Source organism: Schistocerca americana, chromosome X (assembly GCF_021461395.2).
Source record: "Schistocerca americana isolate TAMUIC-IGC-003095 chromosome X, iqSchAmer2.1, whole genome shotgun sequence".
In the NCBI taxonomy this organism is placed as follows: Eukaryota; Metazoa; Arthropoda; class Insecta; order Orthoptera; family Acrididae; genus Schistocerca; species Schistocerca americana.
Window position 1 is genome coordinate 216,567,483 of NC_060130.1, and position 72,089 is coordinate 216,639,571.

Here is a 72,089-nt window from a genome sequence, read left to right on the forward strand (position 1 = left end):
GGCCATTTTAATTTAAGTTTTCTGTGATTTCCTCTTCTCTCTTCAAAGAAATGCAATAATAATTTGATTCCAGTGCCATGTCCTTCACATCTCCTGATGAGCTAATGTTCTGTTACTAATGTTCTGGGTTGACAAAATGTTAAACTTTTATATTTCTTCCTTTTTATCTGATAAAATAAAGAAACCACATACAGAAATATGTGCATGTGTTATTGTTTCTGCTTGAACTGTGTTATAATGAAATATGTTGTTTTAATGGTGACAGCATCTTTCAAGAACCTAGAGGACAGATGTCATGTGAGAAAATTTATGTATTCTTCTTGTTATTTTGTGTAATCCTTAATTTGCATGGTAGGATGTGGAATCAAACCTGTATACTCCCATATATAAATTAGACAGTTCTTGTAAATAATTACTGGGTTTAATTTTTTTGTGTTTTTTTTTAATCCAGAAATTGAGTAATCATTGTTTAGTATAACATTGTTTGTAATTATATAATTTGTATTTATAAATAATTTGTGAGTAATGATTACATACCTCCTGCAGGATGTGCCTTGTTTATCGCCTGGGGGGAGCTACAATGGATGTTACAGTTGTATTGTGCTGTGCAGGAATGTACACAGTGAAAGGCCATGTGTATAAAGCAAACTTCGGAGGGGACAAGTTCACAGAGATACTGGCCAACTTTTTCGCCGAAATATTTCACGAGTGAGTTCAATTGGTCTGTTATTACAAGATGTCTCTCTTCTTGACACTGTGTTATTGTAATATTGTTGATAATTACCCTATGTATGATTTGTGATCCAAAAGTAATCGAAATTTTTATTTTCCTAAAAGAATCTTTGTTTATTCATAATCATCAGCCTTTTCCGCTTCAAAGTAATCCCCCTCAGATATGATACACTTACGCCAGCACTTTTTCCAATCTTGGAAGTGCTTCTGAAATTCACTTTTCGTTATGATGTTCAGCTCCTTCAGTGATTCTGTTTTTATCTCATCAGTGGTGGCAAAACAACATTCTCTCATTGTTCTCATCGACCTCAGGTATAGGAAGAAGTTGCATTTGGCCATGTTTGGTGAGTATGGTGGCTGAGGCGACAGAACGTTTTTGGCTTTTGCCAAAAAATCATGATCAAGCATTGAGATGTGAACGGGAGCATTATCGTGGTGCAATTTCCACGAGTAGTTTTGCCACAGTTCTGGCAGGTTTTTTTTTTTTTTTGACTGCTTCACGCAAACAGCACTTAACTTACAGGTAGTGTTCCTTATTGGCTGTACAACCATAAGACAAGAACTCTTGATGCACTATCCAATTGTCATTGAAGAAAACAGTGAGAAGAACCTTGGCATGTGATCGAATTTGTTGAATTTTTTTCAGTCCTGGCTCTTCAGGCAGTTTCCATTGGGACGATTGGGCCTTGGTGTTGGTGTCATACCCGTATACCCATGTTTTGTCACCTGTTTTAATCTTATTTAGAAGTTCTGGATTGTTGTCAACTTTGTTCAGCAATTCCTGAGTGAAGTCTAGGTGGCGACGTTTTTGGTCAAAATTCCACGATTTTGGAGCAAACTTTGCTGCTGGTTCACGTTTAATTCCCAAAACACCCAAAAAAAAAAAAAAAAATAAAAATAGCTTGGCGTGAGCCAAAGGATATGCTGACATTATCAGCAACATCTCTGATGGTAATTTGGTGGTTTTCCAGAGCCATTTTCTTTACTACTTCCACTTTATAAGTAATGATGTGCTAGGGCATCCAGAACGGTTACTGTCTTTGTCTTCTCAACCCTCTTTGGAATGTTCATACCCCTCATAAATTCTTGTCTTACTCATAGTAGAGTTGCCAAAAGCCACAGTCAGTATTTCAAATTTTCAATTTTTCAATATTTTAGCAATGGCCTTCATTGGAAAAATAGAAACACACACCATTCATTCACGCAAGCAAGCACACCTCACGCACACATGACCACCAACTCCAGCATCTTAGGTCTGACCCCAGCTGCCAGAGTTGGCGGTCAGTAGTTCATGAGGTGTGCTTGCTTGTGTGAATGAATGGAGTGTGTGTCTCTTTTTGCAATGAAGGCTGTTGCTGAAAGCGTATTTGTAAGCATCTTTTAATTGTGCCTGTCTGCAACTAACAGTAAGTAGCAGTCTATCTTTTCCTATGTTGGATATTCCTGCCTGGAGTTTCCATTGTTTAAAATTTAGTGTAAATTCTTTGATCCACCTTTTTCGAAAGTAAAACATTTTCCAGGGACTCTGAAAACACGTATAACCTTTTTGACTGTGAACAATAAAATAAATATTTAAAACAGCTGAAAATCCCAAACATGTATCAGGAACATGTGTATCAACAAGAGAAAAAAAGGAAAGAAATTGAAGATCAGATGTATGAAGCCCACGAAATAAAAAAAATTCCCATTACTTTTTTTATCACACTTTGTATAATGTGTAGTGATGATTGTTGTCCCGCTCCTAGTAGTTGGTCGTTTTGACAATATGTGCAAAATGCACCTGTCTCCTTTGAAAATATAACATTTTACTGTTAATTCTTTTCCAAACACTACAGAAGACTGCCAGTGGTGTATGAAATACAGTAATATTGTTGTTGTTGTTGTGGTCTTCAGTCCTGAGACTGGTTTGATGCAGCTCTCCATGCTACTCTATCCTGTGCAAGCTTCTTAATCTCCCAGTACCTACTGCAGCCTACATCCTTCTGAATCTGTTAAGTGTATTCATCTCTTGGTCTCCCTCTACGATTTTTACCCTCCACACTGCCCTCCAATACTAAATTGGTGATCCCTCGATGTCTCAGAACATGTCCTACCAATTGATCCCTTCTTTTAGTCAAGTTGTGCCACAAGCTCCTCTTCTCCCCAATTCTATTCAATACCTCCTCTTTAGATATGTGATCTACCCATCTAATCTTCAGCATTCTTCTGTAGCACCACATTTCGAAAGCTTCTATTCTCTTCTTGTCTGAACTATTTATCGTCCACGTTTCACTTCCATACATGGCTACACTCCACAAAGTAATATTAAGAACAGTAACTTACGTTTGTTGTGTAAACTGTGTTACTAAACATCTAACCCACTGTTTGGCATATGGTTCATGATTCCAGTTACAGATTGCCTATCTGATGGCTTCCAAGGGCAACAAAAATTTGAATTTCAGTATTTCATTTAATTATTGGCCAAATTTAAAACATTAAAATTGTCATAATTTACTCGTTAAGAGGTATAAATCTTATGTTAAAAGTCGGGCACAGTAATAAGTCTTATAGTTAGAAATGATGTACGTATCTTGAGGCAGCGTAACTCAGGGCGTGCAAGTTGTCCAGGCTATATTCACCCAGAATTTGAGAATGAGAGCACTTAGCAACTTCCAACTAACTTTACACGTAATTTCAAATCTTTTCTAAACTTTTCTCACTTACATGTTTAATGTCAAATATATTTAACACATTAACTCGTTTGTAGAGCAATCATACAGTCTGAAACTGTTTCATACATGAGTGTTAGATTCTTTAAAGAATCTTCACTGAGGTTTACTGTTAATTACTAGGATGTGATCAGAAAATTGGCTATAGCAGTTGCCAATGCTAGTATTGCAAACCCATGCAAGGTTGCATTTATATGGTGAAATGTATTATAATGTAATGGAGAAAAACTGTGTAGCTTTAATACAGGGTGTACATAAAGTCCGGGAATACTTTCAATTATTTATTGCGTAAGAACCAAACATTGTACAGATATCATACATGTCGTCTTGAAGAGAAACCCTGTAGGTTTTTTTCCATGTATACCATGTAGTTTGGTAATTTGCCGATAGTCAGGGCTAGTCGCAAATGTGGCAGGTTTTCTGTGTGTTGGAGTTTGACAAAAACGAGTGTGCTACAGCTGTTCAATGGATGCTTAGAACCAAGTATGGTAAGAAGCCACCAACAAGGAAGGCCATTTAGCACTGGTACAACAAATTCATTAGAATGGGTTGCTTGTGCCCAGAAAAGAGAAGCATGTATGAGAGACTGGGAAGGCAATTTAATCAACCAAGATAGCATAACTCTTGTTACAGATCCTTACCATTTTGAAATGATGGGAAATATTATTTCAGAAAATAACTGGATACGTAACCAAATATTTGCTAAGTAAATGTTGATAAATATAAATTTAAAGATAGAAGGAACCAGGGCATAAACAGTGGAATTGTATCTTGATAGCAAAACGGACAGTGTGTGACATAAACTTGAGCCCTGTGCATGATTACCCGTAAACACTATTTCTAAGTTTTTCTTTGGTTTCCTTCACTGCTTGCTCATTGTACCAGTTGAATAACACCAAGGATAGGCTAGAGCCCTGTCTCTTTCCCTTCTCAATCACTTCTTCCCTTTCATGCCCTTCAACCCTTATAATTGCTATTAATCTTTCCTGGTGTTGGCTTCTACCAGTTTTTCCCTTTTGTAAATAATTTCAGTATTTCGCAACCGTGAATTACTATACTGATATTTTGGTAATAGTCACACCTGTCAGCAACTGCTTCCTTTGGAATTGGAATTAGTTATTCTTCTTGAAGTCTGAAGGTATTTTGCCTGTTGTCTCATATATTTTGCACACCAGGGTGCGTAGTTTTGTCATGACTGGTTCTCAAAAGGACATCAGCAGATGTTACTGATAAAAATGTACCTCAGGGGCCTTGTTTTGGCATAGATCTTTTGGTCCTAGGTCAAATTACTCTTGCAGTATCATAGCTCCCATCTCATCTTCATCTACTTCCTTTTCCCCTTTCTATAATATTGCCTTCAACTTAATTTCCCTTGTATAGCTCATCTATATATTTCTTCCACATTTCTGCTTTCCCCCATTTGCTTGGTACTGGTTCTCCATCTAAGCTCATGATATTCATACAGCTGCTTCTCTTTTTTTCCAAATCCCTCTTAATTTACCCGTAGGCAGTATCATTCCCTTGCAAACATTTGCTCATGTCCTGGTGGAATGTCCGCCTTATAAAAATATCGTAATCTAGTCAGTTACTTTATATTTTAAGATTAAAAAAGAAATATTTATAGATTTTTAATGAATTCTTCTACCAGATTCTGTATTTTCAGTTAAACTTACCCCAAAAATTTAAATCTTAGGATTAGATGTCACTTTCCCAGTGAATGTCATACTAAATATTTTCAGGTTTAGGTCCATACTTGCACATCAGTAACTATTTAAGTAGTATGTTGTAAATAAAAATCTTGATGAAATTTCCATTTCTTAAATTATTTTTATGCCGGGCTTAAAGTAGCACTCATTGATAGCCCACATTACTGAAAGTGTGTTGATATTACTAAGAGTTTGGTAAAAGATATTTTCAGGTTCTGGACCCTACTTACATATTAGTATGTATTTAAAAAGTATGTTGTTGATGCAAGTAAAGAACAAATAATGAATATTTCAGTTTAAAAATTTTTTTTTAGGGCAACTGTCGGGAAAAATGTGTTGGTATTGCTAGAGTTAAACAAATGTCTTCAAGATGATCATGAGTGAAGATTACATAATATTCTGGCCCCACATTTTTGAGCAACGAAGACTTACAAAAGAAAGATGAGTTACCCTAGGACATTATTCCATATGACATTATTGCATTAAAGTATGCAAAATATGTCACCTTACTGATTTGTCTCCCCAAGGTTTACAATGATTCTAAGTGCAAATGCAGCTGAACTAAGCTGTTTTAAGAGTTGCAAAATTAAATCCCTGGAATATATTGCTAGACTTACTAAGTACAACATTCTGCAGTCTTTTGTGTAGCTATGGCATTGATTGGTTGGTTATACCATCAATCCCACCAAACTTCAATTTATCTAAGAGAATGCTGCGATTCACGTAATCAGATGCCTTAGATAAGTTGCAGAAAATACCAGACGGCGCTATTTTATTATTTAGTGCTCGTAAAATTTGGCAAGGGAATATGTAAATGGCATTCTCAGTAGAGCAACTCTTCTGAAACCCAAACTGTGGTTCGTTGACAATATCAGTGCTGCTAAGGTGAGATAATATTCTAGAATACATCACTTTCTCAAACATTTTGGAAAATGGTGTCAGCAGTGAAGCTGGTCGGTAGTTATTGAACTGACATCTCTTTTTATCACCTTTCTTAAAGAGAGGCTTGACAACAGAATATTTCAGTCTCTTTGGAAAAATGAGTTATGTTACTGATACATCACATATTTCAGATAAGACCATGCTTTTTATATTGGAACAAAACTTTATAATATTGTATTGGAAACACTATCTAAACCAGATGAGCTTTTATTTTTCAAGAGTATGGATAATTTTCTGAATTTCAGAAGGAGAAGTTGGTAATACATTCATATAATTGAATTTTATGAGAGTTTCAACACACTGCTGTGATTTTCCCCTTTAACTGTTTGTCCCTATACTTTCTACCAATTATTAAATGTACTTACTACCTGTGGCTCATCATTACATCACTGCCATTCAGTTCAGTAGTGGTGATATCCTGTGCCTCGTTGTCCTGTCTCTCGTTTCACTGCATTCCATAAAGCCCCAAGTCTGTTGTCAGACTTACTGATTTCTGACGTGATGTGAAGGTTTCTTGAATTTTTAATAATTTTTCTTAGTAATTTTGAGTAGTTTTGTTGTGTGCAACTACAGCTGGATCAATACTTGTTCTTGCTAATGGGTACATTTTCCTTTTCCTTGAAGATGATATTTTAATCGCTGTAGTGATCCATGGTTTTCATATGGCCATTTAATATTCTTTCTAATTAGCATATATGGAAAGGTATTTTCAAATAATTAAATGAATTTATCATGGAATAGATAAAATTTAATTTAGCATTTGGTTCAGCATAAATTTCATCTCGGGTTATCTCTTGAAAGCTGTTCTTAAAAACATCTGTTGTGGAGGCATTAATTATTCTGATTTCCACTTAAGTGTATCCATACTGTAAGGCACTAGGTAATTTATCCTAACAAACAGTGCATCATGTTCAGAGAGAGCATTTGTTACTGGGTAAACAGTATTTTTCTGGCTTTGAGCTTTAAAACTAATTAGGGTCCTACAGTCTTTATCCATCTGTGTTGGAAAGTTAATTACTGGAATCAAATTGTGTGATCCAAATAAAGTTCCCTATTTTTCCTATCAGGATCCTTTAGAAAATGTGCATTGAAGTCACCACAGACCATTAACTGCTTGCTGCTGCCTGACAGATAGCACAGTAAGGAATCCAGATTCCTTATAAATAGTTTAAAATTTCCTTGTGGGTATCTATATAATTCACAGATACACTTCTCTGTATGCTGATCACTACAAAAACTACTTGCCTTAATGTTTTTGAACTTGTGTTCTGTCTTAATATATGTAACAAATCTTCCTTTTCATATATTATTTCTGCATGAGTAAGCTTCTGGAGTTAATGTTTTATACATAATAATAACAAGGAGCATATTAAGAGTATTAGAAAATAGTCTTGCTGCATATAATGTTAATTTATAGCAGTGCACTTTAGTAGTATCTTAACACACCTTGTGATCACATGGTTTCTTTGTCAATGAAAGTCTCTCTATTGTATAACAGATTTGTTTTCATGACCACTCACACCATTAATCCTCACATAAATCCATATTTTATGATTTTAGTCTCATTTTCCATTTCTTAATAGCTGTACTTTATTTACATGTATCATCTTGAACATGCAAATCTGAATGTCCTCCAGTTTCCCCCGTTCGTGTTCTGTGAAAGCCTACACTCATCTACTTTGTCTTATTTGTTGCTGACAGCCACCTTTACCTGTGCACTCTAATATGCATAACAAGAAGTTACAAGCAGAGGATTTGAACGTAATTTTTAAAATATTAAATGTAAATCACACCATTTCACATAGTTTTACACTAACAATTTTTATCTCTCTTATTCCGTTGTCATTCTATCATTTACAAAATTCAAACGAATAAAGAAATGTGTTGATGAACTGCTATGATAAAAATGTGTCTTTGCTTAGAGTATGAACGTTACAACAGCTACTAGTGATAGTTAGCACTCTAATCGACCTACCGTATGTGGCCGATCACTACACACACTCCCCCCTGTGGGCCCAGGGATTACAATAGGCCCGAGGTATTCCTGTCTGTCCTAAGAGGTGACAAAAATGAGTCTCATACGTTTCGGCCTCTATGGGGTGGTCTCCTGTAGGGTTTGACCTCCATTTTTCAAAGTTTTCCCAGAGAGTGAGCCAATTGGGGAAGGGCGCCTTACACGGTTTATCCTGTCCATTGTCTATAGAGATCTTTAGCCCACTTCCTCGCCGTTGCATTGCAGTCCAGCTCATCCTCCATCTCTTGGGCAAGGAACCTTCCTGGATGTGTTTTCCACCATGCACTGTGCAGTGTCGCTTTCTGCACCAACGATGACCATGGACTTCCTTGCACCTCATATCCAGCATGGCAGCCAGTCCGTTGTGGTGGGGCCACCATGTACCCTGTTGGTTGTAGCCCCCTGACAAAACGGGGATGGCTCTGCTGATGCCTGCGCTGTTAACTCCCAACATATGCCAAGGATATGCCTGTCACCCTGGGGCATCAGGACTCCCGGCAATGGCCATCGTGCCAGGTGGCCTTTGCTGTGGCTGGGTGGCGCCCGTGGGGAGGACCCCTGGTCAGAGTGGGTGGCATCGGGGCAGATGATGCGCAATGAAGCGTACCACATCATCACTTGGCAGTGATCAGCCACCAGCAGTCTCTAAGAGTTCCACGTCTCAGTACAATGCAAGAAATTCTGTCCCTAAATCATTCCCCTCCCAGGCCACACCATGGGGAATGCCAGGCTAAGGATGGCAGCGAACCTTATTCACCCCGGTACCTCGTACATATGAGAGCTGATGGGGACTCCTTTGTTTCGATGAAGTCACAGTTTTTTGTAGAGCATTTACAGGACAAGTTTAGGGAGGTGAAGCGCTTGTACAAAATGCGTTCTGGGTCAGTCTTGATAAAAATAGCATCCTCTGCCCAGTCATGGGCTTTACTCACTTGTAAAAAGTTGGGGGATGTTTCTGTTACCATCACACCACATAAGAGCTTAAATATGGTGCAGGGTACTATATTCCACAGAGGCCTTCTTTTACTGTCTGAAGATGAGCTGTGCGCCAATTTAGAACAGCGAGGTGTACATTTCATCCGGTATGTCCTCCGGGGTCTGAGGGATAATCAGGTTGCCACCGGTGCCTTCATCTTGGCCTTCGAGGGTGATACATTGCCTGAGAAGGTCAAGGTGGTGGTCTACCGCTGTGATGTAAAGCCCTATATCCCTGTCCCGATGCGGTGCTTTAAGTGCTGGAAGTTTGGCCATATGTCTTCCCGCTCTACTTCCAACGTCACATGTTGAGATTATGGATGTCCATCACATCCCAATACTCCATGTGCCCAGCCTCCCATCTGTGTCAATTGGGGTGAGCATCATTCACCTTGCTCGCCAGACTGCAGGATTTTACAGAAAGAGAGGAAAATTATGGCATACAAGACCGTGGACTGAACTGACCTGGACTGAGGCTAAGAGAAAATATGAGCGCCTATATCCTGTGGCTATGACCACCTCACATGCTGCCGCTATGAGAACAGTTGTAGCTCCATCAGTTCCACAAATTCCGCTCGACCCTTGGAGCCAGAAGGGTACACCTGCCCCCTTGATGGTGGGGGTGGGGGGGGGGCGGCAATTCCCTCCTGTTGCTCCCGCATCGCCTACCTCAGGAGCACTGCCCCACCAACCATCGGGGGCACCAGCCCCACTTCTCAGCTGGAGAAGTGTAAGTCTTCTTCGGCTCCTCTCGCCAGGAAGGGATCCCTTGGGTCACTCCCTTCCCAGCTTTCTGCTAGTGGGAAAGATGATGCCGCCAGTGGCCGAAGTGCCCAAAAGTAGCTGGTTGTAGGGTTTCACAATCATCCTGAGTCCCGGAGACTGAATTAGTGAAACCCTCTCAGCCAGAGACACCCAAGGAGCAGAGAGAAAAGTCCAAAAAGAAGACCTCTATGACCAAGGAAATTGTGGTCGCACCCACACCACCGCTACCTACAAGGTCTGCATCTGAGGATGAGGTGGAGATGCTCGCATCTGCTGAGGACCTACACTACTGGCCATAAAAATTGCTACACCACGAAGATGACGTGCTACAGACCCGAAATTCAACTGACAGGAAGAAGAAGGTGCTGTGATATGCAAATGATAAGCTTTTCAGAGCATTCACACAAGGTTGGCGCCAGTGGTGACACCTACATCATGCTGACATGAGGAAAGTTTCCAGCCAATTTCTCATACACAAACAGCAGTAGACCGGCGTTGCCTGGTGAAACGTTGTTGTGATGCCTCGTGTAAGGAGGAGAAATGCGTACCATCACTTTTCCGACTTTGATAAAGGTCGGATTGTAGCCTATCGCGCTTGCAGTTTATCGTATTACTACATTGCTGCTCGCGTTGGTCGAGATCCAATGACTGTTAGCAGAATATGGAATCGGTGGGTTCAGGAGTGTAATACGGAACGCCGTTCTGGATCCCAGTGGCCTCGTATCACTAGCAATCGAGAAGACAGGCATCTTATCTGCATGGCAGTAACGGATCATGCAGCCATGTCTCGATCCCTGAGTCAACGGATGGGGACGTTTGCAAGACAACAACCATCTGCATGAACAGTTCGATGACGTTTGCAGCAGCATGGACTATCAGCTCGGAGACCATGACTGCGGTTACCCTTGACGCTGCATCACAGACTGGAGCGCCTGCGAATGTGTACTCAACGACAAACCTTGGTGCACGAATCGCAAAACATCATTTTATCCGATGAATTCAGGTTCTGTTTACAGCATCATGATGGTCGCATCCGTGTTTGGCGACATCACGCTGAAAGCACATTGGAAGCGTGTATTCGTCATCGCCATACTGGCGTATCATCCGGGGTGATGGTATGGGCTGCCATTGGTTACACGTCTCGGTCGCACCTTGTTCGCATTGACGGCACTTTGAACAGTGGACGTTACATATCAGATGTGTTACGACCCGTGGCTCTACCCTTCATTCGATCCCTGCAAAACCCCACATTTCAGCAGGATAATGCACAACCGCATGTTGCAGGTTCTGTACAGGCCTTTCTGGATACAGAAAATGTTTGACTGCTGCCCTGGCCAGCACATTCTCCAGATCTCTCATCAATTGAAAACGTCTGGTCAATGGTGGCCAAGCAACTGGCTCGTCACAATACACCAGTCACTACTCTTGATGAACTGTGGTATTGTGTTGAAGCTGCATTGGCAGCTGTACCTGTACATACCATCCAAGCTCTGTTTGACTTAATGCCCAGGCATATCAAGGCCGTTACAACGGCCAGAGGTGATTGTTCTGGGTACTGATTTCCCAGTCTCATGATGTCATCCTTCAGTGGAATCACGGTGACTTTTTCCACCACCTGGCTGAGCTACAGCAACTGTTAAGCTTGACACCTGCTATCTGCATTGCACTCCAGGAAACCTGGTTCCCGGCAGTGCGGACCCCATCCCTCCATGGCTATAAGGGATATTACAGGAACCGTAGCAACTATAATAGTGTGTCAGCTGGAGTTTGCATTTATGTCCTGAACTCAGTCTGTAGTGCAACAGTGCCCCTTCAAACCCCTCTTTAAGCAGTGGCCGTCAGCATAAGGGCGACACAGGAAATAACTGTCTGCAATGTATATCTTCCTCCAGATGGTGCAATACCCCTGAATGTATTAGCTGCACTGATTAATCAACTCCCTAAACCTTTCCTACTTTTTGGATATTTTAACACCCATAACCCCTTGTGGGGTGGCACCGTGCTTAGTGGCCAAGGCAGTGATGTCGAAGCTTTACTGTCTGAGTTCGACCTCTTCCTCGTAAATACTGGGGCCACCACACATTTTATTGTGGCTCATGGTAGATACTCAGCCATTGATTTATCCATTTGCAGCCCAGGACGTCTCCCATCTATCCACTGGAGAGCACATGACGACCTGTGCAGTTGTGACCACTTCCCCATCTTCCTGTCACTGCCCTGGCATCAGGCCAACGGTCACTTATCCGGATGGGTTTTTAAACAAGGTGGACTGGGAAACTTTCACCTCTGTGGGCACCATTGACTCTCCCCCTCAGGGTAACATGGGTGTGATGGTTGAGCAGGTGACTACAACAGTCGTTAATGGAGAGGAAAATGCAATCCCTCGCTCTTTTAGATGCCCCCTTGGTGGTTGACAGAAGTCACTGAGGCAATTAAGGAGCATCAGCGAGCTCTACAGCAGCATAAGTGGCACCCTTCCCTGGATCACCTCATAGCCTTTAAGCGGCTCCTTGTCGGCGTTCGCCAGATTATCAAATTACGGATGGAGGAGTGTTGGGAGAGATAAGTCTCATCCATTGGATGCTGTACGTCACTTTCCCAAGTCTGGACGAAGATCAGACGTCTTTTTTGTACCAGATCCCAACAGGTGTCCCTGGCATTAACATCAATGGTGTGTTGTCAACCGGCGCTAACGCGATTGCTGAGCACTATGCTTGAGGCTCTGCTTCGGCAATCGAACCCCCCCCCTTTTGCACCCTTAAACGGTGGATGGAAAGGAAAGCCCTCTCGTTCGCTACACCCCACAGTGAATCCTATAATGCCCCATTTACATAGTGGGAGCTCCTCAGTGCCCTTGCACATTGCCCTGACACAGCTCCTGAGCCAGATCAGATCCATGGTCAGATGATTGAACATCTCTCATCTGACTACAAGTGACATCTGCTTGTCATCTTCAATCGGATCTGGTGCGTCTCGTCTTTCCATCCCAGTGGTGGGAGAGCACCATCATTCCGATGCTTAAACTCGGTAAAAACCCGCTTGAAGTGGATAGCTATCGGACCATCAGCCTCACCAATGTTCTTTGTAAGCTCCTGGAGTGTATGGTGTGTCTGTGGCTGTGTTGGCTCCTGGAGTCACGTGGTCTACTGACTCCATGCCAGGGCGGCTTCCGCCAGGGTTGCTCTAACACTGATAATCTTGTGTCCCAAGAGTCTGCCATCCGAACAGCCTTTTCCAGATGCCAACACCTAGGTGCCGTCTTGTTTGATTTACAAAAAGCATATGACACCACCTGGCAACATCATATCCTTGCCACATTATACAAGTGTGGTCTCAGAGGCCCACTCCTGTTTTTTTTTATCCAAAATTTCCTGTCACTTCATACTTTCCGTGTCCAGGTTGATGCCTCCCATAGTTCGCCCCATTTCCAGGAGAGAGGGGTCCCGCAGGGCTCCGTATTGAGTGTATCTCTATTTTTAGTTGCCATTAATGGTGTAGCAGCAGCTGTAGGGCCATCCGTCCCACTGTCTCTGTATGCAGACGACTTCTGAATTTCACACTGTTCCACCAGTATTGGTGTTGCTGAGTGGTGCCTACAGGGCGCCATCCACAAGGTGCAGTCATGGGCTCTAGCCCATGGTTTCCAGTTTTTGGCCGCAAAGTCGTGTATAATGCACTTCTGTTGGTGTCGTATTGTTCATGTGGAACCAGAACTTTACCTTAATGTCGATCCACTCACTGTAGTGGAGACATATCGATTCTTAGAACTGTGTTTTGACACCCGATTGACTTGGCTTTCTCACCTCAGTCACCTTAAGCAGAAATGCTGGCAGCACCTCAATGCCCTTCGCTGCCTGAGCAACACCAATTGGGGTGCAGATCGCTGTACGCTGCTGCAGCTCTACAGAGCCCTTGTTCAATCCCGCCTTGAGTATGGGAGTCTGGTTTATGGTTCGGCTGCACCCTCAGCATTGCGTTTGCTCGACCCAGTGCACCACTGTGGCGTTTGCCTAGTGACAGACGCTTGTAGGACGAGTCTGGTGAATAGTGTCCTGGTGGAGGCCGGAGTCCCTCCATTGCAGGTTAGGCGTGCACAGTTGCTCTCCAGTTACATTGCATACGTTTGTAGTTCTCTTGCGCATCTGAATTTCGGTCTCCTTTTCCTGCCCGTGGCGGTTCATCTCCTGCATCGGCGGCCCAGGTCAGGGCTTACACTTGCAGTTCGTGTTCAAACCCTTCTGTCTGAACTTCAGTTGTTGCCTTCACCACCTACACTTGATGTTCATTCACGAACACCTCAGTCGTGTACATCTAGGCTGCAGCTTCGATTCTCATCACGTACCGGGGCCACGAAGTGGTTTACACCGATGGCTCGATGGCTAATGGTCATGTTGGCTTTGCCTATGGTCACGGAGGACATATAGAGCAGCATTCCTTGCGTGATGGCTGCAGTGTTTTCACTGCAGAGCTGGCAGCCATATCTCGTGCTCTTGAGCACATCCACTCGTGCCCAAGTGAGTCATTTATCCTGTGTACTGATTCCTTGAGCAGCCTACAAGCTACTGACCAGTGCTATCCTCATCATCCTTTGGTAGCGACCATCCAGGAGTCCGTCTATGCCCTGGAATGGTCCAGTCATTCAGTGGTGTTTGTCTGGACCCCAGGTAAAGTAGGAATCCCAGGCAATGAATTTGCCAACAGGTTGGCTAAACGGGCTATGCAGAAACCGCTTATGGAGATCGGCTTCTCTGAAACTGACCTGAGCTCAGTATTACGCCGCAAGGTTTTGTGGCTTTGGGAGACAGAATGGCATAACCTCAGTACGCACAGCAAGCTGCGTGCCCTTGAGGAAACTACGAATGTGTGGAAGACTTCTGTGCGTGCCCTTAAGGAAACTACGAATTTGTGGAAGACCTCTGTGCGTGCCTCTCACAGGGACTCTGTGTTTCTCCGTCGGCTCCGCATTGGCCATACGTGGCTGTCTCATGGTTACCTCCTCCTTCGTGATGACCCACCTCAGTGTCACTGTGGCTCACGAATGACAGTCGTCCATCTCTTGCCGGACTGCTCACTTTCCGCCGCTCTGCAGCGGACTTTTAACCTTCCCAGCACCCTACCTTCAGTGTTGGGCAATAATGCCTCAACAGCAGCTTTAGTTTTACATTTTATTCTTGAGGGTGTGTTTTATCATTTTCTCCAAGTTTTAGTACATGTCCTTCATCCCTGTGTGTCCTCCACCCTCGTGCTTTCAGGGTGGGGGTTTTAATGTGTTGCAGAGTGGCTGGCTTTTCCTTTTTATCCTCATTGTCAGCCAGCCATGGTAACGTGCTTTTTTGATTTAAGATCTTCTACCTGTTTTTTGCGTCTTTGTGGTTTTCTTGTCCCCTTTTGTCCACTTAAGTGTGTTGACCTTCAGTCGTTGTCATTTTTCCTTTCATTCTGTTTGGTCTTGTCTCATTGTCTTACTCTCAGCATTGTGGCATTGTTTCCTTTGGAACAGTGGACCGATGACCTCATAGTTTGGTCCCTTCCTCACTCTTTTAAACCAACCAACTAGGCCACTCTTTGTGCAGTCTGTTGATTACTGGCTTGCCCAGCATTATTTGTGCCAGGTTTACTTAATTGGTACACTACATGGCTATGACAATTGAAACATGATGTCCTCCCTCTCTCTTAAAAAAAAAAGAAGAAGAAGAAAAGACCTCATAGATGTGTGCTGATGGGATGGATGACCATTGAGGCGAAATGGTCGTTAGTGGTAACCTTAGGTGAACCTGCCACACCATAGTTTTATAACACCTACATAGGCAGTCAGTGCTCTCTATCTGGGTGGACTGTACAGAACCCAAGCTGTTTGTGGGAATGCATGTGGATCCCAACTAAGACGAAAGAAATATCTCCACGTTATGGGTGGGTCATTAGCAGTCACCAAAACCCTCTGGAACTGCACCAGGAAATTGAACTTTGATCATTGTTGAAAGGCACAATCTTGTCAGAATGTCTTTGTTGTGGAGTAGAAAAACACGACACCCTCAGCTACCATAAGGCCTTGTAAGTTGTAGGGACGTCATGGACATTGACACTGCTGAACTGAAAAAGTAGTGGGGAATCGGAAGCATAACAGAAGAGAGGAATTTGATGATGTAAGTGAATGGTGAACTGTAGAGAACTGTTGCCTTCACCGTAACATTCAGTTGGCTATCCTAGAACTCATCAAGGTTTTATTTATTATACTAAAAGTAAAACTTTAGGTACCCAATCTAATGTGGTGCTACAAATGCCAATGGTGTGGTAGCACCACAGGAAAGACACCTTCAAAGCCAGGACATTATGTTCAGTGCCAGACTTCTGTCTAAATTGCTCAGATAGTCAGCTGCTAGGAGCAGGCATTGCGTGGTATTTTTAGAAGAAACGAAAATTAAAAAAATTATGTTGGTCATTAAAATTTCCTGTACTGAGAAAGAAATAACATAATACCTTGCAACCTCCTCTGTTCTGCATCTACATACATACTCTGCAGGCCACCTAATGGTGCCTGACAGAGGGTAACTTGTACGAATGTTAGTCATTTTCTTTCCTGTTCCACTTGCGAACAGAGTGAGGGGAAAATGACTGTTCATATGCTACCATACGAGTCCTAATTTCTTTTACATTGTCTGTGCAGTCCATATGTGATGCTATGTTGGTGGCAGTAGAATTGTTCTGCAGTTGGCTGCAGATGCTGATTCTCTAAGTTCTCTCAGTAGTGTTTCGGGAAAAGAATGCCAGCTTTCCTCCGGGGATTACCATGTGGGTTCACGAAGTATCTCTGCAATACTTTCTTGTTGATTGAACCTACTAGTAACAAATCTACTGACACGCTTTTGAATTGCTTTGATGTCTTCCTTTAATCCATCCTGATGTGGATCCCAAACACTCTAGCAGTACTCAATAATGGGTCTCACAAGTGTTCTATACACTATCGCCTGCCCCCCCCCCCCCCCCACCTCCCTTTTCCAGGGAAGAGAATGTTTTTATCACTTATATGAATGATATTCCATAACAGAATATTTGTTTGTAACCTATATAAAATCAGGTCACAGATATCAGGATATTTAGACTCAAAACTAAAGAAAATCCACTTCCGAACAACACTGTCTTCCATGCTCATGTGCAGTCAGGTGTCTGCTTATATGAACATGGTTTCCTATATAACGGACTTGTAAGAACTTTATAGTCAGTTGGCTAGTTTTTGAAGCGATCGTCTCTGAAGCTGGGTGTTTTGCATTGAAATGCAATTTTGGCGTTATTTTTGAATAGACTCGTCATTGATTTTGAAGGATATTATTGCGTTTTACTTAACGTGTACACATTTTATGGAAGCTTTAATGCTGCTTGGAAGTCCATGTTCAAAAGAAATGGACTTGGCTGTCTTTTAATCTAGGTACCTTAAATATCCTGTTAAATCATTGGGTCTTATCAATTGGTATGAGCCTCTTATGGTGGCTGTGAATCAGCACACAATTAAGTTTTTCCATTTCTTTTTTTTTTTTTCCCCTTTTTGTCATCTCTGCCTTTTGTGGTGCTACAATAAATGCAAAACACCATGTATTAAGAGATACAGTCTAAATGTGTGTATTTTTAAACAGTGGAGACATTGGGCCATAGTGTGTAGATGGAGGGGGGGGCGGGGAGGAGAGAGAGAGAGAGAGAGAGAGAGAGAGAGAGAGAGAGAGAGAGAGAGAGAGAGAGAGAGAGAGAGAGAGAGAGACAGATTGTCTACATCTGACAAAGGACTTAGTATTTTAGCTTACAATGTCAAACAGTCTTCTTTCAGTGTGCCTGTTTGCCACCAAGCACCTCCCATAAGTGGTGAGTGGTAATCTATCTTTTTGATATGTAATTATCAGTTCCTTTAATTCTACTATAGAGTTTCTTATTGGAACACATCAAAAACTGAGCAGTTGTGGTGAAAAACTACTATAACAACCTTAACTGTTCGCTTTCCAATTTTTTAATAAAAGAAGGAAGACTGACTAGTGATACCATTATTCAATATGTGTGGGCCATTTAAACATAATACTTTCTTCTTATTGCAGAAAATGGAAGCTGGATCCAAATGATAGTCGATGTGCTATGGCTAAATTGTACAACGCTGCAGAGCAGAGCAAACACATTTTGTCCACAATGAGTACAGCTGATTGTTTTATTGAGTCTTTGTGTGAAGGAACAGACTTTAGCTACAATGTTACAAGAGCACGATTTGAAGAGTTGATTAGTGCAGCTGTGAAAATGTGCACTGCCCCCATAGATGCAGCACTGAGCCAAGCAGGTATCGATTGCAGAGACATAAACAAGGTGAGTCATCTGGTAGAGTTACTACCATTTTACAACATTACCCTTTCTCCATCCCTTCCCCAATCCCTCATACCCTTCCATGCCCTCAACCCTCCCTTTTACCATTCCCTTTTGCACTGTGTAACAATTCTGAGTCAGGTGTTTCTTCTTGTGATAATGCTCATGTTCTATTTCTTATTTTTTTTTTAATTTTATTATACTGTATTGCTCTTCTGTGTCAGTGATTCAAGGCTATGACCATAGCATCATACTTTCAGGTGAATTTTCAAGCTCTATGTCTACATACGTACTCGGCAAGCCATCTTACGGTGCATGACAGAAGGTACCTTGTACCAACACTAATCATTTCCTTTCCTGTCCACTTGCAAATAGAGCAAGGGAAAAAGCAACTGTCTACGTGCCTCCATATGAACTGTAATATCTCTTATCTTATTGTCATGGTCCTTAAGCAAAATGCACTACATTGATGGCAGTAGAATCATTCTTCAGTCAGCAGCAAATGCTGATTCATTGACTTTTCTCAATAGTATTTCACAAAAAGAATATGGTCTTCCCTCCAAGGATTTCCATTTCAGTTCACGAAGCACCTCAGTAATAATCATTTGTTGATCGAACCTACTGGTAACAAACCAAGCAGCCTGCCTGTGAATTGCTTCAATGCTTCCTTTTATGCGACCTGGTGGGGATCCCAAACACTCGAGCAGTACTCAAGAATGGGTTGTACTAGTATTCTATACTTGGTCTCCTTTATGGATGAACCACACATTCCACACGATATTAGGCAAGTGTACTAGTTTCTTTGGCTCTTCATTGTATGTCACAGATGCAAGGTGGTGGTGGTGGTGGTGATGATGATTTTACATTATTCTCCAGTTCTTTTCACTTACCTATGTTTCCTGTTAGGAAACACTGTGTGTGTGTGTGTGTGTGTGTGTGTGTGTGTGTAAATTCTCAAAATATGTGAATGCATAATGTTTGCCTAAAAGAACAGACACCACGGTGCAGAATCTGCAGCTATGAAAAATTATATATAAATTGAAGGGGGATAACTGCTGTCAGCTGCTGCAGGACGTTAAGTGGAATCAGTGGCGATGAGCGAAAATGTGTACTGGACCGAGACTCAAATCTGGGCTCTCCTGCATACTAGACAGGTGCAGTAACCACTGAACCATCCGGGACACAGTGTGAAATTTAAACTTATGTGATTTCTCCAAATAAATGTAGGCAAATGCCAGAACGGTTCCCTTGAAAAGAATGTGGGCAATTTCGTTCCCGATACCTGCATACACTGAGCTCGTACTCTCACTTCCTTGTCATTGGTGGGCTATAAGACCCTAATCTTCACTTATTCTTTTATTTACCATGAGTATTGCTGTCTAGTGTATACCAGCAGCAAGTGCAAGGCAAATAAATGAGAATATTAGTTCATATGTCTTAGCTGCTTCAGTTCAATTGTCAAGATTTTCAGCTCCGATTAGTCTGTCGCAAGCTGTGCTGCTGTATGTAAGAAAGCAAAATGAGTGAACTCTGGAAGCACTCAGTATTTTTAGATATGTTGGTCACAGAATATGGGAAGTAGGCAGAACTTAAGAGCTCTTTTTTTTTTTTTTATAGTGCGTTTTGCCTGGTCTCAAGTTGATTATGGTTGTGTGATGTGTCAGTATGCTCAGTCATTCTAGATGAAAACCTGTGAAGCAGTCAATCATGCGGAAATAGTGTTAGCCACCAAACCTTTTATGATCAGCTCCACTGTATGCTCTGAGACTAGCAAACCACCTCTTGTAATTGCATAGCAGCTCATCATGGTGTGAGAAGATTATAAAGTTTCCTCAGTGCGGAAGACACAGGCACACCATATCGTCGGTCACCCATTGACAGAAAAACACACTGAATAACAATTTGTGAGCACGTATCGAGCCTTTGGAATACATAGAAGTCAGGGGAAGCTCATGGAGGCCAGATGGATTGAACTTTAAAAAGGTAAGTAGGTTATTAGTAGATGTTACTACATGCGACATAAGAGGGTGAACCTTCCATCTACTAGCCACAATTACAAGAATTGTGCAATTGAACATCTCACAGACAAAGTTGTAACTGCCGCATGTGCCTTTAGAGTTGTTACCAATGCAGAATGTAAAATTTGTTAATCAAACTCTAGAACCTGACCTAATCCATTCCCTGGAATGATTTATTGCTGTGCAGGAAGGGGTCATTTCAGCCAAGCACTTAATGCAACACGTAGAGCATTTCAGAGAAGGATGACGACATATGACAATGATTGTGAGTGCTGCAGTACCAAGTGCCACAGTGGCTCTGACTCTGGTGCGTGTAGCTTTTATTCTTTTGAGGTGGAGAGCCAGTCATGAGCATAAACCACCAATACTCCAGGTTTTAGTAGACTAGATCCATAGAGCATAAGAGAGAGTGAGAGTATAACTTTGTAGTGTGAATGCAGAGTAGGTGTAAATTTAGGATTAAGAGAAAAGGAAGCATTGGGACAAGCCATGAAGGTTTTAATTGCCAGAAGTGAAAACAAGTGCAAAAAGAAGACTTCTAAGCAAATAGCAACAAGCAGCTTAGTAAGAAAGATTTGATGCAGTATCTAACACGTCAGCAACTTGCTAGTTGTTTTGGGTATAAAATTTATTTGTAATTTGTACAAACAAGTAGTGTGATATGAAAATGGTGTGTCTTGTTCGTGTGTGTGTGTGTGTGTGTGTGTGTGTGTGTGTGTGTGTGTGTGTGTGTGTGTGTGTGTGTGAGGGGGGGCGGGCGCTTGTAAAGTAGTAGAACACAATATAGTTAGCCTTACTCAAATTCAAAAAAGCCTTCGTATGTAGTAAAGGCAACTATTTAATATCGGAAGAATTTTTTAATTAATATTGTATTTAACTTTTCTTGCAATATAAGACACACAGATAAATAACATTTACACTACCAGAAAAAAACTTTAATAATGAATGTAAAGTACATTCTTTTTGAAGCATGCAGAAATTTTTTAGATCTTCACTAATTTGTCAGGTCCTTTCTCTCCTAAATTGTTTCTTAATTTTGACCAAACAAGCCAGTAGGTGGAGAAGATCCTCTCAATGGATGCAGTGCTAGCAGGGCAAGAAAAGGGGCCTAATAAAGTAATTGTAAGAATGGGTTACATTTTGAATAAGTTAATAATAGGAATTTTAATTGAACTATCGTCAATGTGAAAAATAGACAAAACAATAAAACCCACAAAAACTAAATTTGACCCACTGGGTTGGATTTTTTTTTTTTTTTTAAATACCCATGTTTATCTCAACTCTCATGTATGGCCATATTAGAGTAAATCTGAGCAGTGCATTGCCACAGCTATGAAAGCAGGCGAGCACGGGATTTTGTCACTGTAATAATTCAACAAGGCCAGTGCAGTGTTTTGATGTAGGTCAGCTTGTTGAAACAGTGAACTCAGCAGGACTGCATATACTAATGCAGCAAAGGGCAAGGCAGTTGTCCAAACTGACAGTGGCAGTGGATTTTTTGGATACGTGACTGATAGTGCTGCATATGCATGAATGAATGGTGCACTGCTATTGACAATAAGTACAAGTAATTTTTGTAATGGATTTATTCTTAGTCTTGCAGCCGAATTGGGGCGACAGGGTTTTGCCAAATGAGGATACCACGTGGACCTGCCAATAAAAAGTCACTGGTTTGAGGCCACAGATGAACAACAGCTCTATACACTAAGTCCCTCCCCACAATTAGTCCCAATTTGCAGTGGACTACACCAGGTCATCTCCAGTAGCATGGCTGACCACTGCTCAGAGTGCAGCAGGTATCCACACTAGGCATCTTCACATGGTAGGCATCCCCTACTGTGACTCAGCTGGGTGTCAGCCGGGGCCACACAGCATCGTCAAGAACATGCTGCAAACGCTCGGGGCAAAAGCCGCATCAGTATTGTGTGGAATGTGAGCAGCCAGCACAGTGGAATTCAGTGGCCAGCTGGCCACTGATAGTCTATCGAGCAGCTGAGATGCCTCAATGTAAGAACTTGTTAGATTTGCAGCTGCCTTTCCGTGGAACCTCTCGGGCTCCCACCTCGCCTCCGTCGCCTGTTTGCACCGTGCTGGCTCGTAGCCACTCCACCCTGCACCAGGGAACACTGTAGTTAGCACACTGGATTCATATTCAGAAGGACCAGAATTCAAATCGACATCGAGCCATCCACATTTAGGGTTGTCATAGTCCCTCCCTCTCCCCCTCTGAAATAGATATAGCATTTGCTGGGATTGTTCGTTACAGAAAAGCTTGTCCTATTTCCTTCCTCATTTTGATCATATCTGTGCTTGTGTTCTGTCTCTCTAATTACAATGAACGGTACATTGCAATCTATTATCTTCCTTTTCCTTTCTTTGTGGTTTTTGAGGAGGACATTGAGTGCTATTGCATCAGTTGTCACTTCGATTCCATACTAAACTGCAAGCACAAGGTTTCATTTCATATCAGTTTGATTCAAAGGAAGAATTACACAGTAATTAAATTTCCAGAGATTTCCATGAATTTTGCCTTTAAGCAGGCAAAATATCTGCTTGCCATCTTCTTCCAGGGCAATGATGTGGAGCACATTTGGTAATGCACAATTCATCGGTTGTCATTTATAGAGTCTACTTTTCACAAATTTTTAATCCTGAAAGTGGTTCTTCATGTCAGAAGGTGACACTGGCATTGACAGACAGTCTGTCACTCCCTTGCCATTCCAAAAGCAGTTGACCTGATCTTAAACATATTTTATGTTGGCATCTTCTATACTGTTGCTGTTTTCCACAATCTGTAAGACATGGTGTATACGACCCGGGAGATCCGGGAAAAACCTGGGAATTTGTTCATCCGGGAGAAAACCAGGAAAAACCAGGGAATTTTTTAGAATTCTGGAAATTTTTCGTTGTTTTAGTTTCCAGTTAAATTTGTGTAACTTTGACTGGTAAGAACCGATACTCTAACAAAGGATATTACTGTATCCCGCTACTCCAGAATAATACTGCAGCATTAAAACATGAACGAGAGGAAAAAATGAAAATAAAACTTAAATTGCAAAGGAAATGTGCCATATAAAATAACACAGTGTATGTACAAGCGTCTGTCAACAGCAAAATGGGTTACAGGCTGTAGGAAGACTATGCAATGCTTCATAACAACGAATTGCCTCCGATGAGTGTGACGTCACAACTGTTTAAATTAGATTCATTTAAGCAGTTACGAGCGGGCTCATGCACACGCGTATGAGTAATACCTTCTCCTGCATCTGGCTACAGAAATGTGGCTGTTGGCTGTGCAAGCAGCAGTAGCAGCAACCAGCCACATGGGGTACCTGGAAAAATTTTACTGGCGCGCCCAAGCTGCCACATTCACGCGTGCGCAGCAGTCCTGGATCTAGTGGAGGGGGGGGGGGGGGGGGGGGGGGGCGGCAAACAGTAGTATCTGAACCGGGCAACAATTGCGGGGGGAGAGGGCAGATTCATATTCTTGAGGGGAAAAAACCTTCTTTTACAAAGCACCTAGCATCCAGCGCACGTCGGTCTGTCGATTGTTCATATGATTTTGAAATGCACCTCTGCTGGTTTTTGGACATTTTTGAACACATTCTAAGTTGATTTTTGAATGCGTGCATAGTGTACGTGATATCTCTGCCAGGGGAATCCTCATCACATCTAGACATGAACTTTCCTCCAGACAAAACGGGACGGGGCTATACGAGCTGAGCGGAATAAAGCCGAACCGGTGAATGCCAACTGCTGCTTGTTTATGTGGTTGATTTGGTTTGCAAATGTTCAGCGTTGTTATAATTACTAGCGAAATCCATAGATTCAGATTACCAGAGTTGAAATAAATGACTAACAGGAATAACAGGTAAGAAAGGTTATGTATTATCTTCTCGGTGTATCCAAGAAAGTGAATTTTGACGGAAAATTTTTGGCCACATCGCTACATTAGACAGGGCCAGTTGTAGTCACGAGCTAGCAGCTGCTTAAGTTCCATTCTGGGAGTAGTGCGGAAAATGCATTGTACGAACAAATACTAACACCTAACCGGAGAATAATCGCTGGATAACTAAACCAGTGATTGTGGCAGGGTTAGTAAAGTTAAACGGAGAATGAGTTTTGACAGTAGTAGGAATAGTTAGAGTTAGTGATGACAAGATTGTTTGTTAGTACGAGGAAGGAGAAGAAATGGGGACATCACACAAATTATGGAAGAATATGACGATTCCAAATTCATACAAAAATTTTATTCTCGTGCATGAAACTGGAGCATATGAATGAAATTTGAAACTAGTTCCTAACATAAAGCTTTTTGATTGTAGTAGGAAAATAGATATTTTGTGTTGCTACTTCGTGAATTATATTGCTGTAATATAAAAATGATCGTTATTGCCAAAACAGTCTTACTTATTTGGTGTGTGTTAAAATTGCTGCAGTATTGGAATGGCCTATTTCGTTTTATCCAGGAAACAGTGACAAAATAGATGTAGTTAGATTGAGAAACCACACCATTCTTGGGTACTATTTGTATTAACAGCTTTTTCAGTATTAGACGACATTTCGATTTATCATGTAGCAAAATGTTTGACAAACTTTGATGAGGTAATAGCTCTTTTGCAGAAAGGAAAGCACACCATGTAAAGCTGTAGCAAGATCAGAGAGAAAAACCACTAGGACCTAAGGATTGAAGAAATGTGTACTGTCTTGCATGTCTCTTGTCTTTACTGGTTTTAGGTATCCTATATTTAATTTTATGTCACACAGAAGAGCAAGTTATTAGCTAATAGATAATAAAGAGTCCTGATTTTGTGAAGAGTTCTTGTTCTCCTGGTTACAAATAATCCCATCCAGTATTAATTGCGTGTTTTTTAAAAATAAGAGGGGCAGAATGTCAAACCGGCTGACTGGGAGAAGGAGAGACACTACAGGAATTTTAATTTCCACAGTCCTGAAATAGTTCGATGGGATCCGTTACAAAATATACACCTTTGAATTACACAGAGCGAAATACAGTGATGTGTGGTATAAGAATGTTGTTTGAAGAGGCGTGGCACTGCACTTCGCCACACTTAAGACCAAATAACATCTCTTACATTTCCTCTCAGATATGTTTTAGGTATCAGACTCTTCAGAAATATGTGCGCTACAAAATGAACTTTCTGGAAATTTTTTTTTTTTTTTTATTTTTATTTTTTTTTATATATATATGTGTGCAGAGCAGTCTGAGCTATAGTGGAGGGTCTCCACGTGACACGTGTTTACGTTTAGTGATTTTTGTGTTTCGTCTTCGTTTACTGCTCTCACGTCAAATGAAAACAAGACGGATATCTGTGGTTGGGAGCTATCAAGTGAATTAAAATACATTCACATAATTATGGTAGGCTAAAATGTGTTACTAGTTTCAGAATTTATTTTATTTCCACCTTTCTGACAGTCAAGCATTAATCACCTTGCAGAACAGTGTAGTTATTTTTGTCGGTTTTCTAAAGAAATTTGGCTTTTATTAAGCTTTCCTGCTGAGGCAGTAAATTTATTTGACACACAGTGTTTAATTCCACTCCATTGGCTAGTTTCAACTGTTCACTGCATTTCAAGTGCGCGATTCCATCTTCTAGCACGTACGGAATTATGCCATAATAAAGATCCAAACATGAGATAATACAGTACTGGTACTCCAAGAAAATTTACATCCTGAAAACCACACTGAAAAGCTTAATATGAGGTTGAGGCCCACATCATTGGGAATCTGGACATGCGAATGTGCGCTTTAAGTCAAACTATGCTTTTTAGTATGGTTCACGAACTTCCGATGCTCTTGGTGTGTCCTCTGATGTCTTGTTTCTCTTATGACATAATGTAAGAAAGATCTTTTAATGTTTTACATGTACGAACATACGGGCTTCCTACGTCACCGTAGCTGTGCAAGCGTGGTGATGCCTCTTATCTGGTGCTCTCTGGCAACTGCTGAAATGAATCTATTTCTAACAGGTCGCAGGAAAATATTGAGAATTGCGGTTCGAAAAGCGATATTTTCAAAGTAAATTTCCTTTTACACAAAAGGAACTATGTGCAAGAATGTACAATGAATTTCTTAAATCGCGGAGTGTTTGCTCTAATTTAAAAATCAACTCTTTGATGACGAGCCATTTAGAAGAATTTTGAGCCCAGAAGATCAGAGATTTATGTCGGTATTAAAAATTTTACTGGCGTATTTGTGTGATGTATCTTAAAGTGGAACATGCACTAAACAGATAAACATTATATGTGAAAGCTTAGCTTCTCCTGTAGCTTATTAATATTAGAGACAAATATTCTATGTGAAAGCTTTGCTTTTCGTGTAGCAACACTATGGATATTAACTTAAGCCATCAACTTTTCCTTTGGTGGAATTCGAATTTATACTTTCTTAATACAAAAATATGCAGCATACATGTTGCTGCCCATCAAAGATCTTCCCAGAACGTGTTTTTTCCCCCCTGAGTTTCATTTTCTAAAGTACTGAGAAATTCTATGCTGCTGTATAAAACCATATCCGTTCAAAGTATTGATAAGTTTTACAGTTCTGACGGAAAGTATAATGTCACTTAACAGGGAAAAAGTGTATTTTCACAGGGGAGAAAATGTATTTTTCACCGGGAGATCCAGGAATTTTTTCTCCTTGTCCCCATATACACCCTGTAAGAGATCTGTGTGTTCCATAATTGTTCTATTCCAATGTTATAAGACTTATTCCACTGTCTACAGTAGATACCCTGTGGAGAGTTTGCTGTGTGAATGCCATGACATATATCAAAATGGTCATGTGCACTGATGTACATCCAGCACACATTGACACTGATATAAAGGAAAATTGGCTGCTCTTTTGGCTAGGCCATGTACCTTTTGTAGCTCATACAGTATATTCTGTATATTGTGTCTTTTGTGATGTACGTAGATTGCTGGGCTTCGTTTAGAAGGAAGATATCAACTCAAACTAACATTTATTTGTCTTGTAAAGTAGTTTTTTCTGTCAGATCTATACTTTTTGTGTTTATATTTTGAGATGTCTTACACATGAAGCTGTTCTCATCCTTATTGGTAACAGGTATAGTTAATTTGAAATAAATTTGTGATTGACTGTTCAGTGAGTCAAAATATGGGGAAGAGGCATCATACAATTGTTGGTCTTTGTTGCACTGCACATGCTTATTGTGATGCTGTCTCTAGAGAGCATGAGGATTTATGAGTGATACCATACTGCAAATTGTCTAGCATTGCTGCTGCTCCTCCATTGACTTACTTGTGAAACACAAAGCTGTTTCTGTCAAACAAAGTGTGCTACTTACATATCATTTCACCTCTGTTATGATCTCTTCAGATACTAGTGTCTCCGTTTTCTTGTAATGAAGACGAAATACAAATTGAAGCAAACCGTTCTCTTATTTTTGTACAGCAAGTAAATGAACGATCTCTCATCATCCATTTGCACTTTTTGTACATCATCCACCTTTAATATACGTCCATGATTCTGCCTGATATTTTGTATAATGTTTGTATGAGATTTGTCTTAGTGGACGGCACGCTATTGTTTTCCAGCATTTGTATACAAGAATTCGTTTCCTGATGGATGCATCATTGTAGCACCTGGTTATTGAAATATATTGTTCTGCGTCAGTTTTGGGACAGAATGATCCATAAAGTGAAACAACATGACTCTGTTATAGTTAAGCTAAATAGCTTACAAATTACTGACAGATTGCTACTTACCATAAGCATTGTGGCCCGAGATGCTGGAAATGGTGGCTGTGTGTGTGTGTGTGTGTGTGTGTGTGTGTGTGTGTGTGTGTTTGCCTTTTACTTATGAAGCTGTGGCCAAAAGCTATAAGTGAGTGTCTTTTAATTGTGTTGTCTGCAACTTGTTGTTTCGTCTTCACAGTAAGTAGCAATCTGTCTTTTCCTACATTGCTGATATTCTTTTCTGGAGTTTCCATTGTTTGATTACAAATTACTGAATTGTTTAAGAATTACTATATTGACCAGAGTAAGATTTATATTACTAGTTACATAAGCTCCCTCTTGTATGTCTATTTAACTTTTCAGACCTTTTCTTATTTCTACTAATGTTATGAGTGTACTACAGAATTCTGAAATATTTCTTTTAGGTGCTCCTGTGCGGTGGATCTGCGAAAATCCCAGTAATTCAGCAATCTGTGTCAGAAATGTTTCCCAATTCAGAGTTATTATGTAGTGTAAATCCCGATGAACTGATTGCCCTGGGTGCTGCGAAGCATGGTAGTTATCTGAAAGAACCATTTGACCCAGGTTGTGATCATCTATCATATGATATCCCAGTTGTAACAAAATCAATTTTTATGAAGGTAAGGAACTCAGTTAGTGTAGTTCTGATTTAGTCCTATATCATCACATGATCTCCTTGAGAAGATCAGCAGTTAGGAACTTCTTGAGTGGTTTTGAATGGTTGGTGTGCGTAAATACTTTTATTATTATTATTATTATTATTATTATTATTATTATTATTATTATTTGTAAATTATAGATTGCAGCAATCAGTCATCCTTTTTAAATTTTATTATACAGATCTAGATTTCGTGGGTGAAGCCCGATCAACAGGGACTTACATCCTTTGAGTGAAAATAACAGTGCATTGAGAATGGCTAGCTTCTAGCCGAAATGTAGATCTGCATAATAAAATTTAAAAAGGATGACCAATTGGTGCAGTCTATAATTTACAAGTTAATATAACAGTCCCTGAGTGCAACCGCTTTCCGAATGTAAGGTAACCTGATTATTATTATTATTATTATTATTATTATTTCCTGTGTTGGTGTCAGTTCAGATCATGTTAAGCTTTGTTGGCAGTGAGCTTCATTTTCTTCTTTTCTCAAAATTTCTTCATTCAGTTTCTTCCAATTTTGTTGTGGAAATTAAAATTAAACTCCAGTTAGCAGCAACATAGAGTGGTTGATATAATGTTTGCAGGCTTCTTCCTTGTTATACTTTCTGTTTCCTGATAACAGCTGTTTTTCAGATATTAGCATGCTTCACCAAAACCAGTTTCAGATTCAGGATAAGTTGTATAATTTAAATGAAAACTGTGATCCATTTAACATAAACTGAATTTTAAAACTATTGCTCTGGTTCATCATGTAAAGAACATACTGAATTTTTTTCTTTAAGTCAAATAATTTTGAAAGCGTTACGGAGATGATAGATAAACTCCAGTGGAAGACTCTGCGAGAGAGATGCTCAGTAGCTCAGTACAGGCTTTTGTTGAAGTTTCGAGAACAAACCTTCACCAAGGAGTCAAAAAGTATATTGCTCCCTCCTACGTATATCTCGCGAAGAGACCATGAGGATAAAATCAGAGAGATTAGAGCCCACGCAGAGGCATACTGACAGTCTTTCTTTCCACGAACAAGAAGAGACTGGAATGGAAGGGAGAACCCAATAGAGGTACTCAAGGTACCCCCCCGCCACACACAATCAGGTGTCTTGCAGAGTATGGATGTAGATGTAGATATTACTATATAACTAATTCCTTGAATATAATAGAGGGAAACATTCCACGTGGGGAAAAATATATTTAAAAACAAAGATGATGTGACTTACCAAACGAAAGCGCTGGCACGTCGATAGACACACAAACAAACACAAACATGCACACAAAATTCTAGCTTTCGCAACCAGCGGTTGCTTCGTCAGGAAAGAGGGAAGGAGAGGGAAAGGCGAAAGGATGTGGGTTTTAAGGGAGAGGGTAAGGAGTCATTCCAATCCCAATCCCAGGAGCGGAAAGACTTACCTTAGGGGGGAAAAAAGGACAGGCACACACCGCACGTACACACACACACACACACACACACACACACACACACACACACACACACACACACACACAAAAAATAGACTAATGGTGCCAATGCTGTTTTGCGGCAGGTGCAGTGGTTGTGATGGGGGTAGAACGTGCTGGGTGCTTGGATTGGGCCTTGGTCTGCCACAGGGATATAATCCCTGTATCATGAGGTTGGGAGTTAGGGTTGGCATAGGGATGGGCTAGGCTGTTCTGTAGTTTGGGTGAGCGACAGAACACCACTTTAGGAGGGATGGGAAGGATCTCTGGTAGGATGTCCCTCATTTCAGAGCAGGATGAGATATAATCATAGCCCTGGCGATGGATATGGTTCCATTGTTCCAGCCAGGGTGATGCAGGTTCACAAGGGAAGTGCTGCTTTGTAACTGACTTGTAGGGATTGTGGTAGGATTGGGGATGTGTGAGGCAATGGCACAGTAAATATGTTTGTGGACTAGGTTTGGGGATGGGGGTTGTATCATGTGTCTGTGAAAACCTTTGTGAAGGCTTCAGCATGTTGAGCAAGGGGGTTCTCACCACTGCAGATATGTCATACTTGGGTGGCTACGCAGCATGCGAGGGATTTTTTCTTGTGGAAGGGATAACAGCTGTTGAATGAAATACAAGTATCGTTGGTGGTTAGTCAGTTTAATGTGGACAGAAGTGTGGATGGAGCCATCAGAGAGGTGGATGTCAGCATGCAGGAAGGGTACACATTTGGTAGAGAAGGACCAGGTGAAACGTAGGGGAGGAAAAGGCGTTAAGGTTGTGAAGGAATGTAGATAAGTTTCAACCCCACCCCCACCCCTCTGAACCTAGTCAATGAACAGATTTCCTGTGCCATATCCTCACACACCCTCAATCCTTCCACCACCCCAAAAATCAGTTACAAAGAACCGCCCCCTGTGTCACCCAGTATCACCTTGGACTGGAACAACTGAAATATACCTTTCCCCGGAGCTTTGATTATCTCTCATCCTACGCTGAAATGAGGGACATTCTATCCAAGATCTTTCCTACCCCTCCTAAAGTAGTGTTCTGTCACCTATCCACCCTACACAACATGCTAGTCCATCCCTATGCCACTCCCAACCACTTGACACAGGGATTATATCTGTGTAGCAGACAAAGCTGCAAAACCTGCCCAATCCATCCACCCTGCACCACCACCTCCTCCAGTCCTGTCACAGGCATTTCCTACCCCATCAGAAGCCAGGCAACCTGTGAAAGCAGCCATTACTCTGCTGCAAACGCAGGACAATCCTTTATGTCAGTATGACTACCAAGCAATAGTTGCAGATGAGTCATCTTGAAAACACATCATCCAGTCCCATAATCATCCTGGCCTCATTATTTGGTAACCCACTGCCCCTGCACATTTCAACTAACATGCCCCAGGGGGCTCAGAATTCTTCCATGAGTTCGTGCATGGTGCTCACAGGGCCCAAAGTTATTGCAGACCATTCTTCCTTCCTGGGCTGCATTTCCTTCCCCGTGTCCTTTCACTGCCTTCTCTCCTTCCCCGCTGCCACCTCCTCCCCCTTCCTCGATTATCTTATTTACGTCGACCTGGCTATCCATCTGGTTTCCTGTATTCCTTGCAGTTTTGTTTCCCTCGCTTTTTCTCTTTCATCCTTTTTGGCGTTATTGGTCCCTCTTTGTGGTTTGACCCCACTTCTAAATTTTCTTATATGAATGTGTAGTGTCTGTTCTTTTGAAGCAACAGACACCACACAGATCTCACAGCTGTGAACACTATATGTAATTGGAAGGGGACATTAAGTGGAATCGGCGGCATCGAGCAAAAATGTGTACTGGATCGGTATTTGAGCCCGGGATCTCCTGCTTACTAGGGAGGTGCGATAACCATTGCGGCATCCAGGACACAGCATTATCGCAACTGCGTGAACTACTTTGGTACGTCTCACGGCCAATCCACACTCCCGCCAAGTGGTACCTATCTGCAGTCCCTGTCAATTATACTCCCGTCGCTACTCAGTTTCCCACAGGAGGTCAGATGTATTTCGTGCATTCACACTGAAGAAAGTGGATCCATTGCCCATCCAGACTTACGTGAATGTGTTGTGTTTGTTCCTTCAAAAGCACACACACCACGTAGCTACTGCAACTGTGAACACTATTTGTAAATGGAAGGGTGGTCACTGCTGTCAGCTACACAGGGACATTAAGATGATTCCACTTAATGTCCCACTGCAGCTGACTCCAGTTATCCTCCTTCCATTTACATCTAAATTTTCTGTTTGTAGTGTGAGCCATTTGGGAAAGAACTCCCTCCTTAGTGTCTATGGCATGGATTCCTCTGCCCGCTTCCCTCCTCTCTTCCCTCCCTGCCGTAGCCCCCCTCCACTTCGATCACCAGCACGTCTAGCCAGCGCGTGTGGTGGGACTGTTATGTACCCATCTGACTGACCCCCTTGACAACACAGGACACACTTCTGATGTCTGAGCTGTTGCCTCCTCATATGTGCCTAGGAGTGGTTGCTTGTTATTCTGGAGAATCAGAACTCACTGCTATGGCCACCATACCAGATGCTTCTTGTTATGGCTGGGTGGCGTCCATGGGGAGAGCCCCTGATCGAAGTGAGTGGTATCGAGGTGAATACTTTGCACAAGAGGCATATCGAGCTCCAAAAACCTGGCTGTTCTCCTATGGCCGTCTCTTAAAGTGGTAATGTATCATTGAATGCTGCTTCTTATAATTCTGCCACCTTCCCTTCCCTGGCCACACCCTGGGAGGAGGTCCAGGCTCGCCGGCTTGGACTGAAACACCTTCCCTGCTACTGGGTCTGCACTAGGATGGACAGGGACACATTCACCCCCACAAATCCGCTATTTTTTGTGGAAAATGCAGTTGGGTTCCCTGTCGATCAGAGGTTCTTCTTCCACCCAATCTGCAGTTGTTCTTGCTTGTAATCATTTTGGCAATGTCCCGCTGTCTGTTACACATCACCAGTCTCTGAATATGGTCCAGGGAGTCATTTTCCATAGGGGCCTCATCCTTCAAACTGATGAGGAACTGCAGGCTAATCTGGAACAATGGTGTGTTCATTTTGTTTAACATGTGCAGAATGCTCGTAAAAATGCCCACACCAATATCGCCGCCTTTATTCTGGCTTTTTGGGGAGATACCCTCTCAAGAGGTCAAGGTTATGTGAGATTGGTGTGACGTGAGCCTGTATGACCTGCCACCCACGAGTTGCTTTTGGTTCTTGGGTTTCAGGCACATGCCTTCCCAATGTACAGCAGACCCTCTATGTGGTGGCTGTGGCCACCCACTTCATGGGGGGAGCCCCTGTGTTCTGCTACCCGTGTCCGTAAATTGTCATGACCATCACACTTCATGCTCACTAGATTGCCCAGCTTACAAGAAAGAAAGGAAGATACAAGACTATAAGGTCCTGGATCGACGATGTGTTGATGTCTTCAACTTTTGCCTCTGTTATATCCTTTCGCCCTCTTATGTCTCTCTTATCAGAGTCCTGCCCCCTCTGCTTGGCCCCTCCCCTGTGGTTCTCACGCTCTGCCTTCTGGGTGCCACTCCACCTCCTCGGTCATAGAAGTGCCTCCCTTCTTCAGCACCCAAGAGTGACGGGTGTCCCTCCCGTGACCCCTCCTATCAGCATCAGCTACCACAACTCGGCTACAGGACATACAGTCTGTGTGCCCCAAGGTTGCCTCCTCTTTCTCTGTTCTGGATCTTTCAAATCATGCTCTCCCTCTGTGCTCTGCCCTCCTTAACCTATGAAAGAGAAGAAGAGAAAACACAAATACAAGGACAAGGCCCCCTCCTACAAGGTCTCCTGTAGGTGTCATCTCCCCCGCTCACAACCTGAGTCTGACATCTAATTTATGTGACATGACTGGCTCCAGCCCATTCAACTCCCATTTCGATACCCGCTCAGTGAGGAACTGTAACGAATACTACCTTCGCCTCCCAGAGTTGCAATCCCGTATTGCCTCTCACTCGTCAGCTTGTGTTGTTCTTGAGGAATCTCATTTTACTAATGCTCACTCACTGTCCCTTACTGAGTTCTGTGCTTTCTGTCAGAACCAGGTTGACCCATTGACGGCTTCTGAGGGTGTCTGCATGTTGGTCTGTATGGATATTGTTAGTACATGGGTCTCATTCATACCACATTGGAAGCGGTTGCCGTTTGGGTCCACTTGGACTCTGCCATCACAGTTTGCAATCTCTATCTCACTCCCTGCCAGGCCACCTATATCTGCTGCCCTAAATGCTCTCCGGCAACTCACCCCTCCCTTCCTCCTCCTTGGGATTTTAGTGCCTATCACCCTTTGTGGGGCAGTGCTTCTTCATCTAGTCAGGGGTTCCTCCTCGACCAGTTTCTTGCAGACCATGACCTGTGTCATCTTCATGATGGTTCCCCTACTCTTTTTAGTGCTGCATGTGGCACCTATGCCACTGATTTCCTCTCTTCCCCTCTCCTCCTTCGTTCCTGGTCGCCACATGATGACCTCTGTGTAGTGACCATTTCCCGTTGGTTCTCTCATTCCCTCCCCACCTCCTGATGACCAGGTTTCCCTGCTGAGATTTCTGTCATTGTCCTCTGTATACCTCCCGTGTCGTGTTTCCACCTTCTTTGTCAGGTTGTCGTCCGTGATGTGTCAGATGAGAAAGTCTGTGCTGCGGGCATTGCTGTTCCCACTTGATGGGCACCAGTCACCATTGGCCAGTTCCATGGCAGAGCATGGCTATTGCCACCACTGTTTGCAATTGTTGTAGCACCTTGCAACATCTGAAGCGGCACCTGTCCTCCGTATTACCTTTGCGCCAAAGCCCGTTACTTACACAACCTGAGCAAACTGGTGTTTTGGGAATGCTCTCTGTACCCTCTGTGTTCTTCTGGCTCTTCATCGTGGGTGTGGGCTACACACCGCACCCTTCAAGGTACACACATACACACATAAGTACACATAACAATATCCAAATTGAAGGAAAATTGCAATATATGAAAGAAAATTACATTTTATAAAATATGGGGCAACTTGTACAGTACATGACATATGAACACTTTCTTACCTCTGTCACAACCAAATTAACTCAATGTAGAAAGACATAGCATTTTGTTTATAATATTTAAACATTTTGTCAAAAACCAATATTGTCAATAATGCACAAAATGCTGGTGCTGCAATCTGCATTCAAGTTGATTCAGAACTACACGTGATGAGACCTTTCAATGCTTAGATAATATTTTTTTGTATTAGGACCCCTTTTCTTCCACCAACTTTGAGGACTCTTTGCTCAGAGAATAAGTACGGCATATTGCTGTGGGGATATCAACTTCACACAGAATATGAGAGAAAGAAACATCACAAATATCATTATCAGGCCAATAGGAGGACGGTGATGCATGAACCTTACTGTAACTTATCCTTCACAAATAACCTTCTCAACAATTCCCAAATACCAAGAAGAGTCTCATGCACATGCAGTATAGCAGTTGGGCTGCACAGTGCATTCTGGCCTTAGTGGCAGAAGTGCATCTGAGAAATCATCCACAATACTAAAATCTGTATCACAGCTCAGCCTTTTTGCTCCAATCTTGGTTGGTGATATTGGTACAATGTGATGCATAGATCGTGTTCCAGCAATTGTTTTTGCACTTGGGAAGTGCTGAGAAAGATGTCGTCTTGCTTGTACCATTTCATTTTTTGAAACAAAGAGAACTGAAATGCCTTGCAGGCTCTCGTGACAGAATTCAAATACCTGTGAAGCTGTAAGTATTTGATCTTCATAAACTCTTTGCAAACTTGTTTTTGTGACAAGTCTTTCAACACTGCCACCAGTACAATCACAGGGAGATTTGCCATGGCGGGTAGCAAAAAATGACCCGCTGCACTTTACGTTGAAGTTGTGTTCGTGGTAGCAGATATTTCTGAAATTCTTACAATTTTTATATTGTGTAGTACAGCCATCAGTGAAATATTCAACATACACAAGATGAATTTCAGGAAATTCACACTTGAAAAAATTCTATACAGTTTCTGAGGCTGGTAAACCAAGGCAACATCATGTTCTAGGTCATCAGAAACAATACAAATACTTCTTGCATGCAACTGTTTGTCCTTTTTGTAATATACGTGGACAGTGTGAAGAGTGCAGCTGCCATTGATCCAATGGTACCCCTGTACTTCATCTTTAACAACAAAATTGAGAGTTTCACTGAAATCCATTAAAGTTAACACTGATCCTTCTTCATTTTCATATAATCAGACTGTGATTGAGAAATAAGAGTGTGGAGTAATTTTTCAATTTTCTTAGTTTGTCGCAGGATTCTGATAGAGAAGTGATGTGAACAGTTAGTCATTCTATGAGTTGATACCCATTGACTGTACTGAACCATCTCATCAGGAGCATAGTCTTCTATTTCATTTTCTAGGTGAGTTTGAAGCAATGAACTGGTGGGGCATTTTTCACACAGATGAAGCATAAAGACTCTGTTATTTATATCACATGTTATTATTTTAATTAGATCTTGGTATGTTTCCTAATAGAAATGGAATTTAGAAGCAATTTAACATTTTGGTGGTAAATGCACACACATACGGTATGTGTTCCTGATGATCCTGCAAGCATACATTGTTTTGGTCGAAGAGAAGCAAATTTTGAGAATCATACTTTGCTTTCAGGATAGTTTTTTTTAAATAGAGAGAATGCAGCAAATTTTCTTATGTAGAGAGAATCTGTGCAGGTACTTGTCTTTGTGTTTAAAACACACACACACACACACACACACACACACACACACACACACACACACACACGAAACACTTAAATCACAGTATGAATGACCATTGCTTCGCCATAATAAAAGCTCTTATTCTTCACTAGTCAGTTCATTCACACAAGTCAGGGCATTATCACATATATCTTGCAGATACTGTCCAAGAAAAGACTGCCTACTTGTACTTTCCATAATGCTTCAGTCATAATACCAATATTTGTCGTAAATAATTCAAAAGGTGATTGGTGTAACCTAAAAAGTAATTAATTAATGAAAAATCATTGTATCCCATTGTTTCATTACAAAAGTATTTCACATTATTATTGTAACATTAGGGGACTTACTTTTGTTTTGGAATGAATAGTTAAAAACTGCAACAATCAAATTTTTAACCAATAATTGTCTCTGTGTACAGCTCGGTACAAGAGCTCAGAACTGCATGCTCAGTGGACACGTGACGCAAAATCAAAGGAACTGGATGATGCAATACTTATAGTGGCAGTAAAACGGTGTTCTCAGATATGATTTGTTCCCAGGGAAATCCAGTGTAGCCAACTCCAGCAATTTAGTGGTGACATTGTAGTCATCAATTAGCAACTTAAGTATTTCTTTTACAGTAATGTTGTTTTTTACACTTCGCATTATTTCTACAAACTGATTCGTTTTGCATGACATAATGGAATATGTAGTGTGTTCATGGTGTTTGTAAATTTTTCAAAAGTATCTGTGAGGAGGCAATACCTTAAAAAAAAAAAAACTATAATGTCCATGCATGGATTTTGTTTAAAAGAAATTATTTACAATTTTTTCTGAGATGTAGATGATGGATATGTACTGCAGGAAACATGACTATAAAAATATAAACATTCCTCCTTAACCCTTTAACTGCTCTGGACATGTTAATGCGTGTGCCTTTGTACCTGTCCGTGTGTGCTCTGAACGTGTATACACGCGCCACCAGTCCTTCTATCTGGTACTGTGAACGTGTCTACGCGTAGACGTGTTCAGAGTACCAGGTAGGAGGACTGGTGGCGCGCATAAACGCGTCCAGAGCAGTTAAAGGCTTAACTTAAAAAAAATATCAAGTTTCCTCTGCAAAAACTGTACAAACTATTGCATTTTTAAATTATAAAGGAGCTCGTTTATGAAAGCCTGAATTCCTGAATCTATACAACTTCTTTTTGTGATAAGTGAAAAAGTAATTTACCTACAACATTTACATTTTGAAAATGTGAATATATCTAGGTAAACTTCTGCTACCCAAAATTTCAAGGATTTGCTTGACAATGGGTGTCATTTCCTAAAATTTCTGGACGATTTGATGGGGAATGACCCCTATGCAATATTGGGACATGCGTTACCATGAAGTAACAGCACACTTTGTCACACACCATTAGACAACAGTGGTTTTTGACGGACATGCTGCTTCATAAATATTCTTCATTCTCCGATGTGATGTCTACCGGTATGTGTTAAGTGGTAAGTGTTTTTCCGTTGCTAAGAAAAGAAAACCACCACGTTGATCCTGTTTGGACGCATTGGGTAATAATGTCGCCATTGTTTACCTTTCTGCATTTACTGCACGAATGTCAGAAAGACACGAATGCCACACTAATACCTTGCCAACAAATTGGTACTTATATGTCCGCATCAGACTCACCACACACAATTCAACAAAAACTGACATTTGGATTACACAGAATGGGCATATGATTAGTGAGTCTGGACAATTTAAATCTGTAGGTATTCAGATAGATGGTAAGTTGTCATGGAAAGCCCATGGGTAGGATTTTGTTCAAAAATTGAATGCTACTGCTGTTTAAGTTCAACCATTAAAGATGTTTTAGAACCTGTGACTGTTTATTCAATGTAAACACACAGAACTGGAGCCAATAACTGTTTTGCAATAGTTATTTATTCATTCCATGCACCAGTTTTCAAGCCTTTTCAGGCTCATCTTCAGATGGTTTTCAGAAGTTGCATAGCTATTTCAAGCATAATGCTGGGTGCTGGTCTGCAACAGTATGGGCCGCTTTTGTTGTTAGTATCCATCTGTTTGCTTCCATTGTGATGACCAGTTGGTACCACAACACTCACTTTCCCACAATATGTATGCACATGCTAGATGCTGGCAAGGTTTCATTATCACAGTGTATATGCGCAATATTGTGTAAAACTGAGTGATGTGGGATGAACTGGCCATCACAATGGAAGCAGTCAAATAGATACTAACAACAAAAGCTGCCCATACTGTTGCAAACTAGTGCCCAGCATTATGCTTGAAATGGTTATGCGACTTCTGGAAAACCATCTGAAGATGAGCCTCAAAAGTTTTGGAAACCAGTTCATGGAATGAATAAATAAATATTTCAAAAAAGTGACTGGTTGCAGTTTTATGTATTTACTTTTAATGCTGCTCTATTCTCCATTAGAACAGTATTTGAAGTAAGTGATAGCCCAACATGAAAATTAGTCTACGTTGCTTATTTCCATTCACTTGTATTGTAGAGTATTTTTGGCTTAGAAAAGAGAGTTCAATCAATATGTTGTGTAAGTTTGAGAATCTCTTGTCGACCCTGTTCAGGAGCCTTGAAACTTTGACATTGGCATCTCAATATATACACTCATCATAAAAAGTTAAGCATATTTGCAAATTACCTACCAATAATCACTATGAGCATTACTTTTGTGTTTATGTAGAAAGGTGGTTGTGTAAATGTTGTGAACTCATTTGTCGTTGCCACTTTCCCTCATGGGCGTTCCTTTTATGTGTATGTAGGAAGGTGGTTGTGTACATAATGTGAACTCATTTGTCGTTGCCACTTTGCCTCATCAGGAGCAGTGCAATCACGGCTTGTAAACAAATACAGTACACCAGAGCTATGAATGCACAGTTGTCCGTGAGCCTCTAAATGCAGCAGAATGCCTCAGCACAGGCTCTCCATGGCAGACTGTATCAAAATTGTCACATAGATGGGATTAAACACAAGACAAGTTGACATTGTGAATATTGTTCATGTTAATCAAAGTGTTGTCTCCAGACTGTGGAAAAGTTCCAGGAAATGGATTCAATAGTGGATCGACATCGCGAAGACCGTCCACGCAAAACTGCAGCAGCCCAGGACCGGTATGTTATGATATCTGCACAGAGACACCCTATAAGGAGAGTGACTACTCTGTGCCATGGGCTTCAAGAAGCCACGGGGGTTACCGCAAGGACCCAATCTGTGCACAACAGACTTTATGATAGGGGTTCATACAGCTGAAGACCTCTCGAGACTCTAGCACCCCGTCCACATCACAGGGGTGCTTGCGTAAGAGGGGCTAGAGCACGTGAACCTTGGACACGACTCCAATGGACCAAAATGCTGTTAACAGGTGAATTGCAAATAGGCTTGCATCCTGACAACAACTCTATTCGCATATGGAGGCAAAAAGGGGAATATAGACATCTCTAAATGGCTGTGGAATGTCACCAACAATCCGGTGGCTCAATTTTATTATGGCCAGGTATCGTGTAGGGCCACCGCACACCACTCATTCCAATTGAAGGCAACATGACTACTGCAGTGTATGAAAACAACATTCTACAACCCATAGTCAGTTGTTTTGCAGAGACTTCACGGTGTGTGTTGGTATCTGACAGGATGTGAGATCTGAGGAATGGATTGGTTAGCATGCTCCCCTGATATAACTGCATAGAGCATACATGGAGCGTGCTCAAAAGAGCGATTTCTAGTCGTCAGTATCCTCCATTAATGACTGAAGCTCTCAGGAATGCTGCCATTGAGGAGTGGGACAAACGTCCCAAGAGGCCTGCAATGATTTGGTACTGAGCGCGCCCTGTCCCATTCAAGAGTGCCTGAGGGTTCGTTGAGGACCTACGCATTACTGAACAGTGTGCTATACAAATCATTTAATGTTTTTTGATGTTGGAGGTCATTGCAACTTTTTTTCCCAAATGTTCCTTTTTCATTTCATAATTGGTTCCAAGACAATGTATAGCTTTCATTTGCATAATACTCCGTGACATCAAAAAATACAGTATAAGATATCTATCTTATTTTGAGATGCGAGAACCAATTATGTGCTTAACTTTTTTTAATGGGTGTAATTTTCTTTAGTGTCGTTTGTTGTTAACAATATGAGCGTATTCCGAGAATTAGCAACTAGTAGGCAGAAATCGATTCTGCATTTGTATTGCGCCTTGACTCTTGTACAGAAAGGCATGCAGTATTCTGCTGCATTCATTTTCAGTAAGCTGCCACAAGAATTGAAAAATCGTAGCAGTAATCTTTGCACTTTCAAGTCTAAACTGAAGACTTTCCTCGTGGCTCACTCTTTTCAATTTTTCAGGGAGTTCCTGGAAAACAATTAAGTTAATTCTGTATTATATTGTTGATTATGCTAGTATATACTCGCAGCTTGTCATCTGCATGGGATTTGTGTGTATTTTATTTTTTGTGTTATTACTTTTCTGAAGTCAATTTCATATACCGACTTCATTTCATGACCATGGAGATTTGCTACTTAAAATGGTCCTATGCAGTACATGTAAAATACATTATAAAAAAATAAATAAATAAATAAAACAAAGAATATGAGCTCAATACCAGGGATGAATTTCAGGCTGAACCGAAAGAAACTTTTGGTGACAATCAACAGAATGTTACAACAACAGAAGAATTCATCAAGTGGTACAAGCACATCAAGGAAAAGCAATAGAAAGGAAGAGGGTTGATTCCTGAAAGTAGTCCCTGTGGAAGTTAGAGAAGACCACCATGATCTCACTACTCTCATATACCAGATTGTAAGAGAAGAGAGACAGCATTTTGTGGCAGCGAGAACTGTCAGACCAAGTACACTCAAGAATTGGTGACCAGTAATGTAGACCCCATACATCAGGAGGTAATAGAAAATGTTGAAGGAGAAGTGTATTGTTCTTTGACACTAATCTCCACCACCTGTGGGATGTGCCATGAAAAATGGACTTGGACTTATGTTGCTGTTGTCAGATGATAATCCAGCATCCAACTAACACAGGTACAACCAACTAATCCACCATGTAAAATGCCCTGCAGAAGAACAGACATTTGAGGGTGGAGGACAACAAACAGTTTGTTTTCACTGTTGGTGGCGTGGATACTTCGTACGCTACTGCAGCGGAAGAAGACTATTAGATGACTATTGTGCCACAAGACATCAGCAATCACAACAGTGCTATTCGTACCAGTCAACTGCAAACGATTACAGTCGATCTGTGGACCGAAGCTAATCACTGTATCCACAATGGGTCACTTCCCAACACGCCATAGGCATTTCCTGTCACTGTACGGAGGTATCGGCCACTCGGCTAACCACGGAAAGGCTGCCACAGATGAAAATCGTCTGCGGACAACAGTTATTGAGATGTCAGGAAAACTCACTGACATCATTCACGGCCGACTGTGTCAGGTGCTAGTGAACTCTGGGGCTTCTTTTTCTGTTATGTCAGATGCTTATTGCTAGCTAAAGAGTACTGCATTCTGTGATATGAAAATAATTGTCTGGAAGTCACAAAAAGGAAATATGTGTAGCTGACAGGAACACGTATTGCAGGAATAACTATCGATAACAGAACACAGCCTTTAAAATTTGTCATTTAAACAGAACAAAGTCACGATATTATTTTCAGGGGAAACTTGCTGCAGGCATCACAGTGTGGAAGATCAGAGCTCCAGACTGATAAAGCTACTTCAACAACCACAGATAACAAAGATTGCTTCAGGACATTTGTTCGCCACCAAAGTCGTCGTTACCCCTTCCTCGACGTCTCGAGACATCTCCCAAAAGAAATCTACAAACCGGTAGTGACAATAAGCATTCTAGATGGGCGAGGAGTGTCACGAGCAGCCACAACTCGTCCCTAAAGGTACGTGCTCAGAGATAGCCGAACCAGTCCAGGAGGGTCAGCTTAGTGACACCGGTGAAGAAACGTGCTCTACTACCACTACAGACGACACAGGGAAGGAAGCTAGTATCGAACTGCCGATAGGACCTGACGTCACCGAGGGACAGTGTCAGTTGTGGTCCTTCTGCATCAGTTTTCGGACGCTTACAAATCCTGAGTGAAGAGCAGCCAGGGAAGCAGCCTACGGTAAAACACCGTATCGACACTAAGGATAATTCACTGATTGGCCAGCACTCGTATAAAGTTTCTCTGGTAGAATGACGGATGGTCCCGGAGGAAGTGGAGATGATGCTGCGAGGTAACATCATTGAATGTTTAGTGTGTCCTCGGTCCTCTTCGATGGTGTTCTCCGACGGTCCTTGTGAAGAGCAAAGATGGCACATGGCATTTCTGTGTCAGATCTCGGGTACTGAACAATATCACAAAGGAAGATGTCTGTCCGTTGCGGTGTGTCGATGACACCCTGGACTTCTTCGACGGAGCAAAGTATTTCTCAGTTACGGACATGCTGACAGAACATTAGAAAATCGAGGCTGACCGGGAAAATCCTGCACGCCTTCCACACGCGAATGGCCTTGCAGTACACTTTAGTAACAGGTTGGCAGGTACGGTCTCGGTGTACGTCGACACGGAACAGAGAGTGGGATCGGTACTGCCTGTAGTGACATTCGCACACGACTGAGTGAAGCAAGAAACTGAAAGCTTCTCACTTTTCTTTTTGTTCTGTGGTTGCGAGGCCAAAAAGACTGTGGATACCCTATTCCTGTTTCGGCTGGACGATACTCGGGATGACTAAATGAAACGCATTACAAAGATCGAAGGAGCAAAGCAGCTGGCTCGAATATGAACCCTGTATGCCCAGATTAAATACCGAATGCACTCTTAACGCCGAGCACTGACCGGTGAAGTACAGCCGAGGGGAGTCGGTACGGAGTTTTATACCTGTGCGGATAGTGAGACTATTGAAAATGTTACTGTAGTCCTAGTTTGGGTCTCGTCGTATCCTTAATCGTGTATCGCATAATAACGTACGACATTGAGGACTGTAACCCTTTGTCATGAAGATGAAAGCACGAGTCCTCTGTGTGAAGCCCTGGTACAGTCCAGAGACACACATTGATGGTGGGAGGTTCGAGAAAACTAAAGACCGACTCGAGGATCCTGGAGCTTTGAAGGGAGGCGCTACTTTCGATGCTCGTACTAGTGAAGAGGATATAATGACGTGACCACAACGTGAGAATCCACCAGCACTGCCATACGGAGGACCGTTGACGAGATCTAGATCTAGGGTGCTGTAGTCTGCTCCAGCGAGAACTAATGATGAAGCGAGCTGTGGCACGTGAAGTGTAGTGGTGTGGTGTAGTGGTTAGCATCGTCAGCGGGTGTGCTGTTGGTCAAGAGTTCAGATCCGACCACCAGCAGTTATTTGTAATTTAGTGTTTATCAGTTCTGGGAGGTTCTAGAAATATCTTATGTTTGTAATGTTTTAATAATCTGGAGTATTAAATGTCTGTATAAATAGCTGTAGTCCCTATGCAGGAGGTCAGTTCTGGTCTGGGTACTTTGGTGTCAATAATAAACATGCTTTGAGTTCTAAGTGTCGTGTTTTTGTTTTGATGTGACAATATTTCTCACAGACAGCAGCAGTGATCCACTAAAATTCCAAACTAATGGTGATGGTATGCTGTCTTATATTTAATGAGGTAGGAGTCGCATTCTGTTATCACAGTACATTTACTTGCTTATGAGATGTACAGTTGGCACCATAGCATTGTTTAAAATGAAATGCAGCATCCATGCAGACGGGGGAAAGTTGTGGATGTATTTTTTAATGTTCTATGACTGGGTGTCATTGACAGAAAAACTGGTTTTTCTGGAAACAGCTGCCGGTCATGTTGCAGGAAAATTGTTGGTTCCTGTTTTGAATGCTGACACTAATGACTGAGTTTGCATATTCTTCCAGTATTTTCATTCAATGATTCTTTAGGCAGTAGGTGAAACAGTGAAGGGTTGGCATTGTGTGGTCACCTAGGGCTGATGTCTTATCAGTTTTTTTTTCCTGAGATAAAGAACAGTGTGCAGTAGTACAAACATCAGGTATTAATCTATAAAATTTCTAAACTATGAGCAGTTATATAGGTTTATGACCAAGGAATAATGGATAAAATGATAATGTCCTAATTTCTTCTCATGTATATGACAGAGAGGTGTATGATGCCTTTTGTTAATACATTTGTGCTTAATAGATTTACTGATAGTGGCTGTGTTGTAGAGACAGCATGATTGTAATCAAAACAAATGGAATAATTAGGTATAATGTGATAAGGATGTTGTGAGATCTTCTATTGGTTGTTGGAGTGACAGTTAAGTGCCCTATTACAAGAACAGACAATTTTGCCAGAAAATGCTTCAAAAAGTAATAGAGAGAGAGAATCCTAATTAATAACTGATTTTTAAGTAGACCAAAATAATAATATTTAAATCAATTGAACAAAAAGTGTGAGAATACCTTGAATGCACCACATTTCCTGTATTGCTATTTTCAAGTTCAATTCATTGTGACATAACCTTCATCCACTTTCATGTTTCATTTAAAACTTTTGTCATATTTTTCTGTCAGTTTTCTTCCTAACTTCTTTTGTGTGTTTCATTTTTATCTACTAATTCACTTTGCTGTGGTTCTTATTTCTTTACTGAAATAAATATTAAAAATGTTGAATACTTTAATATGTCATTTGGCAGTTTCATGTGGTCTGTGCATTTCAGGCAAACGATGATAAAGTGTTGGTTATACCAGCACAGACACCTGTTCCGGTCAAAGTCACAAAGGGACTTCCATTGACACTCTCAGGAGAGAGTATAGAAGTTCAGGATGTTGAAGCTAGAGATGATGATGATGATGATGATGATGATGATGATGATGATACAGGGAGCTGTAGTTTTGGGAAATGTAAGTAAAAGTTTGTACACATTCCGTCCAATAATTTTAGTAGATTTTTTGTAAAAATTTAGCAGACAATTTAATTTTAATTTATAAAAGTGATAACTTGCATGAGAATATTCCTTAGTGCACCTATAGGCAGTGCCGAACCCCCCCCCCCCCCCTCCATTCAAACACACACACACACACACACACACACACACACACACACACACACACACACACACACACACACACACATGCACGCACGCATAGTCGAAGTAATGAAAAAACCCTCTGTTTTAAAATATGAAACTGTGGGTACTAGCAGAGATCGCCCATGAATTTCAACTACCTTAGTTCTATGAGGAGGACACTTGATTCCAAGATGATTGTGTTGCAATTCAAAGAGTGGCATTCTTAAAGAATGGTTTAATCAATATGTGAATAATTTGTTACTCTGCTAAGTTCAACAGGCACCATATTTCAACATCATTGAACACCTTTTGTGACGGGGCCCTCACACACTTAATATGTATGCGCAGTAATATTGTGCCAATATATTGCAGGAAAGTGCAAGGCCAAGGACAGCACAATACAATTGCGCAATATTCATGCCTTTGTAGTGAACATGTTGGTGCGCAAAAATGTGGAACTCATATGTATTGTTGCTTGCCTTGCAAAACACAAGCAGAAATTATGCAGAATAGATGAAATTAGCCTGAAAATCTTCCAGTACATGTTTCAATGAGCCACTGGCTCATTCACTGTGTCGCAGCTTCATAAACAACAAAAACTAATTAAAAATTAAACAAGGAAATTGTAAATTATTGTGTACACATGCTGTGTTTTATGTGTGTCCTCTACTGTAACAACTGTTGCAAAAAAAATAATTATTTACTGATTACTAATTGAAAGCTTGCGTGATCTGATGTCTGTGGAGTGCAAGGAAGAAAAACATTTATGCTGACAGGACAGCTGCCCTGATCCTATTTGCCAATTCTGAAAACTGCTATAAGTAAAATAAACTTTTCTGCTGACTATCATGACACATGGGCTTCAGTTCCCTCTGCCATTTTGGACAATGAGGAATATGGCATCTGAGAAATGAAGTTTGTGACTGTTTACAAAGTACTGCATGATGCTTTAATATACATACTCCAGCACACGCCCTGATCTTTTGTCATCTATTTTTTTCATTTCTCTTCAGAAATTCATTCAGTGTGAATTGAATTTCTCTTGATCTCAGTAGGAACTGCTGTTTATTGCACATCACTGCCCTTACATGGTACAATTTACATTGCCATATAGTGAATGTGTGTCAGAATTGTTTAAAGCTCTCTAGTCTCCTTCAATATATTGTACAGACTGTCAATACTGCTCATAGAGGGTCAGTATTATTGCAAAATAAATATTGAGCATGGGAGGGCTTCTCAAGTTTTTGAGCAGATAATTCAGTACGTGCTTCCTCCTCAGTTAAAGGTTGTGAAATCCCCCTGTGGGTCCGGGGTTTAGAATAGGCCCGAGGTATTCCTGCCTGTCGTACGAAGTGACTGAAAGGAGTTTCACACGTTTCGGCCTTTATGTGATGGTCCTCTGTAGGGTTTGATCTCCATTCTTCGGATTTTCCCGAAGAGCGAGCCAATTGGGGAAGGGTGCCTTATAAGGTGGATCGTGTCCATCGTGCATTGAGATCTTTAGCCTTCTTTCTTGTTGCTGCATTGCAGTCCTGTCCATTCTCCATCTCTTGGGCGAGCACACCTTCCTGGGTTCATTTTCGACCATGCACTACGCAGTGTCAATTTCTACGTCAACGATGACCATGGACTTCTTTGCACCTGATATCCAGCTCGGTAGCCAGTCCGTTGTGGTGGGGCTGCCACATACCCTGTTGGTTGTAGCCCCCCGACCACACAGGGATCGCTCTGCTGATGCCTGCGCCATTATCTCCCTATGTATGCCAAGGGGTAGATGCCCATCCTCTGGGGTATCGGGACTCCCGGCAATGGCCATCCTGCCAGGTGGCCTTTGCTACGGCTGGGTTGCGCCTGTGGGAAGCGCCCTTGGTCAGAGTGGGTGGCATCAGGGCGGATGGCACATGATGAAGCGTAGTCCATCATCTGTTACTGGTGGTGAAACACCAGCAGTCTCTAAGCGATCATGAGCTCAATTCAACGCACAGTAGTATGACCCCAAATTATTCCCCTCCCTGGCCACACCATGGGAAGAATGTCGTGCTAAGGATGGCAGCGGATCTTATTCGCGCCAGTACCTTAGATGTTCGAGAGCTGATGGGGAATCTTTCATGACAATGAAGCCTCAGTTTTTTGTTGAGCATTTAGAGGACAAGTTTGGGAAGGTGGAGGGCTTGTCCAAAATGAGATCTTGGGTCAGTCTTGATCAAAACAGCATCTTCTGCCCAGTCACGGGAGTTACTTGCTTGTGACAAGCTGGGGGATATTTCTGTAACCATCACTTACATGGTCCAGGGTATCATATTTCACAGAGACCTTCTTTTGCAGTCCGATGATGAGCTGCGCACCAATTTAGAGCGGTGAGGTGCACATTTCGTGTGGCGTGTCGACCGGAGTCCGAAGGATAATCAGGTTGCCACCGGTGCCTTCATCTTGGCCTTTGAGGGTGATACATTGCCCGAGAAGGTCAAGGTGATGGTCGACCGGTGTGATGTAAAGCCCTATATCCCTCCCCTGATGCGGTGCTTTAAGTGCTGGAAGTTCGGCCATATGTTTTCCCGCTGTACTTCTAGCGTCACATGCCGAGATTGCGGACGCCCATCACTTCCCAATACTCCATGTGCCCTGCCTCCCATCTGTGTCAGCTGTGGAGAGCACCATTCGCCTTGCTCGCCTGACTGCAGGATTCTCCAGAAAGAAAGGAAAATCGTGGAGTACAAGACGCTGGACAGACTGACCTACACTGAAGCTAAGAGAAAATTTGAATGCCTGCATCCGGTGTGTATGACATAGTCTTAAGCCGCTGCTGCAGCAGTGGTGAAGGCTGGAATTTGCATGCCAATACCACAATTGGACATTCACTGAGTGACGATAAATGGCCTTTCCAGATTAATTGGTCAGGTGACCGTTGGTGTGTATGGCATGAAACATCTGAAAGCAAGGGGTATCAGGCTGGAGGTGGGAATGGGGGTGTGGGACATTCCAGCAGAAATGCGATCTATTGGCTGGAGCCCGCTGACATCACGGTGAGGCAGCACAGCATAGCATAGCACAGCAGTCTGATTATTCAGTAGATGTACTGCACCACACTTGCTTTGGGGTGTTATTCATTCATTTTACTTTCAATTTGGTTCAATACATAGTTGAACAAATTAAATAAAGTGGCATGACAGATGTATTACACATTAGGAAATGATAATTAAGATGAAACATAACTCACTCGTTTGGTGTAGAAACAGATGGTAGTGTAGACTGTTCCACATTTCTGTTGCCGTTTATCAGATGAAGGTGAAATCCATAGCAGCTTCCTCCTTGTGCATATCTCTTTATAGTTTCCAATTTTGCTTATTGATTCAGAGACCTAATCCTTAAATGAATGTTCTTGTTCCTACATAAAGAGCAATAACTGTGTGGAAACTGTTTCAAAATAGAGCACAGAGACTTTACAACATTTTTTTGTTTGCGCACCCCGTTTCCATTAAAATCAACAAATTCTCCTTCAAACTGCAACATGTTGTTTTTCCGTGCTCGTATTGGAGAGTAATGATCATCGTGAGATGTAATTGATAGCCAGTCTGCAACAGTCTTCTAATTCACTTTTTGCTACTAGAATACCTAACAATTTATCATTGTTTTGGTACTTAAATGCAGTATAACTTGCAATGTATTTCACTGCATCTGGAAGAACATCCAGAATTGCTGCACAACCACACAGTTTTACCTCATCCATACAAATTATAAAAGTGGGTGTGCGTATATATGTATGCATGTATGGGGCATTCAGAAGCCAAGCTGACTGACTCCATCAAATGAAAATGTTCAATACAAACAATTAGTTATTGAGTTATTTTAAAAAAAAAGCTCTAAAATTTTTCAGCATATTTAGAATAAACTGATGTTAAGGTTACGTTTTCAGCACTTTATAAATATATAAAAAAATTCAATGGCTATCTCTCCCATAAGAAAAACTGCTTTGTATGGAGTGAGTCACATTGCCGACTGAAAGGTGTTGACAAAATATTGTGAGTGGTTTGAATACAGGCAATTTTATGAAACAAATAAACACAAGCAGGACCATTTTACGTGAAAAAATCACAAGTATCAATGTAACTTGATGTACAAGTAGAAAATGCGGTCCCCCTCCCCCCCCCCCCCCCTCCCCCCCCCCCCCCCCCCCACACACACACACACACACACACACACACACACACACACACACACACACACACACACACACACACCATGGAGATCAGTCTTCATGTACTATAAAGAAGACCATGTGGAACATCAGCTAGACTTTCTAAAGGTCAGTTTCAGTTTTTTGCATTTAATTCTTCAGTAATTGGTGTGTTTCCAGAGAAGGAAGTATCACTTGCATTACCTGGAAATTTAAGGAGACACGCCTCATTTCTCTCTTCAAATACAAAATATTTGTAATCCTCATACCGTAGGAGAAAATTTTTCCAAGCAATCTTCATTTAGTCTGGAAGTTAATATGTAGCTGACCTTCATACTTTTTAGACTTTCAAAAAGTCCAAAGAGAGATGTTATTGACGTAATGAAACCTTTTTCGAAAGGCAACAAACTGTCTCTATCACCACCTTGCACTCGGGAACAAATGTCTAGGAATCTCTTTAGAGTATTCTCCTGAATTGTGACATTCATTCCACATCCCCGTTGCAGAGGTGAACATTCATCTTTTGGAACTCTTAGAGCTCGAGAAATCAAAGACACCAATAACGAATTCATTCTGCTTTGCACGTCCTCTTAGATTTAAGTGTGCTTCAGTAATGTGGTGCGTTATCATTAGGTCACTTTTTTATGTTTAAAAACTTATTTTAAGATAATTTTTTAGCTATAATTAATTGGAGTGTTATTTATGCTCTTGCTTCTTACCTCTTTGCTTACATCCTGGCTTTGTGTAGTTTATTCTCCATGTCAGTTTATGCTGGGGATTGCAGCTTCCTTCTGGAAAGTAACCCTAGAAGTTTGTTTCTTGAATCTCATTCATAATCTTCAGGCCAAAAATGAATTGAACGTGCATGTACAGTTACCACATTCACTTTGGCTGCATGTTTGTGTCGAACTGTTGCTCATCTTTGGGAAATGCGTGATAAATAATGTTTGTTATCTTTTGAGCAATATTAATGCATTGTGCCACAGCCCAATTTCAGTGACCCTTGCTCACAATTGACACAAAACTAGTTATTTTCTTTACACGCACAGCCACAACAATTCTCAAAGCGACATCAAGGCATACAGAGGCATCGAAGAACTTCTTGCTCACCAGGAGCCAGAATGGTTTACCTCCTTATTCTGTTGTCCGTGGGAGGAGGGAACATTATGGTCTGGGGAATGTTTTCATGGCATTCTCTTGATGATCTTATCATTGTGGAAGAGAGAGTGCAGCAATGAAAGTATGCATCTATTCTTGGGGATCATGTTCGCCTTTACTTGCAATTTGTTTTTCCTAGGCACGTTCACATGTACCAGCAGGACAAGGAGCATGTCGCACAGCTCACTTTACACATGTGTAGTTTGAAGAGGGCCAGGATGAGTTGACTGTGCTCTCCTGGCCACCAAACTCCCCAGATTTAAACCCGATCAAGAATCTCTGGGACAACCTCGATCAGGCTGTTTGTGCCATGGATCCTCGACCGTGAAACCTAGCCTAGCTGGCCACAGCACTGGAGCTGGCATGGCTCCACATCCCTGTTGGCACCTTCCAGAACCTTATTGACACTTTCCCTGCATGTCCTGCAGTGGTCCGACACTGTGTGTGTGTGTGTGTGTGTGTGTGTGTGTGTGTGTGTGTGTGTGTGTGTGTGTGTGTGTTCTTGCAATAATTATATCAGTTATCAGCATCACTCAGTTCAGTTTGTGTATATATTGTTTTTTTTGCAATTTGTTTAAACATTATGTTGAAGTCGGAGAATATGTTTTTAATGAAGCAAGCAGTAGCTTTAAATGTCCTATACAGTAAATGCAATAAATTGTTTCAGCTGACGCTTGATGATGTGTCCGCTTCCAGCAGTTTAACTGCTGAAATAAATGTAAACAGGTATGTAAATTTCATATTTTTGATTGTGAAGAGGGAGGTGGTTGTTGTTATTTTAATGTATGAATAGTCAGCAAAAAAATGTATGCCTACCACATATTTGACCAGTTGACTGACCCGCATTTTTTTCTTTTTTATTTATTTTTTTAAATTTTTATTATTTGCTGATGTTCAAAGTTTAAAATTTTAATTTTATGGTATGTGTTGCAACTTTGCTTTGCTACTCTGTTGCCTTTGATATTCATTCACTTTTCTCCCTTTTAGTATTGGAAGTTAGCATGCAAGCATAACTGATACTGCAACATAGAAGAAATCTTCCTTTCGACGAGGTCCTCCGGCATCAGATGGACAAGAATTCTCAAGGAAACTGGTTAAAAACCATAATTTAGGAAAACAAAATTTAACAATGTTGATATTGCCTGTGATATTAAAATAAAATGTTTTCATATACTTATTTTGCCTTCAGCCATCCTTTCCCCTTTCTCTCCTTACTGTTAACAGTAGTAATTAGAGACTGGTTTATATGCATTTGGATGTTGCTTATGCATTGGCATATTTGGCTCCTTCTCACTGGTTACTGCGTATTTTGACTAAAAACTAGTGACGATGCGTATTTTCACCTATGTTTACAATATTTTAAAAATTTAGATAGGCAGTCTCTAGCTCGATCTAGTTTTGATATCTTACAGATTGACCGCAACCTAGAACTGCATGCAATCACTAACCGAGAGGCCACTGCATAGTGAAATCTTTACATAAGAGGAACAGGAACAGGCACACACTCAATGCTCCTGCACTGGCTAATCCAGGTTAATCCCCTCCACTGTCATACCGTACGCGTTGGTAACAGTTGAATTAAACTAATCAAGCTTTCAGTCGCATGTCCGTGGTTTCACTTTAGCTTTCCATTTACACACAGTGGAACGTGTTTACAACATGTTGTGTGCCATGTTGCCTGAAAAAAGAAACGTCATTTCGTGGATAGCTGACCATCCTGAAACATTTACATATGACGAAATTGCTTTATACTGTCGAGTTTGTGAGAGAAACGTTCCGTGCAAAAAAAAAAAGTTTCAAATAGACCAGCATGTCAAGACAAGTCGTCATATCACAGGAATGCAGAAGAAAGGACCAGCAAGTTGCAGTACCAGGGATTTGTCCAAAGGAAAACAAAAAGTTGGTTGAACATGGATGTGTGTGAAGCATTCACTGCAAGCAACATTCCTCTTCACAAACATACAAACCCTATCCTCAAAGGCTTCCTGCACAAATAATGCTTAAATCATAATATATACCAGATGAATCAACACTGCATAAAAATTACATACCGACAATTTACGTAAATGTTCTGGAAGAAATACACTATGAACTCGAGGACAGCATTATCTGGATTTCAGTTGATGAAACTACAGACACTTGTGGCCTTTACATTGCAAACTTAATTGTTGGTGCTTTAAAAGAAGAGCCTTCTTCTACCTATTTAGCGGCCTGCAAAGAACTTGAAAAAGTAGATCATCCTATGATTGCCAGATTTGTGAATGAGGGTATTAGAAAAATATTTCCAGAATCTTCTGCAGATGAAAGGGTGTTTGTGTTTATTTCAGATGCTGCTCCCTATATGATCAAAGCAGGAAAAGCCCTCAGAGTGTTTTATCCCAATTTGATTCATGGGACGTGCTTTGCTCATTGAGTACATCACCTTGCTGAAGAAGTACGTTCCACATTTGTGAATGTCAATAAACTGATTTCATCCTCAAAGGCTCCTGCTTGCATCAAGACATACAAAGAAAAAAAACACCAAACGTGCCTTGACCTCCCGAACCAGTGGTAACTCGTTGGGGTATGTGGGTTGAAGCTGTGTTTTTTTAAATGAACATTTTGAGGCCATTAGAGGGATAGTAAACAATTTCGATAGTGCAGAGACGTTGGCAGTTTGCCAGTGCAAGGAAGCTTTTAATGATTCCTGTATTAAAAAAGACATTGCTGTGATTAGTTCTCATTTTTCCCATATACCTACAAGTATTAAAAAGCTTGAAACTCGAGGTTTGGCATTGAATGAATCTATTCAGTTAATGAATAAAATTATTCTAGTGAACTCCTCATTGCCGGAGGTATTCCCAAGAAAAGTTCGAAAACATTTTAAACAATAATCCAGGCTTTGAACCCTTGTGCCAATTTGATAGTTTTATTAATGCAACAGGTGAACTTTTACCAGAAACAATAAGTGCCAACATATTGTAACTGTGGGCATGTATAGTGTCAGTATAAGTGGGTATAATTTAGCATCTTACACTTGTAGATATAGGATGGATGAAGGAGTTTCAATTTTCATAAAACAAGGGTTAAATGCAAAACTGTAGAAGTAAGCAAATTTTGTGTTGATCTGCACTTTGAGTTTTGTGCATCTGAACTTCAGCTAGATAATGTAGTATTGATATTAGCAACAGTCTACAGGTCCCCATTAGGAGACTGTGAGCTATTCGTGAAAAAAGTCTGTCGGACAAAAAGTAGTAGTTATTAATCTGTGGTGATTTCAATGTAAACTTTCCAAGTAATTCTGATAGGGAAAGTGAACTATAAGTGTTATTAACAACAAATAACTTAGAATCAGTGATCAGTTTCCCTACATGTATAGCGCAGGACAGTAGCTCGCTAATAGATAATGTATTTGTACAGAAAGAAGATGTATAACACACGCTTTCTCTGTGGTATATGGATTGTTAGACCATGATGCACAACTGATTAACTTACAGAACCTAACAGGGTGTAGAGTCCAGAAACCATTAAGTAAAAGTGTGAGCTCGCTCAACCCGGTATCTATAGAGCACTTCAGAGAAAGCTTAAGAAATGTTAATTGGGGAGATGTATATAATGAGCCAAATGCTAATGATAAATGCAACACATTTCTTGATAAATTTATATCCCTTTTTGAACATTGATTCCCAAAGAAAATTACTGAATGTAACACCACACGCTTTTCAAAGAAACCTTGGATTACTACAGGTATTAAAGTGTCTTCATAAAGGGAAAGAAAACTGTGTGAGACAGCAAGAACTAGCAAAGATCCAGCAGTAGTTTTAGACTATAAAAATTATTGTAACATACTAAGAAAAGTTGTAAGGGAATCAAGAAATATATATGTTGGAGAAGAAATTAACAACTTTGTAATAAAATAAAATCAATATGGAATGTTGTTAGGAGGGAGACACGAAAAGTAACTGCTGGGGTAGGTAGTATTACTATTAAAGAGAATGAGAGCATCCTAACCAACAGTACACAAGTAGCTAATGTATTTAACAACCATTTCTTAAGTGTAGGAGAAAAAAATTGGTGAGAGCAGTTCAAAAGAAAAAGCCAGACAGTACATGGAAGAGTCTGTTTTGAAAAAATGTAGTCAGATTAACTTTCACCTAACAGCCTCTTGTGAAATAAGTAAAATTATTAAATCTTTGAAAAATAAATGTTCTGTTGGAGTAGATGAATCTCTAATAAGATATTAAAACAATTGGAGCAATTACAGCTGATGTTCTGATTCACACATGTAATGCATCACTAACTCGAGGTATTTTCCCAGACAGGTTAAAATATGCCATTGTCAGGCCTCTCTACAAAAGGGGGACACCACAGATGACAATAATTATCGGCCAGTATCCTTGCTTAGAGCATTTTCAAAAATCTTCGAGAAAGTAATGTACTCGAGTGGTTAGCCATCTCAGCAGTAATGGGATACATAGTAAATCACAGTTTGGATTTCAAAAATGCTGTTCCACTGAGACAGCAATATACAATTTCATTGTCCACATAATATAGTCTTTAAATAGTAAAATGTCACCAATAGGAATTTTCTGTGACTTTTCCAAAGCATTTGATTGTATGAACCATGACATTATGTTACAGAAATTACAACTATACGGTATAAATGGAATAGCATACGAGTCATACCTACGGAACAGGAAGCAAAAAGTTTCCTTACATAGGTCCAGTGATATAAATAAGTTTGCCACTTCATCTAACTGGGATGAAATTACATTAGGTGTTCCACATGGTTCAATCATGGGTCCCCTTCTGTTCTTGATATATGTGAACGACCTCCCTTCCTATCTGAAACAGGAAGCTGAACTTACACTGTTTGCTGATGATACAGGCATCATTATTAATCCAGTTAAAGAAACTCCAATTGAAAATTATACAAATAAGGTCTTTGGAAAAGTCATTAATTGGTTTTCTGCGAATGGGCTTGCTCTAAACTTTGAAAAAACACAGTAAATCCAATTTTCTGCTGCAAAAAGTACAGTTTCTTCAATAAATATACCACATCAACAGAAGTCAGTAGACAGGGTAGAGCATACTAAGTTTTTGGGTGTACATATAGACGAGAATCTTAATTGGAAAATTCATATTTTGGATCTTCTAAAGCGACCAGGCTCAGCAACTTTTGCAATCAGAATAATTGCCTATTTTGAGGATATAGAAATTAGTAAGCTAACGTGCTTTGCATACTTTCACTTTCTGATGTCATACGGAATAATATTTTGGGGTAACTAAACATTTAGACAAAAAGTATTCACTGCTCAAAAGAAAGTGGTTAGAATAATTTATGGGGTTCATAGTCGCACATAATGTAGGCATCTTTTTAAAAGATTGGGAATTCTTACAACAGCCTTGCAGTACATTTACTTACTAATGAAATTTGTTCTCAACAACATGCACCACTTTAAAAACTACAGTGACATTCATGATTATAATACCATAAAAAAGAAAGACTTACACTATCCTTTACTCAACCTATCTTTGCCACAGAAAGGGGTAAAATATGCTGCTATAAAAATTTTCGACCAATTACCAGATGAAATAAAGTGTCTGACAGACTGCAGTAATAGCTTCAAAAATAAATTGAAATCATATCTCCTTGACAACTCCTCCTATACCATAGATGAATTCTTGAAGAGGAGTAAATAAATATATAAGTATAGTATATCCATTTTGTGCAATTTAAAGGAATGGGGTAAATAATAGAAATATTACTCTTTAACTTAGTATTGTATTAAAAAATCTTATTTCATATGTGCATTGCTTGTGGACTTGACACGTTCCACATGATAACGGCTACTGTACCGTGCGATTGATCAATGGAACATGTAAAAAAAAAAAAAAACAACAACCACCCAAATTCAAATACTGCTCGGTTATCTCAGTTGATGATGTAGAAAGGTCCTTTTCTGCTTATAAAAATGCTCCGAGTGATCAAAGACACAATCTTACTACCGAACATTTGGAACAGTACGTGGTTGTTTATGTTTACAGTAGTAGAAAAATGTAAAATAAATTGTGAATGATTTGGTCCATTAGTATTAACTAAAAGTTAATGCTGTTCAAAAAAATTTGTGATTGTATGTTGTTTTTTAAATAAAATATTTCGGAGTTTTTGAGCATGCCCCTCTGCACGCGATATATCTCGAAGTTGGTCCTGTACATATCGATTTTTTCGCTGCGACTCACTTGCACCACATCTGCTTGTTACCGATAACAATAGCAAAGAAGGAACAGTTCTTGAAACATGGTATGCATCCCCATTTTGCAAATTTTTATAAAATAATTCCAGAAAGGTCTCCTTCCTAACCTCTACCAGAAAGTATTCGGAAAATGATGTCAGCTTTCTAAATGTACAGATTTTTCGTGTGGCCAGTGCACTTCCTCATAATTGATAGGCACAGGTTCGACTTTGAGATATAATGCACACAGTAACCATGTTTTTTTTTATTATTTGTTCTTGCATATTTCATCAATTTTCATACATTTTTAAGCACGTTTCATGCATATTTTAAGGTTTTTATTATGCATATAATCCGGTCTCTAGAAATAATACTTTAAATTGCAAATTATGTATTAAGAAAGCATAGGTGTGTGTTTGTTGATTCATAGGGTTTTGGTAGAAATGTAATGTACCATTGATCATGTTTCTTGAACACTAGTAAGTGTTACACATATCATGGATTTATTTCAGGATGCGTCAGGATGAGTAGTTACGGGGTGTGGGAACATTAATGCCAATATACGTAATTCAGTTTGTTGTAAAAGTCTTTACTCCTTACCGCTATTACATGTATGTGTGATCACATTGAGCAGAGTGCTGGAAGAATGACTGATAATTACAAGCCTATACATGCTTCCACACTTCTAGTCATTTGCTTGCTATGTCTCTGACATGTTCATTGCTGCTGCCTCTTGCTGATGTTGCAAAGTCAAACTGCGAGGTCATTCACACACTGTAGATAGTTTCACAAGAGCTGAGTGGCAGTATGAACCTTCATGTTGTAAACACAGGATGTATTGTGTGTCCCACACATCATGCCCACTGACAACATAACAACTTCCAATTTTCGCGGTGGTTCGATGAACTGTTTCGAGCTGTACATTCCCCTCAGGGAATTTGCGTCACCATTAGCTCATTAATTATCAGCAATCTGCGTACTTGCTGTAACAAGTTGGAAGTAAAATTGGAAACTTGGTTGCTACTTGTAGAAGACAGTGAGCTCTATTTGAAGATCCAGTGTAACTAATAATACACACCACTTTGGTCCAGAATTGGTACCATTATCTTGAAAAGTGATCTAGAATGCTCAAAATATAATGATTTTCATTTTTTTGATTTTGCTAAGGAACAAGTAATATCCAAATCCACACATTCAAAAAGTTTCTGGGAGTTCTTGTAGAGATCATTTTGTTTTGCCCATATCATTCTGCTTATTCCATAATCATAACATGGAACATAACTGTAAGCATCTGCTTTCCAGTTTGACTGCCAGTAGAGTTGCACTACTCATAGGTTACTTGCTCTTTCGCATCTGTCTTGGGAATGGACTGCCATGACTTTCTGTTAACACTTGTTCTCATAGGCTTTCAGGTACAACAATAAGGTTACATTTATCACTGCTCTTGTAAGGTGTTACACCAACTACTTCAAATTTAGGATCTTGTTTCCAGGGTTGACAGTACATATTGACCTATCACATGTTCATCAATTGTTGTTCTCTGCCTTTTGGGGAGCGTACTCTGACGTTCTTACTTAATTAGTTCACATTACTGTGTAGTTTTCAATGTCGATGAAATAGGTGGTGGTGGTGGTGGTGGTGGTGGTGGTGGTGGTGGTGGTCTTCAGTCCTGAGACTGGTTTGATGCAGATCTCCATGCTACTCTAGCCTGTGCAAGCTTCATCTCCTAGTACCTACTGCAGCCTACATCCTTCTGAATCTGCTTAGTACATTCATCTCTTGGTCTCCCTCTATGATTTTTACCCTCCACGCTGCTCTCCAGTACAAAATTGGTGATCCCTTGATGCCTCAGAACATGTCCTACCAACCGATCCCTTCTTCTGGTCAAGTTGTGCCACAAACTCCTCTTCTCCCCAATTCTATTCAGTACCACCTCATTAGTTATGTGATCTACCCATCTAATCTTCAGCATTCTTCTGTAGCACCACATTTCGAAAGCTTCTATTCTCTTCTTGTCCAAACTATTTATCATCCATGTTTCACTTCCACACATAGCTACACTTCATACAAATACTATCAGAAACGTCTTCCTGACACTTAAATCTATACTAGATGTTAACAAATTTCTCTTCTTCAGAAACGCTTTCCTTGCCATTGCCAGTCTACGTTTTACATCCTCTCCACTTCGACCATCATCAGTTATTTTGCTCCCCAAATAGCAAAACTCCTTTACTACTTTAAGTGTCTCATTTCCTAACCTAATTCCCTCAGCATCACCCGATTTAATTCGACCACATTCCATTATCCTCATTTTGCTTTTGTTGATGTTCATCTTATATCCTCCTTTCAAGACACTGTCCATTCTGTTCAACTGCTCTTCCAAGTCCTTTGCTGTCTGTGACAGAATTACAATGTCATCGGCGAACCTCAAACTTTTTAATTCTTCTCCATGGATTTTAATACCTACTCAAAATTTTTCATTTGTTTCCTTTACTGCTTGCTCAATATACTGATTTGAATAGCATCGGGGAGAGGCTACAACCCTGTCTCACTCCCTTCCCAACCGCTGCTTCCCTTTCATGCCCCTCGACTCTTACAACTGCCATCTGGTTTCTGTACAAATTGTAAATAGCCTTTCGCACCCTGTATTTTACCCCTGCCACCTTCAGAATTTGAAAGAGAGTATTCCAGTCAACATTGTCAAAAGCTTTCTCTAAGTCTACAAATGCTAGAAATGTAGGCTTGCCTTTCCTTAATCTTTCTTCTAAGATAAGTCGTAGGGTCAGTATTGCCTCATGTGTTCCAACATTTCTGCGGAATCCAAACTGATCTTCCCCGAGGTCGGCTTCTACCAGTTTTTCCATTCGTCTGTAAAGAATTTGCGTTAGTATTTTGCAGCTGTGACTTATTAAACTGATAGTTTGGGAATTTTCACATCTGTGAACACCTGCTTTCTTTGGGATTGGAATTATCATATTCTTCTTGAAGTCTGAGGGAATTTCGCCTGTCTCATACATCTTGCTCACCAGATGGTAGAGTTTTGTCAGGACTGGCTCTCCCAAGGCTGTCAGTAGTTCTAATGGAATGTTATCTACTCCCGGGGCCTTGTTTCTACTTAGGTCTTTCAGTGCTCTGTCAAACTCTTCACGCAGTATCACATTTCCCATTTCATCTTCATCTACCTCCTCTTCCATTTCCATAATATTGTCCTCAAGAACATCGCCCCTGTATAGCCCCTTTATATACTCCTTCCACCTTTCTGCTTTCCCTTCTTTGCTTAGAACTGGGTTTCCATCTGAGCTCTTGATATTCATGCAAGTGGTTCTCTTTTCTCCAAAGGTCTCTTTAATTTTCCTGTAGGCAGTTTCTATCTTACCCCTCGTGAGATAAGCCTCTACATCCTTACATTTGTCCTCTAGCCATCCCTGCTTAGCCATTTTACACTTCCTGTCGATCTCATTTTTGAGACGTTTGTATTCCTTTTTGCCTGCTTCACTTACTGCAGTTTCGTATTTTCGCCTTTCATCAATTAAATTCAATATTTCTTCTGTTACCCAAGGATTTCTACTAGCCCTCGTCTTTTTACCTACTTGATCCTTTGCTGCCTTCACTACTTCATCCCTCAGAGCTACCCATTCTTCTTATACTGTACTTCTTTCCCCCATTCCTGTCAATTGTTCCCTTATGCTCTCCCTGAAACTCTGTACAACTTCTGGTTCTTTCAGTTTATCCAGGTCCCATCTACTTAAATTCCCACCTTTTTGCAGTTTCTTCAGTTTTAATCTACGGTTCATAACCAATAGATTGTGGTCAGATTCCACATCTGCCCCTGGAAATGTCTTACAATTTAAAATCTGGTTCCTAAATCTCTGTCTTACCATTATATAATCTATCTGAAACCTTCTAGCATCTCCAGGGTTCTTCCATGTATACAACCTTCTTTCATGATTCTTGAACCAAGTGTTCGCTACGATTAAATTACGCTCGGTGCAAAATTTTACCAGGTGACTTCCTCTTGCGTTTCTTACCCCCAATCCATATTCACCTACTACGTTTCCTTCTCCTCCTTTTCCTACTGTCGAATTCCAGTCACCCATGACTATTAAATTTTCGTTTCCGTTCACTACCTGAGTAATTTCTTTTATCTCATCATACATTTCATCAATTTCTTCATCTGCAAAGCTAGTCGGCATATAAACTTGTACTACTGTAGTAGGCGTGGGCTTCGTGTCTATCTTGACCACAATAATGTGTTCAATATGCTGTTTGTAGTAGCTTAGCCGCATTCCTATTTTTTTATTCATTATTAAAGCTACTCCTGATTTACCCCTATATGATTTTGTATTTATAACCCTGTATTCACCTGACCAAAAGTCTTGTTTGTCCTGCCACCGAACTTCACTAATTCCCACTATATCTAACTTTAACCTATCCATTTCCCTTTTTAAATTTTCTAACCTACCTGCTCGATTAAGGGATCTCTGATCCGTAGAACGCCAGTTTTCTTTCTCCTGATGACGGTGTCCTCTTGAGTAGTCCCCACCTGGAGATCCGAATGGGGGACTATTTTACCTCCGGAATATTTTACCCAAGAGGATGCCATCATCATTTTTTTTTTTTCCTCACTAGAAAATGTCAATTGTAATTTATTGCATAGAGAAGCTCACATAGTTCCTTTTTCCATTGTCATTCCGCTCTGTTCAGAAGGTGAGAAGCAAATGCGCTCACATTCAGTCAAATGTGTGTCAATTCGGTATAGCATAACTGTGTTATTTCACAGTTTTGGTATTACCTCACAGACACTAGCATTCGTTTGAGTCTGATTTTTAGAATTTCCATTGCAGCCATAATTGGGAAGACCAAATTGGATTTCTCATTGTGCTACATTGATCTGAGCATGGTTAGCTACTGGGAAATCTGACACCAACATGTACTTTTCTCATGTATTTCTCTGTTTATCACTTTTCTGAAGCATATTCATCTTGGTCTGTCAGGAAGTCAAATCACAACTTCCCTTCAGTTGTGCACCCAGATGCCATTTAACCCTTTAGCTGTACAACTTGGCTGCCACCAACTTTCTTCCTTGATTACACAGAACGCATCACAGAAATCTGATCCCCTGTGTTTTCACCATGATAAATTGCATTAATCAGCAGACCTTTGTGCAGTCATTAGTTGAGCTCACAGTAACTTTTGCTTTTTGGTAGGCTGAAGTAATGTTGGTCCTTCCTTTCCCTCTATCATTTAACATACTTCTACCAAAGCCCCCCCCCCCCCCCCCCCCCCATTCGTGGCCGTGTCTTCTGTGTCCCCCTTCTTGTAGTTTTGTGAAATGTGTCCTCCACTCTACAGGCAAAACATTGAATTTTGTCTTACATGAAGTTGTACTTTGTTGGCTACTCCTACAACAGTTTGTTTCTGGTTATGGTTGGAAAACAGGATGATCCAGTTTCTCATTAAGTTGAGGCCTCCATAGCTCTTCTATGAATTGAGCTGCTATTTGCATTGTTTCTTCAAATGTCTTGCAGTGTTCCAGTCTAACCGCGCGACCAGCTTTACTGTGTAGACCATTCAAAAATGTATGTTATGCCCTTTGTTCAGCTTCAAACAGTTCTGCCTCATTGCGTGAATTGTTCTCTCTATGGTTCTGTGTGTTAACATTAATTTTCCTATTGATGCTCAGTGGCATTTCTGTCCAAAATATGCATATTTTGGAGTAGCTCCCGTGCTTTTCTTCTTGTTCTGTTGCACAAGTGACTGTTTAAATTGGTCCTATATAGCTTAACAACTGTGTATATTATCACATGTGACAAGACACATTGCACCATCATGGATTCAAAGCTTTGCCATGGTCCTTTTCTGAGAGTCACTCCAGAATCCTAGGCTGCTGCATTCTAGAATTTACCAAAAAGCAGGTGAACATCCCGATCTTATCTTCAGAAAGAAATCGGAACTGTAGGGATCAAAGAAATGTTCTCCAGATCCAGAGTGGTGCACAGTGGCGTGCTTTTGCGACCCAGTCCACCACATACGACACGGCCATTCAGTGCTACGGAGGGGCACGAGCGCTGAGTGACGTGCGTAAGCAGCACGTGTGTCCTGCCATCAGCTACCCTTACTTTTTTGTTCACAGGCACTATGCTCATATTTATGAGATATATTTTAAATGACTACAGTGAGTGTTTCATGATGGCTTCATGTGTTACTTTTGTTACAACATTCTTGATTTTTTGTTCTTATTATTACTCATTGCAGTGGGTCATCAGGCACATTTTTTCTTTTATTTTCAGCAGGTACTTGCAGTTTCGTTCCTGCAATGTGTAGATGGGGTCGACCTGAACAAATACTTCTCATTAAGTCTCTCATGCGACGAGGTCCTGTCAGAAAGTGTCGGCTTCTTTTCTGTTACAAAGAAAATTATTTCTAAATCAGAATTTTACATGCCCATTCAACAGAGTGGTCCCAAATTAGCCTAATGCAATATTCACTGTATAGATATGTATTATTTCTGCTGCATGGTGTTAGCAGTAAGTGGGAATCAGGACGGTGCTATCACTGCTGGAGTACTGGCTATCTTGTTTTGCTGTCCTTGTTAACACATATTGGTAAAACGAATATCCCACTATACTAATTTGTCATCAGTCTGTCAAATGGGCATGTAAAATTCATTTTGCTTGTAATGGGAAACAAAGCGACGCTTTCCATCAAAGCTGGAAATTGCTTGAAAGACGTGACGGGTACCAAAATATATGCGGAAACAATAGAGAGAATGTGCCTGCTGACTCTCGGGTGAGACACCCTTACAAAAATTACAATCAAGACACTTGTGATTAAAGACATATATTGTTCAAAATACTAACTTCAGATCACAACTCCCCCTGCAGGTCCGGGGGTTAGAATAGGCCCGAGGTATCCCTGCCCGTCGTAAGATACGACTAAAAGGAGTGTCTCACTGTTCAGCCCTATAAGTCCAGGTCCCATGTTACGGGTTGATCTGCCACTTTCCAAATTCTACAGAAGTGTGGGCCATATGGGGAAGGACACCTAAAGTGGCGCATAAGTGCCCTTAGATTCAATCTCCTGAACCTCTTGTCATGGCTCTGCATCTTCACCTGCCATTCAACTATTTAGGTGAGGACACTTTCTGGGATATGTCATCTTCTTCCATTGTTTCCTGTCCTCTTTCACCCCCATGACAGTATTGGATTTCTCTGTACCCAATATCCAGCACGGTAACCAGTCCGTTGTGGTGGGGTCGTCATGTATCCATTTGGTGGTGGCCCCCTGACAACACAGGGATTGCACTACTGATGCCTGAGCTGGAAGCGCCCCACGTATGCCAAGGAGTAGATGCCTGTCTTCCTCGTGCATAAGGACTCCCAGCAATGGCCATCATGCTAGGTGGCCTTTGCTGTGGCTGGATGGCGCCCGTGGGGAAAGCCCTTGGTCGGAGTGGGTGGCATCAGGGTGGATGACCCGCAATGAACCGGACTAAGTCATCTCTTCCTGGTGACTGTATTGTGCTGGCAGTCTCCAAGAAGGACAAGATTGAGTACAATGCTGACAGATATGACCCTAAATCATTCCCGTCCCTCGCTATGCCGTGGGAGGAACGTAGGGCTACAGTAAGAAGAGAGCCATATTCACCTCAGTATTTAGTCTGTAGCAGAATGGTCGGGGACTCCTTTCTACCACTGAAGCCTCAATTTTTTGTTGAACATCTTGAGGATAAGTTTGGGAAAGTGACAGCACTGTCCAAGATCAGAAGTGGTGCAGTCTTGATTCGGATTTGTGACCGGCTGGGTGATATTCCTGTTTCTGTCACTCCCCATAAAAGCCTCAACATGGTCCAGGGGATTATTTTCCATCGTGATTACCTCTTGCAGTCTGACAACAAGCTCCGTGCCAATTTAGAACATCAGGGTGTTCATTTCATCTGGCGCGTTTACAGGGAACCCAAAGACAACAGGGTTGCTACCGATTCCTTCATCTTGGCCCTCGAGGGCGATTCATTGCCAGAAAAGGTCAAGGTGATGGTTTACCGCTGTGACGTTTAACCATATGTCCCTCCCCCTATGCGGTGCTTTAAGTGCTGGAAATTTGGGTACATGTCTTCCCGCGGCACTTCCAACGCCACATGTTGAGACTGTGGACGTCCACTGCATCCAGATATTCCCTGTGCACCTCCTCCCACTTGTATCAGCTCCGGAGAGCAGCACTCCCCCTGCCCGCCAGACTGCACAGTACTCCGAAAGGAGCAGAAAGTCGTGAAGTACAATACTTTGGACTGGTTGACTTACCAAGAGGCTGAACAGAAATTTGAACGATTACACCCAGTTTGGTTGACATCCACGTACGCTGCAGCTATGTAAACATCACCATCACAAATAACAGTCGTGCCACACTCTGTGCCATGAACAGTTGGCCCTCTGGGCCTCCAGACTACATCTGCCCCCTTGATGGTAGGGGGAAAAATCTCCTTCCGTTTCTCCCAAAGTACCTTCTTTGGGAGCAAGGAGCCCGCATCTCGTGGTCGTGCGGTAGCGTTCTCGCTTCCCACGCCCGGGTTCCCGGGTTCGATTCCCGGTGGGGTCAGGGATTTTCTCTGCCTCGTGATGGCTGGGTGTTGTGTGCTGTCCTTAGGTTAGTTAGGTTTAAGTAGTTCTAAGTTCTAGGGGACTGATGACCGTAGCAGTTAAGTCCCATAGTGCTCAGAGCCATTTGAACCATTTTTTTGGGAGCAAGGCCCTTCCAAATGCAGGGGACATTGGTCCCCTCCACCCAGCTGGAGGAGCAACAGCCTTCTCCGGCTCCTGTCATGTGGAAGGGGTCCCTTGGTATCCTCTCTCCCAAGTTGTCCACTAATGCCACAGTGGACACTCACTAGTGACTAAAGGAGCCAAAAGCTGCTGGACGAAGAGCTTCTTGGTCTTCCTCCATGCCTGAAGCTACTTCAGAGAAGTCCTCCCAGCAAGCCCCTAAAGAGAAGTGAGAGACTGAGCAAACAAAGAAGTCTGCTAAGAAAAAGGACCCTCTGGTGGCCCCAACACCACAACTTCCTACCAATTCTGCACCTGCAGATGAGGTGGAGATCTCACTATCCCCTGTGGACCTGGATCTCACTGATGGCTCATCCACAATAGGAATGGATACAAATACTTAATCGGTGGCAGCAGGTGAACCTGAGGCGCAACCTGCCTCATTGCATGCTTCATGCCTTCCGAGCCTCACGATAATGTCACCCTTCAGTGGAATTGCTGCGGTTTTCTTCACCACCTGGCTGAGCTACGGCAACTGTTAAGCTTCACACCTGCTTTCTGCATTGCCCTCAAGGAAACCTGGTTCCTGGCAATGTAGACCCCTGCCCTTTGCAGCTATAGGGGATATTACAATAACTGCAGCGACTTTAATAGTGTGTCAGGTGGAGTTTATGTCTATGTCCTAAACTCAGTATGCAGTGAACCTGTGCCCCTTCAAACCCCTCTTGAAGCTGTGGCTGTCAGGATAAGGATGATGTAGGAAATAACTGTCTGCAACGTATATCTTCCTCCAGATGGTGCAGTACCCCTGAATGTGTTGGCTGCACTGATTCATCAACTCCCTAAACCTTTCCTGCTTTTTGGAGATTTGAATGCCCATAATCCCTTGTGGGGTGGCACTGTGCTTGCTGACCGACGTAGAGATGTCAGAACTTTCCTATCTCAACTTGACATCTGCCTCTTATATACTGGGGTCCCTACACATTTCAGTGTGCCCTTAACTCGGCCATTGATTTACCCCTCTGCAGCACAGGACATCTCCCATCTGTCCACCGGAGAGCCCACGATGACATGTGGTAGTGACCACTTTCACATCTTCCCGTCACTCCCCCAGTGTCATTGCCCCGGACATCTACCAAGATGGGCTTTAAACAAGGCAGACTGGGAAGCTTTCACCTCTGCTGTCACTGTTGAATCTCCTCCACATGGTACCATCGATGTGATAGTTGAGCAGGTCACTAGAACAATTGTGCCTGCGGCAGAAAACACGATCCCGTGTTCCTTAGGGTGCCCCCCCCCCCCCCCCCCTCCCCAGTGAAAGTCAGTACCTAAGGCACCTAATAACTTTTAAACGGCTCCGTGCCTGCATTTGCCAGCTTATAAAAAGATGGAAACGGGCATGTTGGGAGAGGTATGTCTCGACCATTGGGTGCCATATGTCACCTTCCCAAGTCTGTACGAAGATCAGGGTACTAGACCCCGACAGGAGTTAGTGGCATTAACATCAATGGCGTCTTATCTGCCGATGCAACTGCTGTTTCCGAATGCTTTGTTGAGCACTATGCTCCAGCCTCTTCATCAGAGAATTATCCCCCAGCGTTTTACACCCTCAAATGGCGGATGGAAAAGAAAGCCATCTCGTTCACTGAACGTCACAGTGACCTCTATAATGCTCCATTTACAGAGTGGGAGCTCCTCAATGTACTCGCACATTGCCCCGACACAGCTCCTGGGCCAGATCAGATCCACAGTCAGATGATCAAACATCTCTCATTGGACTACAAGTGACATCACCTCGTCATCTTCAACCGGACCTGGTGCGATGGCGTCTTTCCATCGCAGTGGCGGGAGATAACCATCATTCCTGTGTTCAAACCTGGTAAAAACCTACTTGGTGTGGATAGCTATTGGCCCATCAGTCTCACCAACGTTCTTTGTAAGCTGCTAGAATGTATGATAAGTCGGTGGTTGTCTAGGGTCCTGGAGTCAAGGGGCCTCCTGGCTCCATGCCAGAGCGGTTTCCGCCAGTATCGCTTTACCATTAATAATCTAGTTTCCCTCTAGTCTGTCATCTGAACAGCCTTTTCCAGTGCCAACAGCTGGTAGCCGTCTCTTTTTATTTACGAAAAGCTTAAGACACAACCTGGCAACAGCATATCCTTGCCACATTATATGAATGGTATCTCCAGGTGCCTCGGCCTGATTTTTATTCCAAATTTCCTATCACTCCATACTTTCTGTGTCAAAGTTGGCGCCTCCCACAGTTCTCCCCATATCCAGGAGAATGGGGTCTCGCAGAGTTCTATATTGAGTGTCTCTCTATTTTTAGTGGCCATTAACGGTCTAGCAGCAGCTGTCGAGCCATCAGTCTCACCTTCTCTGTATGCAGACGACTTCTGTATTTCGTACTGCTCCTCCAGTACTGTTGTTGGTAAGCGGCGTCTACAGAGAGCCATCCACAAGGCGCAATCATGGGCCCTAGCCCACGGCTTCCAGTTTTCAGCTGTGAAGTCATGTGTCATGCACTTCTGTCCGGCATCTTACTGTTCATCCAGAACAAAAACTTTATCTTAATGATGATCCACTTACTGTAGTGAGACATATTGATTCTTACGACTGGTTTTCGACGCCCGATTGACATGGCTTCCTCACCTTCGTCAGCTCAAGCGGAAGTGCTGGCAGCACCTCAATGCCCTCTGCTGCCTGAACAACACCAACTGGGGTGCATATTACTCTATGCTGCTGCAGTTCTACAGAGCCCTTGTTCAATCCCACCTTGGCTATGGGAGTCTGGTTTGTGGTTCAGTGGTGCCCTCAGCATTGCATTTACTCGACCCAGTACACCACTGTGGCAATTGACTGGCAACAGGACCATTTAGGACAAGTCCGGTGACCAGCGTCCTGGTGGAGGCCCAAGTCCCTCCATTAAAGGTTAGGGGTGCACAACTGCTCGCCAGCTACGTTCCGCACATTCATAGTTCTCCTGAGCATCCGAATTACCATCTCATTTTCCCATCCACGGCAGTTCATCTCCTGCATCGGAGGCCCAGATCTGGGCTTAAGATTTCGGTTTGCGTCCAATCTCTTCTGTCTGAAGTGGAGTCCTTCCCTTTACCACCTGTTCTCAGGGTCAATTCACGTACACCTCCATGGTGTACACCCAGGCCAAAGCTATGCCTGGCTCTTTCACATGGTCCTAAGGACTCAGTTAACCCCAGAGCTCTCTGCTGTCACTTCCTCTCAATTCTTGACATGTACCGGGACCATGAAGTGGTTTATACTGACAGCTCAATGCCTGATGGTCACGTTGGCTTCGCATTTGTCCATGGAGGACATACTGAACAGCACTCCTTGCAAGATGGCTGCAGTGGTTTCACTGCGGAGCTGGTGGCCATTTTTCTTGCTCTTGAGTGCATCTGCTTGTGCCCTGACGAGTTGTTTCTTCTCTGTACTGACTCTTTGAAAAGCCTACAAGCTATCGACGCTCGCGATCTTTTGGTAGTGACCATCCAGGAGTCCATCTATGACCTGGAATGGTCCAGTCGTCCTGTGGTGTTGTGGACCCCAAGCCACGTCGGAATCCCAGGAAATGAACTTGCCAACATGCTACATGGAAACAGCTTCTGGAAATCGGCATCCCTGTAACTGACCTATGGTCATTATTACACCGCAAGGTGTTTCACCTCTGGGAGGGGGAATGGCATTGTCTAGGTACGCACAACAAACTGCATGCGATTAAGGAGACTACGAATATGTGGAAGACCTCCATGCGGGCCTCTTGAAGGGACTCTGTGGTTCTCTGCTGACTCCGCATTGGCCATACGTGGGTAACACATGGCTACCTCCTCCGTCGTGTGGACCTCACTTTGGTGTCACAGTGGCTCACATATGACTGTCGTCCACATTTTACTGGATTGCCCACTTTTATCCACTCTGTGGCGGACTTGTAACCTTCCCAGTGCCCTACCTTCGGTGTTGGGTGACAATGTCTCAGCAGCAGATTTAGTTTTGCATTTCATTCGTGAGGGTTTTTTTTATCGTACCATCTAAGGGTGGGCATTTAGCCTTCTCTCTAAGGTCGCCACCCTCCCTCCATTTTAACTCTGTTGCACTTTCTTTTCATTTGTTTGTCTTGGTGGTCATGTTTTCCCTATATATGTTTATCTCGCCTTGTCTTTTTGGGATGGACATTTTAATGCGTTGCAGAGTGGCTGGCGCCTCCTCTTTCATTATTGTGATCAGCCAGCCCAGACTATATGCTCTAAGGTTTTAAGACTTTCTTCTTCTTTTCCTTGTGGTGTATGTTTTCCCTGTTTTTTGTTCGTTCCATTCATTTTCTTTTTAGGTGTGGGGTTGGGTGTTTTTATACCCCAAACAAACAAACCAAACAATCAACCAAAACATGATAAGCTAAGGCTGATGTAAAGCTCCCAACATTGGCCCTGTTGCTCAACAATATTTTGGAAACAAGCTAAGTTTTATTTCATACCAAATAACAAAAGTAATACGAAAAACTGCATATGTAACTCAGATATATGCAGCAAAATGTGCAGTAAACAAAAACCTTTCACCACTACATACAGCAGAAACTGAAGATTAATGTCTGAAAAAAGTTCCAGCATATATTTCACTCATTTGTCTCTGACAGAATTATTATGAATAAAAAGAAGAGCATAAGCACTGTGCGGGTGTAAAAGCGACTGTGGTGTTGAAAATGAAACCAGCAGCAGTAAAATTTCTTTCAGAGTCAGAGGTAGATGCTGGTACGCACAATATTGTGCTGGCGATCTTCTGAAGAGTGAGAAAATTTTGCCTGTTCATTTTCCAATAAGAAGCCACATTTTCTTCAATTTTGCAGCTTTGATTTAAATAGTACGCGTAGACACATTCAGAGTACCTGGTAGGACGAGTGGTGGCACACATAAAGACATTCCTAACACACACGGACAGGTACAAAGGCACGTGCATTAACACATCCAGAGCAGTTAAATGGTTAATGTATGAGTACGCAAATGCAGAACAGACATTGGAAGCAATCATTTCATAAAATATTTAGGAGTATGTGAATGGAGCAATTTAAAGTGAAACAACCACATAAAAGTAATCACAGGAAATGCAGATGTGAGACAGGTTCATTGGAAGAATCTTGGGAAATTTTGTCCGTCAACAAATGAAGTAGTATTTCAAATCATTTGTTCGAAGAATACTTGAATATTACTCATCAGTGTGGGATCTGTACCAGATAGGATTGATAAAGGAAATACAGAAGATCCATTGGAGGACAGCACGCTTTGTTACAGGTTCATTTACTGAGCATGAAAGCATCCTGGAGATGGTCAACTGGCTCCAGTGGCAGATGCTGCTGGAGAGGTGTGGTCTACTGTTGAAGTTCTGAGAGTGAACATTCCTAGAAGAGTCGAGAAATAGATTGCTTCCTCATACATATATCTCGTGAAAATACTGTGAAGAAAAAATTAGATGGATTCGGGCCATGTGGAGGCTTACTGGCAGTCATTGTTCCTGTGAACCATTCCTAACTGGAGACAGGAAAAGGGGGAAGTGACAGTGGTACACAAAGCCCTGTGACTTGTGCTACATAGATGTATAACTAACACGGGTAGCAGTACAGGAGTATTTGCATTTGATTGTTGTGTCTACTAAAAATAAAAAAAAAAGAACCATTGCTGTAAACATTGTGAAGGCATTTCTTGTAATCAAGTTTTGGAGCTGAAGGCAACTGTTAATGGATTATGGTTGATGAAAAGAAACAGCTGTGTGTTGTAAAAGCACGAGGTGCTACCCAAAATATCTGGGATTAGTGCTGCCATCTGTTGAAAACCTTACCTTTGGACTAATGGTCACCATCACCCTCGAAGTAGTTCCCGTCCGCACGTACACACCA

The 72,089-nt window shown here is 41.6% G+C and overlaps 1 protein-coding gene across 1 annotated transcript; it reads left to right on the forward strand.

Annotated features, from left to right (window-relative positions):
* The first annotated feature begins 562 nt into the window (after positions 1-562).
* LOC124555684 (heat shock 70 kDa protein 14-like) lies at positions 563-52,390 on the forward strand. The gene is made up of 6 exons (XM_047129686.1): positions 563-708; positions 17,921-18,179; positions 28,339-28,554; positions 45,531-45,714; positions 51,881-51,939; positions 52,201-52,390. Exons 1-5 carry the CDS (start codon positions 581-583, stop codon positions 51,889-51,891), a joined length of 798 nt encoding a protein of 265 aa, XP_046985642.1. The 5' UTR covers positions 563-580; the 3' UTR covers positions 51,892-51,939; positions 52,201-52,390.
* The last annotated feature ends 19,699 nt before the right edge of the window (positions 52,391-72,089 follow it).

Coding starts and splice junctions, on each gene's coding strand:
- LOC124555684 (XM_047129686.1), top strand. CDS start 581: ATGGATGTTACAGTTGTATTGTGCTGTGCAGGAATGTACACAGTGAAA. Junction 18,180..28,338: donor ATTGCAGAGACATAAACAAG/GTGAGTCATCTG, acceptor TATTTCTTTTAG/GTGCTCCTGTGCGGTGGATC. Junction 28,555..45,530: donor CAAAATCAATTTTTATGAAG/GTAAGGAACTCA, acceptor TGTGCATTTCAG/GCAAACGATGATAAAGTGTT.